Source organism: Arachis stenosperma, chromosome 5 (genome assembly GCF_014773155.1).
Source record: "Arachis stenosperma cultivar V10309 chromosome 5, arast.V10309.gnm1.PFL2, whole genome shotgun sequence".
Lineage (NCBI taxonomy): Eukaryota > Viridiplantae > Streptophyta > Magnoliopsida > Fabales > Fabaceae > Arachis > Arachis stenosperma.
This window is the reverse complement of record NC_080381.1, coordinates 4,425,738-4,497,464: the sequence shown is the minus strand read 5'-3', so window position 1 is coordinate 4,497,464 and position 71,727 is coordinate 4,425,738. Positions and strand designations below refer to the sequence as shown.

Genomic DNA, 71,727 nt, shown 5'->3' with positions numbered 1-71,727 from the left:
AATAACATAACAGCAGAAACATGCAATTTGGTCGATTGAAACCTAATAAAAACTTGCATTTTCTAGATCACGAATCAGAAAACCATAGAGAACACAAGTAAACATCAGCTCAGCTAACTTAAAATTTTAATAAACAACACTCACTAAGTGATAGAATAAACAAAATCTCAACCGAACCTGCGATTGAAGAACAGAGGATGATGATCCATCCAACAAACCCTTTGATGATGATTCTGATTTAATAGCAACCCTGGTAGACTCGGAAAGTGCAGGCCAAGAGACCGCGTCCATTACCAGCTTAACTTCCGAAGCTCCGCCATTGGATGATGGCTTGTTCCAGGCAGGCTTCTTCGCAGCTCGGCCCTTGTTCCCACCGTTTTTGGAGCTTTCAGCGGTGGAGCAGGAATCTTCTACCGACAGAGAAGTTGACACGGCGGTGGAACCGGAAGGGAGCGAAGATTCAACGGCCACCGCCGATTCCATCGCAGAAGATGGAGCTGCCAGTACAGACTCGGACTCGCCACCGCGGACAACCTGATTCCACGGTGAGACAGCTGAGTGGTTACCAGCCATGGCCATGGTGTGGTGTTTAGGGTTAATATTAACCTCTAATCTCACAGCGTTTGCTAGTGGAAGGAGATTGATGATCAAAGCAAAAGGAAGAAGGAGATTATTGATTTGCACGCAAAGTGGCTTCTAGGGTTTCAACAAAATTGAGAAACCAAAATGCAGCAAATTTAGGGTTCCAAAATTTTGAGCGATCTGATCGCAGTGAAGAGAGGAGCTTTTGGTTTGTTGTGTTATGTTGAAAGAGAGAAGAAAATGCGTTTCGAAGAAAGTTTCGTAGAACGCTTCGGGTGCCAGGTTTTGTTCCTCTGTGTGAGAGTGTCACACATGAGTTTACGTAAATGCCCCTGCATTTGTTCCTGTTTCCTTTCTATTTGGACTTTTCTTTAGTTATTCACGTCAAGAAAATACGCCCAGTTCCCATAACTATTGCGGCTGTTTTGTGTTTTGGGGTTTTCTTTTTTTGTTATTACTCTAAAAAAAATTAACTTACTTTAAAAATATATGATAAGATTATTATTAATAAGAACTATTAAATATTTTTTAAAATTTTAAAAAGAATTAGCTACCATATTTTTTTAGATACATATAAAAATTACTAATTAAACAATTTTTACTGAAAAAATAAAATATAGTTTTCAATAATCAATATACTTAGTTTATATTTTTTTTAAAAATTAAAATTTATAATAATAATAATTTTAGAATATTAGTTAAACGTATGACTAAAATTGCCTTAAACAATACTCCATTTAAAATCTTGTGTCTTTGTCCCGGACAGCTTGCTTATTAACTTAATTGTTGCATTAAAATATTGTGTCTCCACTAAAATCGTTTTATTATTAAGGGTGTGTTTATTTTGATGTTTAGAAAGAGAAAAACATATTTAAATATTTTAAAAGTTTTAATTTTTGGTTTAATTATTTTTTATTTTTGTAAATATAGAAGTAATTTTACAGTAAAAAACACATTTATAGAAATTAATAATTTTTAATTTTTGTATTTTATTAATTGATATTCAATCATTAATTATAACCATTTATTTTCTTTCTATCAAGTACCAATCTTACTTTCTATATATGTTATTGTTTTCTTTATAAAATTTTATTATTTCTCTTTATATTAGTCATCTTTTTTTATTGTTTTTTTTTTATTTTTTAATTTGATATTATATATTTTTATAATTGTGGTTCTTGTGTATTATGTTTATTATTTTTTTTTTATAATATAATTTATTGATCTTATTAAATAAAATAAATTAAATAAAAAAATTAACCATAAATAATAATAATAATAATAATAATAATAATAAAAATTATAGTATACTAAAAAAAGTACTAAGAATACTAAAAAATACTATATAAAAAATATACCAGAAAAAATATCCAAAAATTAAACATGCATAAAAAAAATTAATATTATAATTTATTATCATGTCTTTTTTAGTAATTATCTATTTAAGAGTGCTTTTAAGTTTTAACTAATATTATCCAAACAATATTTATTTTATCAAAATTAATTTCAGTATAGAGTTGCCAAATATAAATTATGTTGATACAAATTTATTTCTCCTCAAAATCAATTTTATAAAATCATTTTCATTCAAACTTCAGTGACAAATCCCAATTCAAACACACACTAACTTAATTGTTACAACTAATACCATTAATTTCGAGTTTCTTGTTGTTATTTCTTCCATGTGATAAATGTGCTTGCATTTTCATTTGCAGAAAGAAAAACAAAAAGTTAAATATTAACGTAATCTCCAAACTTACAACAGAACTTTAATTTTGTCTTTCGCTTTGTAATAATTTAATAACAGTCATCCGTGAAATATTTTTCAACGAATATTCAATAATGGAATGATAAGTATATGGGAAAAGTGTAAACAATCAAAACTTGCCCAAAAGTACTTAGTAAAAAACCAATCCATATACTGAGAAATATACCTAGTAACCTTCCTAAAACAATCTTTCCAATTCACAAAGCTTGAAGTACCTTAATTCTAGTAGTTCTGAATACTCTAATCGAAACTGATAATACATACATTTTTATCACTACCACCATCAAATTTAACATATTTTTTATCAACCATTTGACAAGTATGTAACATATTTTTAACCAAAATTTTTTGGAAACCTCACTCTCTTTCCTAACCAATTTGAGAAATTCTCTAAAGACAAGCTTGTACCCTATTTTCGGAATCTTTTAAAACCAATAAAACCCTGTTAATCTAACTTTTTTATTATTATCTCCTAAAGACTTAGGCTGGGTTTGGTAAAGCTTTTTCAGGAGGTGCTTGTGCTCACGTCATTTTGCGTTTGGTAAATTATAAAGCTCAAGTGCTTGTGCTTGCGGCTTTTAAAAGTTAGGGGTGCTTTTGAAAGCACATAGGAGGGAGCTTTTCAAAACTGGCTTATGCTTACCAAATTTTTTTCATTTTCCCGCACATATTTTCCGCTATTATATTGCCATTAAAATCTTCATATATTTCTAACTTCTCTTCCTAACCTTCATAAAATCTAACACAATCTTCATATATTTTTTATTTTTCAACCTAATCTTCACAAATTTCTACACAAATACATCTCTATCACATATTAGGTATGAACTTCTATCTATTTATATTATTTTTTTTGCGTTAATTTTGTATTTTGTCAGTAGATCTAATATCTTTGTTTGTTTTTTTCTGTTCTTTGAAACGGGAAGAGGTTGATGAAAACCAATCATAAAATTTTTTTTGCATGAGCATTAGTCCAAATTATAATAACAACATGTATATACCTATGTAAATATAGATATATAATCATAAGAGTAGTTTATTTGAGATATGTGTCCCATTTTTTATGATCTGTAAAGGTGAGCCAATATACATAGGTGGGTAATGGACGTACCCAGTACTAACATTGGATTACATACAAATTTTATGATACTTATATAAAATTTTAAAGTTAAAAAATAGAAGAATTTATTTATTATATTTATGTTTATTATGAATTTTTTATTTTAACATTATTTTATTTTAAAATATTATATAAAATTTTAAAGAATTTGAAAAAAAAATTATTTTTTTGTTATAAACATGTTTATTATAATTTTTTCAACTTTTAAAAGCTGTTTTACCAAACACAATTATGGTGCTTGTACTTATTAAAAGTCATTTTTAATTTGATTTTACCAAACATAAGTGCTGCAGCTTTTAAAAAGCTGTCTTTTAAAAGACAGCTTTCATAAGCTACTTTTAAAAAGCAAAAGCTTTATCAAACTAAGCCTTAATAAGAAGAACCATTATCCTCGTCTAAATTCGCATCATCGAAGAGGGATAAATTGGACAAAAGATTAGAAAAAAAAATAGTAGAATTTCGCTCATTTGCAATCCTCGAACATTATCTTAATAAAGTAGATGATGGTCCACTTGTTGTTGACACTGTCCGGGCCGATCTTGGAGGAGAACTTGACAAAGAAGTCAGCAAAGGAGAGAGTAAGAGAAAAGCTTCCGTGGGAGACAAGGCGTCGCTTGCTTGACGTAGTCAGCGATGATAACGATACGAGGAGCAATTGAAGGGGTAAAGCAATTGCAGAAAATGCGTTGGACATAACAGAGGATGTTGATGAAGCGAGGGGAGTTGAGCTTGGGTTTGGAGTTGGTGGTGGTGGAGCCATCATCATTGGAGGAGGAGAGAGGAGGCGTATACGAGTTTTTGTACCAGATATGAAATGTTCAGTTGGGAAAAGTTTATGGGTCAGTAATTGTTGTGTTTTCTGGCTAGCACTTAATCATAAAGAAAAAAAGTGAGATTGATGGTTACAAAATACAAAAAATTACTGAATTTGGATTCTCTAAATTTTAAATTTGTACTTTAGAGGGTAAAGTGTGATTTTCTACTCTTGAATGGTTTCTCTCTCATATTTATTTTTGGTCCCACCTATAAAATAAATGGTGAGAGATCACACTTTACTCTCTAAAGTGAAATTCAAACTTTAGAGAATCCAAATCCAAAATTACTACCCCCTAACACTCCTCATTTCAGTTATATTTGCGCACTAAAAAGAAAACTACGACGTTTATAAGTTTGTGTGGCTTTTAGTATGGTCTTAGGGAGGATTGTGATCAATTTGTCACCGAAAAATATTTTAGAGAAGATTGTGAGTCACTTTTGTTAAGTTTAAAAAAAAATTGATCAATTATAAAATGAGGGACGACATTAAAACTCAATTACAAATTCAAATAAATATTTGAGATTTAACTAAAAAACACATACTACTCTTAATTTAAAAAAAAATAAAAAAAAAATGAGTTCGACTTTGACATTTTAAAATCGGATAAAATATAATTTTGGCTAGTTGAGTACAGTTATAATTTTGTTTTAAAAGGTTCAAAATATATTCAATTTTTATTATTAAATATGAATGAAATATTTAATATTGTTAATATGTAGGTAATAACATTGTTATTAGTTAATTAATATTTTCTTTTAATATGTGAAAATTTTTTAATATTGTGATTTTAGATACAAAAGATAAGTCAATAATATTTATGTAAAAGGTATCGTAATTTAATGGATAAATAGAGTAAAAATATGATTAATATACACGGTATAGTCTATAGAAGTAAAACGAGATTTGATTTTACTTATCAAATTAGCATAAATATATTGATGTTTCTTTCGGTATGATGGTATATTAGTATACTTTAGTGTAGTAAAATTATAGATAAACTAAACAACAACATATAAATTATGTCATCTGCATCACTATTTATTTGTTTATTAATTTTAAAATATATTACATAATATTTTACATTAAAATTAAAATTTTCTTTTAATTAATTAATTAAGAAGTCCAAAAATATATTTTTTAATTTTATAAAAAAATACCTTTTAAATTTAAAAAAGATTAAAGCATTCTGTACATATAAAACGTTAAACACAACATGGATAAGGAAAAAGTAACTGGTAAGAGTTGGGTGGAATGTCTGAGAGAAGAATACGACGAGGCTAGAGGCTTTACCAATCAAGAAGATTACGGGAGAGAGTTGGGCGATGATTGTTTCGGGTGGCAAGGAGGACTTAGGTAAGAATAGTGCTAGAGTGACTCATAAAGTTTAGTTACGTGATAAGGTGATCGGGTCTTTTGAAATTTTGGGGCTTGACAGGGTTGATGTCTTAGATGGCGATACGATGACAGTAGTCACCGAAAAACAAAGTGATTCAACACCTCCGAATGTTAACTTTACTGAAGAAGCTAGGAACGGTCTATTAGAACCTTATAAGGAAGTCTATAGTGATTAAAGGCAGCGTTTGGTTTATGTATCTCTTGAGATAAAGACACAGAAACACATAGACATTAAAGATATGGACACAAATTATTAGTGTCTATGTACTGTGTTTGATAAACATTAAACAAGACACAATAAAATTAGAAAACGTCCATATTATCCTTATAAAACAAAAAAAAATATATCAGCCACCATTGCTACTACTATCATCCACCATTTTCATTCATCATCACGCACAATTCACCACAAATCAATCAGCAAAAATTTTACAAGAATTAACAAAAAAATTTATTTTTCAACAGAAAAACAAAAAGGGAGGAGAAGGTAACAGAAGAGCAAACTGTGAAAAGAGAAGAATTAAGGTAGAGAAAGAGGTAGCAATAGCAAACTCGAAGAGGAAAAGGGAGAGGCGGCCGTGGGCATTGCGAAGAGGGAGGAGAGGCAACAGCCGCAAATATGGACAAAGAAGGAGACGTAGCTGTGACGGCAGATCTGAACGAAGGAGGAGACGAGTGGCAGCGTGCGGATCTGAATGGAGGAGGAGACATAGGACAGCGCTCGGATCTGGACGAAGTGGGAGATGCAGCGGCGGCGGCGGCATGCGGATCTGAGCAAAGGGGGAGACGCAGCGGCGGCGGTGGATCTGGATGAGGAGATGCAACGCTGACGGCGAATCTAGACGACGGGATGTGACGGCGGAAGGAGGGAGGAGGGAGGAGGGAGGAAGGAGAATGGTCATGGTGGATGGAGAAGGAGAAAGAGAAAAAAGAATTAGGATTAAGAAATTAACAAGGGGTAAATGAGTAAAAAATTGTGTCTAATTGATTGTGTCTCTGTGCCTCATTATTTTGGAAGTACACTGAATACATGTATTTTGTATATACTTGTGTACTAACGTGTCCATAAGAAATTTGTGTCTCAACAAACAAACATAGAACATGTTATAGCATGTCCATGTCTCTGTGTCTGTGTCTTTGAAACCAAACGCTGCCAAAGTTCTTGGGAAACACTTCATGAGAAAGCCATGATGTTTATTGCCTCTATTGTAGGTAAATCAGTTAAGAAAGACCTTGCAACCAAGTCAGCAGAGAGAGGCAAATTTGTTCGGGCTTGTGTTCAAGTAAATTTAGGATTGCTGGTTATTCGGAGAGTGTTTGTGGACGACTATGAATATAGCCTGGAATAGGAATGTTTACAATTGATATTGATGAGTTTAAAAAACTCTAAATTAAGATGATGATCAAACATTATTAAAATAGTAATTAGAAATTATTAAATTGATTTATGCTTCAAATCTGTTTAATTAATAATTTCTATGTTGCTTGCAGATTTTATTCATTGGGCATAAAAAAAACTTCAAGCCCAAAAATGTTAGCAAAAATAATCAACCTTGTGCAAAAATATTTTAATAATATGTGGCTAAATTATTGCTATGTTTGTTGGGCCAGAAAATTGAGAAGCAAGCCCAATTAATTCTTTGTTGCAAGACCAACAAAGCTTGGTCCGAAATTAAAAGAAGGAAGAAAGCAATGTTACATGCTTTCCACGGACACCTAATCCCACTAAAGGAATGGAATTCAAATTCATTTAATTATATTTAATTGCCTTGATAACTGGAAAGAAAAAATTTGAAATTGATTTGATGGCATTAATTGATTTTACACGTTACAAGGCATGGTTGTTTTGGAAAGTGAAAACTTAACACATTTTAATTTCTTTCTTCAATTCCATTGAAAGCTTTTCAATTTTCTCTCTATTCTCTCTCTACTTTCGGTCACTTCTATGTCAGGAAGAAGGTTGAAGAAGCAAGCCATCAGAGGTAGAAGCAGAGAAACTATGGACAAGTAAGAGGCCAAGGTGATGATGGCTCTTACAAAAGGAAGATCCTTAGTATGGTATGGCTGAGATCTTTACCACTAAAGGTAAGATGTGGTAAGGAAGTCTCAAGATCTCCATACTTAAAAATGGTGGAAGATCCAATTCGGTTAGAGAAAAAGATCCCAGTGGTATGTCTCGTCTTTACTTTTTGTTCATCCATCACAGAAGGTAAGCTACTATAGCTACGTGGAAGAAGAAGCAAAAGTGGAGCAGAAGGAGCTGTCAAGGATCAAGTGTTCATCAAGGGTCAGAAATCCTTCTTGGGGACCAAATCAAGATGGAAGGCTCAGATTGATGACGTTTGAAGTGATGTGATGAGGAAGAGGTAATTGCATGTTGGTTTTTGCATTTGGTTCCCTCTCTCCTCTCTCTGTCCGAACCGATTTTGAGATTAAAGAAGAAGAAGTTGGCTCGGTTCAACCGTTTCAACCTTTGAGGCTTCTCCTTCTATAATAAGGGTGAATAGCCAAGGCTTGAGACAATGATAATAAGCACAGAGTTCTCATAGCTACCCAAGCTGACAGAAATTCTTCTCCTTCAATGTGTTTCATTTTGTATTTTCTTTAAGTTTTGTCTGTTTTGAGTCTCATGGTGAAAAAGGCAAACGGTGTTAGGTTTGTAAGAAAAAGCCAGTGAGCGGAAAAAGACAGAGTGTACAAAATTAAAGAAAAAGTCATAGATGTCTTAGAGGTCCTTTGTACATCTGTGTTGTGTATCATGATTCTGTGGGAATCCCCTTGCAAGTTGGGTTAGCACTTAGCAGTTGAAAGCTTGGTAGGCGACCAAGTCAAGTTCAGGATTGGGGATAGATTTTGGACTTGCCCCGGATAGAAAGGGTAGTTCCTAGGGAGAATTGGTGTATTTAATCAAGATGATTATAGTAAAATTCCATCATTGTTGTGATGGAGACTGGATGTAGGCTGCATTGCACTTAGCAGCTGAACCAGGATACTTCTTGGTGTGATTCTCTCTTTCTCTTCTACTCCATTTCTGATTCTGTTGCATAGGAGACAAAATTAAAAAATATCTCCTGACTGGTTACGAGACAAAAAGAAAAGGTCTCTTGACTAGTTACGAGACAAAAAGGAGAAAAATCTCCTGAAGCTATTTTTAAGGGTAGAAAGTAACACAAAGAAAAAAGGGATAAGATTCAACCCCCTTCTATTAGCCACTGATTACCATCATATATGTGAGAGGTGCAATTGCTTTGGGCATGTCACAGGTGAATGTAGCGTGACCGTGGTTACCTCGACATTTGTGGAGGACCAGATATGGACAGTTGACATGGCGACGGATCATGAGAAGCGTCTATCAGACTATGTTCAGCAAGCTTTTGAATTTGAATATATATCAATTAATTCCACGCCAGTTGCGGATTCCGCAGAGAAGATAAAGACAAGCACGCTGCATGGGAGGAAGGAAGGGATAGTTACGTTGGGAGAAGAAGAGGGCTGGACTAAGATTTGTGGCAAGAGAAGAGAAAAAATGGGTAAAACATGGAAGGCCCAATATTCTACTAAAGGTAAGAAACCTCTCATTTTTGGATAGCAGATCAGTCAGACTGAGAATGGCCCGAAGAAGGAAGTTAAAGGGCCTTCAGGACATGTTGGGTCGGGTCGCAGGTCTTACTCCTCTCAAGCATGTCAAACATCAACAAATGATGGGGTGAAGATCAAGGGTGCTGCTGCGGTCACGCCATCGATTACCCCTACTCTTAAAAATGGCCAGCCTCGTTGCAAAACCCACCGGTGTTCCAAGACAATGATGGTGCGTAGAACCAGCATAACCAGAACCCGTCGGTGGTGGCTACCATTGCGGTGGAAAGCATTTTCGAGCAACCACGAGTTGGGGAGAGGCAAGAAAGTGGTGAAAATGTTAGAGGTCCATCATTTCTGCATTAAGAGACTTTTGCTGAGGTTGGTTTTTTTATGTCCATTTTATTTTTATGAATTGTGTATATATAAGTTTTTTTCTTGGAATACTATAGGGCTTCTAACAAAATGGCCCGGGTGCATTATAAAGAATTAGTTAGTAAATTTCATCTAACGATTTTTATTGTTATTGAAACTCATGTTCCTTCGAGAGAATGAGATCCTTTTGGAGTAAGCTTGGTTATTAGGATATTGGGATTGTTGAGGCTAGAGGCCATAATGGGGATATCTGAGTTCTTTATTCTAATTCTATGATGACTGTGAGAATGGTTGACATGGCTGATCAATGTATCAGTTTTGAAATCTCTATGGACAATGTTTCTAATATTTTCAGTACAGTTTATGCTAATCCCCATGTCCATCGACAAATGGGTCTATGAAATGATTTAATCAGGGTATCTAATATAATACAAGATCTGTGAATTGTGTAAGGGAATTTTAATGAGATTTTGTTGTAGAATGAGGTTAGAAGAGGAACGTCCAATAATGTTAGAGCTAGGCTTTTTGCAGATGCTCTGACAAATTGTTAATTGTTTGATATGGGAGCTATTGGGAGGAGTTTAACTTGGTACAAGAAGGTCAGAGGGGGTTACAGGTTGCAAAAAAGATTGGATAGAGCGATCATTAATCAGGAGTGGCGTTTGCTGTTTTCTGAGGCTTATAATGAGATTTTGGCGCATCTTCGCTCTAATCAATGTCCCTTACTCATCAGAAGTACAAAGGTTGGGATAACTAAGAAGGCCCCCATCCCTTTAAATTTCAAGCTGCCTGAATGACTCATCTGCTTTTTCGAAATGTTGTTCATACAGCTTGGAATAAAAGGATCCCCAATGTTGTTAGGAGTTTGCTAGAAGTTCAAAGGGATGTGCTTACTGTTAAAAAGAGGGAGTTGGAGAGGCAGCTGAATGATGTTCAGATTTTTTTCGAGAGTGAGAAAGATCCGGAGTTGAGGGTGAAAGATTAAGGTATTCAGGAGGAGCTAAATTCCATCCTTTTTAGGAAGAGTTTTTGTGGTACCAAAAAATTTAAAGAGTAGTGGGTTTAATGTAGTAATAGGAATACTAAGTTTTTTTACCTACAGATGTTATTAGGCGAAAGAGAAATAAGATCCATGGGTTGTTATTAGATGATAGAACCTGTACTAGTGAGTACGGGTAGAAAAAGGCCAGGCGGCCTGTTAGGGGTCTGTAGCCCGGCTTGTGTTTGGCCTGGCCTGGCCTGGCCTAGCCTGTTATAAAATAGGCACATGCTTAGACTCTTATAATAGCCTTATTATATTAATAGGCCAGGCCTAGGCTCACTAATTAGTCTTATTGGCCTATCAGGCCTGCTTGGACCTATTAATACATAATTACATATATAAATAATTTTTTTATTATTAATAAAATTATGAGATATTTTAAATTTGTTATATTTAATTATAAATAGTTTTGTATATTTTAAATACTTTAAAATTTAAATTTTTTTTTATAAATATTCAATATGACATATTACATTTAAATATGTTTATTAAAAAATATTTTTTTAAATATTATTTTTATTTTTGTAAAAAAAAATTATCAAGCCTTTTAACAGGATTCAAACCAGGCCAGGTTGAATAACAGGCCAGCCTTAGTACTTAAAAAAAAAGCATATAACAGGCTGCATGTCAAGCTCAGGCTAATTGACTACATGACAGGTCAGGCCTGTTAAGAGCAAAGCCTGGCCTGGCCTGACCTGTTTCCCCCTCTATTAGTGAGACACAGGTGCTTGAGTAGGAATCAAATTCTTTCTTTCAAAAACTGTTTTTTACATGAGAGAATATTGACCTGAATGCTATGCGAGATTTTTTCTACCCCTCTCTTAGCAATAAGGTCTGTCAAAGATTTGTTAAACCGGTGGCGTTAGAAGAGGTGAAAAGAGCTGTAATGGCCATGAATTCTTTCAAAACTCCGAGGCCGGATATTTTTCAAGCTCTGTTTTATAAAAATTTTGGGACTCTCTTAGATATGATGTGTGAGGGTTAATCAAGATATTTTTTGAGGGTGAGATTTTAAATTCCGCTATTTTTGAGACCTTCATTGTTCTGATTCCTAAAGTGGAAGCTGCATTTTCATTAAGAGATTTCCGTTCCATTAGTTTATGTAGTATTTTTACAAAATTATTACAAAAGTACTAGTGAACAAGGCCAGACTATTTTTTTCGGAGATCATTGGTCTGCTCTATGGTGGTTTTATCCCAAGAAGAGGAACTACGAAGAACATCATTGTTGCACAGGAAATTGTGCATTTTATAAGGAACACTAAGTCTAGAAAAAGGACTATGACTTTTAAGATTGATTTAGCAAAAGCTTATGATAGAGTAAATTGGAGATTTCTTGAAATTTTGTTGATTAGATTTGGTTTTTCGAGAGCTACTATTAATCTTATTATGACCCGTGTGACGTCATCTTCATTGGCTATTTTGTAAAATGGTGAGAGACTTCAGAATTTCAACCCAAAGAGGGGTTTGAGTCAAGGGAATCCCATGTCCCCATATCATTTTGTATGGAGGCTCTTGTTTATTTTATTACTCATCGGGTTTCTCAAGGGTTGTGGATACCTGTGGTGGTCTCTAGGCATGGCCCTAAAATCTCCTATTTGACGTTTGCTGATGATCTCCTGCTTTTTCTGTAAAGCTACAAAAGTTTAGGTAGGGTAGGTTATGCGAATTGTGGATTTATTTTCCAAAGCATCAGGATTGAAGGTGAATCTTAGCAAATCTAAGGCTCAGTGCTCAGAGAATATTTTTGAGAGAAGGAAAGAAGTGCTCTCGGAAGTTTCTACTATCCGTTTTTGTCAGGAGTTGAAAAATATCTAAAAGTGAATATTGGGTATGAAAGGTCTTCCAAGAGGATAGCTCATCAGGATGTTATTGAAAAGATTCAGAAGAAGCTTATTAGTTGGAAGGCGTGTTTGCTGAATAAGGCAGGAAGACTTTGTTTGGTTAAATCGGTAATGGCTTCTATTATGATTTGCAACATGTAGATTGCTCTGCTTCTAAAGTATGCTTGTGAAAAGATAAATTCTTTGATGAGACAATTTTTATGGAGAGGCCAAACTAATGGGAGAGGGTTACTGTTGGTTAAGTGGAATGTTGCTATAATTCCTAAAAGAGGGTGGTTTGGGTGTTAAGGATACCTACTCAACTAACATGGCGTTTCTTGACAAATTAGTTTGGGATTGCTTCAATAATAGAGACAAATTGTGGATTCAGATTATGATGCATAAATATTTTCGGAATTTAACTTTTCTTGGCAACAACAACAATCAGAACGTTTCAGCCATTTGAAAGAACATTCTCAAAATATTTGATGTTCTCAAGGATGGGTTCAGTTGAAATATTAGGGATGTGCAACAATCTATGTGGTATGATGAGTGGACTCTTTTTGGAAGGCTTTATGATCTTATTCCCTTTGTTCACATATCTGAGGATGATTTTGTAGTGACAGATTTGTGGCATGATGGATCTTGGGAGGTGGAGAGACTTGCATCGATAATTCCTCTTAAGGTCAAGCATTTCATTTACTGCCTGTACTATTCGACTTTAGCTGACATGGAACCGGGATAGGAGCTGGTGGCCTGCAAGGACAAAAGGGTATAGTGTAAGAGAAGGTTATTGTTGGTTGTTAAAGAATAAAGTGAATTGGAATGAAAATAGCAACTGAAAGTCTGAAACTAGCTTTGGCACTTGAATATTTCGAAAAATATCAAATTAACTTTGTGGTTTGAGGTTTATAACGCTCTTCCGACGGAGATCTTCCACTTCAGGCGGCATCTAGCTAGTTCGGTTATGTACCAGAGATGCAATCGACTCCAAAGATAGTAAAATATTGCTTTAGAATATTGTGTATATTCCAGAGTTATTTGGCAGATGTTAGATTCTCAGGTTATTGATTCGGTTGAAAACTTCTCTATGAAAGCTTGATTTCAAAAGGTCATGTCTGATAAGGAGGCTTTTTTAGAGGTCAGAGTGTGGTGGTTTTGGAGGCATATGTACAATACCATTTTCAATGCCAAAAATTATTGGACAGATCACAAGGTGGTTGCTCTCATAAGAAGCACGGTCATGAATCTAAAGTTATATATGAATAAGTGTACTTTTTTTAGTACCTTCAGAAACTATTTGTCCTGAAAACTTCTTGTAAGTAATAGTTTTAAAGTTAATTGTGATGCTAGTTTATTTACTAATTTGAGCTTGGCTGGATTTAGTTGTCTTGTTAAAAATTTTAATGGAGTTTGGATTGCGAGTTGTTCTGGTAGCTCTTTTCATTGGTCCATCATCCGATGTGAGCTTTTTACAATTTGGAGGGGCCTTGTTTTAGTTTGGGATTGCGGACTGAGAGACATAGTGTGTGAAACAAATTGTTTAGATATTTTTTTTTTATCTTTTACATGATTTTTTGGTGGGTGTAAATCTAAAATTGTTGATTTAGTTAACAAGATTCATGAACTATTATTAAGATCCTAGTATGTATAATTTGATTGGATATGTAGAAAAACAAATAATGATTAGATATAGAGCTAGAAATAATTTTAATCATGGTATTTAATTTGAGTCTTGTGAAACTCTCCAATAAATTATTATATCTACTCTAGAATAGGTGTTTTGCTTTGTGTTTTCTTTTATTGTTTAGGAAAAAAAAAAACATTCTTTTTAATTTTGTAAGAAAATTATCGCGCTATTTTTTTTCATTTATATCTTTCTTGTTAATAAGCATGTTTTATGGGAAAAGAAAATACAAATTAAAATTAGTTAAGAGTGTTGTAAAATAAATAAAAGATATATAAAATAAAGATGTATAAATAGAAGACTCTATTATTAATATAATTAGCTCAATAATTATTATATATATATAATAATATTATATGTTGTATTGTGTATATATACACAAAGATAAGAAAAAGTATTAAAAATAAAGAGAGAGAGAATTGCATTTGTTTATTGTTACTATCTCAATATAATAAAGATGGTTAATATTGCTATTAATATTATATGTAAAGAGTAATAGAAAATAGAATTTAAAATACTTATAAAATAAAAGAAGAGAAAGAATTGTAATAGTAATATAAGGAGAAGGGTATTTGATTGCAACATAAAAGGGAATCGATTTCTTATTATTTGGTTGTGTGTAATAAGAAAAGGAAAATAAATGCTTTATAGTAAGAAAGAGAGAGAGGGAATATATTATATATATTCTTGCTGTGTGTCATATGGACGGAGGCTTAACCTCCTTTTATAGGCATAATGAAAGAAAATTTTCAACCTTCATTAATGTACATTCTTTCTTGGTAAAATGAGAACTGAGTCATCTAGCCATGACATTAATGGTCATCCATATCTATTGTGTTTATCATAACACTCCCCCTTGGATGACCATTTCGGATTATTGCCTCGTTAAAACCTTACTAAAGAAAAACCCAGTGGGAAAAAACTTTAGTGAAGGAAAAAGAGTACAATATCCTCCAGTGATGGGGACTGCCTCATTAAAAACCTTGTCAAGAAAAACCCAATGGGAAAAAAACTTGACCAAGGGAAAAAGAGTACAGTCTCCCCCTCTTGCCGACATCATTTAATGTCTCGAAATCGGCGCATCCCAATCTTATGTACCAATCTTTCAAAAGAGGATTTTGGGAGTGACTTTGTAAATAAATCTGCCAGATTGTCACTTGAGCGGATCTGTTGGACATCAATTGTCCCTTGATTTTGAAGATCATGAGTGAAGAAGAATTTGGGAGAAATGTGCTTTGTTCTATCGCCTTTGATGTATCCACCCTTAAGTTGAGCAATGCATGCTGTATTATCTTCAAACAGGACAGTTGGAGCTATCTTATGATCAATCAGTCCACATGATGATAGAATATATTGAATCAGACTCCTCAGCCAAAAACACTCACGACTAGCTTCATGAATCGCTAGTATTTCAGCATGATTAGAGGAGGTTGCTGCTATCGTCTGTTTTGTGGACCTCCATGATATAGCTGTACCACAATATGTGAACAGATATCCTGTTTGAGATCTCCCTTTATGTGGATCAGACAAGTATCCGGCATCTGCATAGCCAACTAGTTGTGACTTGGATCCGTAGGGATAAAACAATCCCATATCAACCGTTCCATGAAGATATCGAAAAATTTGTTTGATTCCACTCCAATGTCTTCTGGTTGGAGAGGAACTATACCTTGCTAGTAAATTCACCGCGAATGATATGTCAGGTCGCGTATTATTAGCAAGATACATTAGTGCTCCAATGACACTAAGATATGGTACTTCAGGACCAAGGATATCTTCATTTTCTTCTTTAGGACGGAATTGATCCTTTTTCACATCCAAAGATCTTATGATCATTGGGGTACTTAATGGATGTGACTTATCCATATAAAATCTCTTAAAGATCTTTTCTGTGTATGTTGTTTGATAAATAAAGATCCCGTCTTTTATATGCTCGATCTGCAGGCCGAGACAAAATTTAGTCTTTCCAAGATCTTTCATCTCAAACTCTTCTTTTAGAGTTTTTATAATTGTTGGAATCTCTTCAGGAGTCCCAATGATATTTAAATCATCAACGTACACAGCAATTATAATGAACCCAGATGTAGTTTTCTTTATGAAAACACATGGGCAGATGTCATCATTCTTGAAATCGTTTTTGGCCAGATACTCAGTAAGACGATTATACCACATTCGTCCAGATTGCTTTAGACCATATAAAGATCTTTGTAATTTGACTGAGTATAACCCTTGTGAATATTCACTAGATGGTTTAGATATCTTTAGTCCTTCTGGGACTTTCATATAGATATCCCGATCTAATGAGCCGTATAAATAGGCTGTTACCACATCCATTAAATGCATATGCAGTTTATGATATGTAGATAAACTGACCAAATAACGCAATGTTATTGCATCCACTACAGGGGAATACGTTTCTTCATAATCTATACCGGGCCTTTGTGAAAAACCTTGTGCCACAAGTCGGGCTTTATAGCGCACAACTTCATTTTTCTCATTTCGTTTTCTCACAAATACCCATTTGTATCCAACAGGTTTTACATCTTCAGGTGTACGGACTACAGGTCCAAAGACTTCACGTTTTGCAAGTGAGTCTAATTCAGCCTTCATGGCTTCTTTCCATTTTGGCCAATCATTCTTTTGTCGACATTCTTCGACTGATCTTGGCTCAAGATCCTTACTTTCATGTATGATATCTAATGTCACATTATATGCAAATATTTCATTGACAATTGTCTTATTTCGGTCCCATTTCTCTCCTGTAAAGACATAATTTATCGAGATCTCGTCATTTTCACAATTTTCAGGTACCTGAACGTCTTCTGGCGTTATATCAGAATTTTGGACAACTGCCGGTGTCTTTACTATGTCTTTTTCAACAGGAATCGTATTTACCTCTTTTCTCTTTCGAGAATTTTTATCTTTGGAACCGACAGGCCTGCCACACTTCTGGCGTGTATTTGCTTCCGTGGCTATTTGTCCTACTGGGACATCAATTCGAATTGGGGCATTTTCCGCCCTGCCACGCTTCTGGCGTGAATTTGCTTCAGTGGCTACTTGTCCTACTGGGACGTCAATTCGAATTGAGGCATTTTCCGCTTGTATATAAGATTTGGTTATCCTCTTTGTATCGAAAAATGCATCAGGCAATTCATTTGCTATTCTTTGCAAATGTATAATCTTTTGAACTTCTAGTTCACATTGCCCTGATTGAGGATCTAAATGCATCAACGATGATGCATTCCAATTAAGTTCCTTTTCAGGAAGCTTACTCTCTCCCCCTAATGTTGGAAATTTTGATTCATCAAAATGACAATCCGCAAACCTGGCTTTAAACACATCACCAGTTTGTATCTCAAGATACGTCACTATAGAGGGAGAATCATATCCAACATATATCCCCAATTTTCTTTGGGGTCCCATTTTGGTGCGATTAGGTGGTGCAATGAGAACATATATTGCACACCCAAATATTCTTAAATGGGAAACATTTGGCTGCTGGCCAAAAGCTAATTGTATAGGAGAGAATTGATGATAACTCGTTGGCCTCAAACGAATAAGTGCTGCGGCATGTAAAATAGCATACCCCCAAACTGAGGTTGGGAGATTTGTTCTCATAAGCAAGGGTCTAGCAATTAATTGGAGGCGCTTAATAAGTGATTCTGCTAACCCATTTTGTGTGTGAACATAAGCTACTGGATGTTCAACACTTATTCCATTAGCCATACAATAAGCATCAAAAGCTTGGGAAGTAAATTCACCAGCATTATCAAGCCGAATTGCTTTAATTGGATTTTCTGGAAATTGTGCTTTTAATCGAATAATTTGAGCCAGTAATCTCGCAAACGCCAGGTTGCGAGAAGATAATAAGCACACATGTGACCATCTCGAAGATGCGTCTATCAGGACCATAAAATATCTAAAAGATCCACATGGTGGATGAATAGGTCCACATATATCACCTTAAATCCTTTCTATGAATTCAGGGGACTCAAATCCAATCTTTACTGGTGATGGCCTTAAAATTAACTTTCCTTGAGAACATGCAGCACAACAAAATTCACTAGTTTTAAGAATCTTCTGGTTCTTTAGTGAATGTCCATGAGAGTTTTCAATAATTCACCTCATCATGGTTGTTCCTGGGTGACCCAATCGGTCGTGCCAAGTTATGAATTCATTTGGGCTAATAAACTTCTGGTTTACAGTGGCATGTGATTCAATTGCACTAATCTTGGTATAATACAACCCAGATGAAAGTGAGGGTAATTTTTCTAATATAACTTTCTTATTTGAATCATGAGTTGTGATACATAAATACTCATGATTTCCCTCATTCATCGTCTCAACATGATATCCATTTCGGCGAATATCTTTGAAACTCAACAAGTTTCTCAGAGACTTGGTAGATAATAGTGCATTATTTATTATAAATTTTGTTCCTCCAGGAAACAAAATTATAGCTCTTCCGGAGCCTTCTATCACATTGCCTGAGCCAATAATAGTGTTAACATATTCCTCTTTTGGCACAAGATGGGTAAAATATATATCACTTTTGAGAATAGTGTGCGAACTTGCACTATCCGCAAGGCATACATCTTCATTACATATCATTGCCATTCTCTTCAAAAACAAATAATAATAAAATGAGTAGTATGCACAGCTAAATTGAATACTTGATTAGAATTATTTTCTAAGAAATACTGTACATAAAATAATGTCATATACTAAAATTTTATTTTAAAATTTGACACATTTAATAATTTCAAAATTTATAAACATTAATATTTCATTATGTACATCACATTTGAAACTTAAATACATAGAAAATAAAACTTAACAATAATTTTTTTTTACATTATTTATTTACATAGATACTTCACAATTTCACATATTAAACTATTCCATCATTGATCAAATGGCCAATATTTCCTTCAGGGTCCTCAAAGAAATCAGATACATCATAATGAGTGGTGGAGTTCTCAGCATCGTTTGAAACAAAATTTGTTTCCTTTCCTTTGTCGTTCTTTTTCAAAGATGCCTGGTAAAGATCGACTAGGTGCCTTGGGGTACGACAGGTACGAGACCAATGGCCCTTTCCACCACAGCGGAAACACTTCTCCTCGGTTGATTTATTCTGCCCGATATTTCTTTCTTTGTCCCACTTCTGGTGAGATCCTCTCTTTTGAACATAATTCTTTTTCCTTCCATAATTTTTCTTGTTATTAAAAGCTTGCCATTTACCTCTTCTGGGGTAATGATTTGCCGCATTTACTTCAGGAAATGGGGCGGCGCCAGCTGGGCGCGCTTCATGATTTTTCAATAACAACTCATTATTGCGTTCGGCAACAAGAAGGCAAGAAATTAACTCAGAATATTTTTTAAACCCTTTCTCTCGATACTGTTGCTGCAGGAGCACATTCGAGGCATGGAAGGTTGAGAAAGTTTTCTCCAACATATCATGATCAGTTATTTTTTCCCCACACAATTTCATTCGTGAGGTGATTCGAAACATTGCAGAATTATATTCATTTATAGATTTAAAATCTTGTAAACGCAAATGCGTCCATTCATATCGGGACTGAGGAAGTATTACCGTTTTCTGATGATTATACCTTTCTTCAAGGTCTTTCCAAAGATCTGCAAGATCTTTTAATGTAAGATATTCATTTTTCAATCCCTCGTCAAGATGACGACGAAGAAAAATCATGGCTTTGGCTTTATCCTTCTGAGATGCATTATTTTCAGCCTTAATGGTATCTCCAAGATCCATTGAATCAAGATGGATTTCAGCATCTAGTATCCATGATAAATAATTGTTTCCAGATATATCAAGAGCATTGAATTCAAGATGAGAGAGTTTCGACATAATGAAAATATTACCTGAGTCTTCCTAAAGATTTGATCAGAGTCTCGTGCTGATAACGTGTTGTAAAATAAATAAAAGATATATAAAATAAAGATGTACAAATAGAAGACTCTATTATTAATGTAAAGAGTAATAGAAAATAGAATTTAAAATACTTATAAAATAAAAGAAGAGAAAGAATTGTAATAATAATATAAGGAGAAGGGTATTTGATTGCAACATAAAAAGGAATCGATTTCTTATTATTTAGTTGTGTGTAATAAGAAAAGGAAAATAAATGCTTTATAGTAAGAGAGAGAGAGAGGGAATATATTATATATATTCTTGCTGTGTGTCATATGGACGGAGGCTTAACCTCCTTTTATAAGCATAATGAAGGAAAATTTTCAACCTTCATTAATGTACATTCTTTCTTGGTAAAATGAGAACTGACGAGCCATGACATTAATGGTCATCCATGTCTATTATGTTTATCGTAACAAAGAGATAATGTAAAAAATGAGTGGGAAGAGCAGGGGAGACATGGGGAAAGACAAGAACTCGGAGGACGACAACGCCGCCGTCACCGCCACCACCACCACCGCCATGACCACCCTCTCTCGCCACTGTTTTGCCGATGATGACCCCGAAGCACCAACCTTATGCATATCCATCATTGAGGTTCACCAAACGAAACCCTGATTTTGACGCCTAACATTTCCATCATTCCCATGCAACTTTTTTTCCCCTTCTTAACGCAGAACATGAAGGAGGACTATGGCCTGTTCGTATGGCCCTGCAGCGTAGTTCTCGCTGAGTATGTTTGGCAACAAAAGCACCGATTTGAAGGAGCTACTGTTATTGAGGTATAATATTTTTCAATTTAATTGTGGATTCAATGTGAAGTATGAACTATAATCATTTCCCATCTCATCTTGTTAATGTTTCATGCAGCTTGGTGCCGGAACTTCCTTGCCTGGTTTGGTTGCAGCAAAAGTTGGGGCCAATGTTACTCTTACTGATGACTCCACCAGATTAGAGGTTTCAAATTAAGCTGAATTTGGTTTTAAAAACAAAATGTGACTGAGTTTTTATTTATTTATTGAAATGGCTGCTTGTTGTTTTTGGAATTTGCAGGTGCTTGAAAACATGAGAAGAGTGTGTGACTTGAATAAAATCGAGTGCAATGTGAGCCTTTGATTGAGTAGTTAGTAATTTAGTCACAAAATGTAGTGAATTGCGTAACATGCTTTCTAGTAACTGTTATTTCATTGGTAGCAATGTGCTTGTTCATTTTACAATTGAAATTATGATTTTACACTCGTGTTTACTATGGAATTTCTATGATGTGCTGAGCATGTGGCTCACGGGAGCACAACCAGTGGTTATGTGTAGACATGATGTTGGAAATTTTATGTTTTCAGATATTTCGTTTTGTATAAATGTCAATGTGTAAATCCCTTGTGTTTCTAGGTGCTAGGATTGACATGGGGTGTTTGGGATTCATCCATATTCAGTTTACAACCAACTATTATTCTAGGAGCTGATGTCTTGTATGATTCAAACGGTGAGACAATGTGGTATTAAGGATTTGTCATCTTCCTCCATCAAGTTAACTAAAACATTGTTTATTTTATGGCATTTAGCCTTTGATGACCTCTTTGCCACTGTGACGTTTCTGCTGCAAAATTCCCCTGGGTCAAGTTTTATAACCTCGTACCACAATCGAAGGTACTTTTTCACTCTATGTGATGCTCAGAATTTATCAGCCGATTCCATACTAGCTCTACAACCTCCATATTTTTATGGTGTTTTAAAAATTTATCTGTCTAATCTTTTTGCAGCGGGCATCACCTTATTGAGTTCTTGATGAGGAAATGGGGCCTAAAGTGTCTCGAGCTGCTTGATGGATTTTCTTTCCTTCCATCCCACAAGGCATCATTGCTAAGTGGTAACATTCAATTGGCAGAGATAGCTCTTATCTCAAAAGATAATGCATGAGGTAGCTCAAAGTTAACAATTGGGAGTTTCTTTTTCTTTTCTTTTGGTGACACAGATGCTATTATTGTGTTATTCATTTGCTTTTAGAAAGTTAATCTCTTGTCCAGACAATCAAGCAATGGAATAAAACATAATCATCCCACAGGAGTTTCTCCTGTCGATACATACTTGTACAATACATGAATTTCTATTACAAAGGAAAATGAGTGATGTTCTTGCCATCTTTCAAATATGATCCAACCTCTTTCACACATCTTACTTATTTGGTAAATCACTATTTAACTTAAATTGACCTAAGACTTTCTAATTGACAACTCTGCAGTCCTTCCGAATCTCCTGCCCGCCATTGATGCTGCTCATTCTGATCATGGCGTTAACAAAAGCCTCATAAAAAGCCTTTTTTGAGGCGGCAAACTTAAAGACCAGGTTCTTACCCTCTTGGCTATCAAGCAGAACTTGATCAGAAGTAAACAGAGCTTTATGTTGGAGGATCAACTTGTAATATGTATTATCAAAACTTGTTGAAGAAGGATCCATAATGGTGCCTGCATTTTTGGCCTGGTTTTTCAAAGGACAAATTGATTTCAGTTGCACTGCAAATGATGGATTTATTGAAGGGTCCCAATCATGTGTAGCATCAAAATTATGGACTCTCTTGCTGAAGGATGAGCAGTGGGCGAAACCTAAAGTGTGTCCTCCTATGCATGGGTTGAAAGACATGTTACTCTAAACTCTGTTAATCTGTAGATTGTAATAAATGGTAATTGGTTTTTACTTTCTTAATAGCTTACCTGACAGAGCTACTAGGTCTGCTGTTGATAAACCTCTTTGAGAGAAGCTTTGCTTCAATTGTGATATGTTGAAAGTTGGTGCTGGTAAATTTATTGTTTCACTGGCCTTAGATATTCTACCATCCTTTCTTCCTTTAGGAACATCCCATGTAGGTCCTCCAGACTGTAGAATTATATACACCAACTGTTGTTTAGAATTTTAGAATTTATAGTGAGAAAATTGATATATTTGGCTTTGTTTTCTTACCAGAAAAACTGCATCCCTTGCTGCTAGAGCAAGAATATCAGCACAAGAAACCACACCAGGGCATGAAGCTTCTACTGCTTTCTTTGCTGCATCAATGACATAGAATGCATGCAAAGAAATATTTGGTGGTCCATCTTTTTCGGCTTTGTTCTTTCCTTTTGAATTTAGGAGCACAGAGGCATCGCATCCCTTCAAAAGTATACCAAACAAGAGATGACAGGTTCAAATTATGCATTAGTACATAGGTGCAAGGGTTAAGTAGGAAACAAAGAGGAACGAGAAATCCTTATATAGGAAATGAATATTGTCTCTCTTATTTTGGTAATGTCACTCTTATTTTCTACAAATTCATGCAAACGTACAATACAAAAAATTATATATGGAGTGGCATTATCATTTCCCTGTTCTTAAAGCACATTTAATGCATGCTCCAGGAATGAAATAGTAGGGCATTACCCGAATGAAGCAGTCATGAAAATGCATTCGCAGAAGTGCTGCAGGAACTGTTTTGTCCCTAGCTGTGGCATCCTTCACTGCTTTGGCAACAATGAACTCAACATTAGGGCATGACTTTTCATAGTGGTTCAAGCTGAGTGAGTTTCCTGAGGAAACTGCAGAAAGTATGATAATCATAGTCAAGAAAGGGACCTTGCTAGCCATTGCCAATTAAGATTACTTTGATGATATGTTAGCTTTTAGCTTAGGAATGCAAAGATGGGTAAAATGGCATTTTATAGTCATAAAAGAGACTAATTATTTTCTAGCATATGATGGACCACAGAGAATCATATCGTTAAGTAGTATTATCAATGGATGGAATCGTAATGTTTAAGCATTATCATTACAAAAAGACAAGTTACTTTAGGCTCCAATTACAGAAGGCTCAAGTCACTGGTAGAGTGGTAGTTAATAGTGGCTTATAAAGTTCTTTTACTTTGTCATTCTTTCCATGGATTTAGTGATTAGGTGCATGTTCCTCTTAAACGCAATGAATTACATATTGTGGTGTAGTGCATGTTCATTTGAGCCTCCCAATATCTCTAATCCGAAGTTTGTTTTAAGGTTAAGAAATATATTTCAAGGAATTATATTTTCGAAAATATTATTCTTAAGAATATTATACCGGAGTATTATGAAAAAATTGTGATATTTCTAAGAATAAATTATAATATGTTTGTTCTATTTTACATATTCCTGGATATAGATTTTAAATTTCTAAAATAATTCTAATATCAATTAAAGAATGAAATCTTTGATAAAAAATAAACATGATATTTTGGGGGATATAATAATAAGCTTATATATTAATTTTTATTTCTAGCAAGTTGTTCCTGGAATTAGATTTTATTAAAACTTCAAAAGAAAATGAAAGTATATTTTCATAGAAAATTTATAGGAATAAATTGAAATTTCTTAAAATAAACCTCCAAATTTTGTTTCTGGGGTACAAATCTGTTTTTATCACATTGACATTTATTTTATTATTCTTAGATTTTTCACATACCTTTCACTTTAAATACCTCAAGGGTTGCTAACTTGTGTTTGGTGTACAAAAAAACTTATATTTTTGTGCAGCTATCACTAGTACATAGGCATAATTTGATGGTCTTCCCAAATAAGACGACTAAGCTCAAAATGTGATCTCCCATGATAGATTATCATGATTAGTTGACCATTAGTACAATCTCCTAAATGTGAGAAGTGAACTTTTTAAATTGGGTTTTACTAACTTGTGCCTTAAGGTAGCGTTCGTTTTGAGAGATTCAGTATCATGTTTGTTTGTTCAGATAAGGGTACTAAAATTTATATCTCTATTTCTAAAATTTCAGTATTTCATTACCTAAAAAAAGTGGAACATAGGGAATTAAAATTTTTAGAAATGGAGACTGAAACTTTAATAACATTTTATACTTAAAATACCCTCATTTCAATTAATTAATTCCAATTTTATTCTTTGTGCAAATTAAATTAGAGTTTCATTTTTGTTTCAATTTCTGTCTTCTACTTTCCACTAAATAGCATACTGAACTTTATTTCAATCTCTGTCTCTTTTAGTCTCTATCTCTCAATCTCAACCAAACGCTACCTAAGGGTATAGGTTAAGCATATTATAAAAAAATATTTTATAAAAATTATTACAATTTTTTTTATGTTTTTAATGCATTGAATATATTAAAGACATTAAGAAAATTTCTGTTATTATATTTTTAAAATATGTCTTTAAAATACGAATTAGTTAAATCCTTTTTAATTTTTACTTTTTACTATGCGCTTTTCTTGATTAGACACATTGATTGATATTATAGTTAGACTTTTGATAGAATTGGCTCCATCAACCTAGTTAGTGGTGGTCATAACCAATTTCTAAATGGGGTCACTAACAGTAATACTCTACCAACAATCCACCATTAGTTAGACACCTTTTGTTTTTATGGTCACCAATATTCACATTTTCTTCTCTCTGTTTTTTCCCTTTAATTTTACCTCCAAGGGAATCAGCATCCTCAATTATGAAGTAGGCATGGCTTTTGTTGTTAAGATTGAGCCATCTAAGGTTTTTTGTTGTTTTCATGCCATAACTTGTATTGCAATCTTAAGAAGAGGAAACTACACATTTGTGTCTGTCTGGTGCTGTTTGTAAAAGTTAACAGTATAATTTGGAGGTTTTTTCTCCCATGATTGAGATGAAAAGTTACTGTTAAATAATCCTAATTAACTAACTATATAGATATTAGATAAGTGTAATATATATAAAGTTTATTATTGTGAGTTTGTGACTATCTTTTCCTCCATAGTGGGGTCATAACATTGGATACTTATGCTAATTGATGAAAATTGATTTCTTCACATAATAACTTTAATTACAACTGCTAAAGCTGACGGCAGCTAATATGTCTTCTTAACTGGTTCGCCTTTGTATAATTAAAGGAGATGCATTTTTTCGGGTGGTAATTAATTAATTAATTAATTTACACAGCCAAGATTAGATAACTTGGTCTCAATGATGAAGCCTCTATTTGTTTCTTGTATATGCCGTTATTCATGTGGATCTCATACCTGTCAAACAATAGAGAGGTGTCGCCCCTGGTAAACGAGAACAAAAAAGTCAATTAAGGGCGAAATAAAGCAAGTTTAGCACCACTAATAAATTTGTTTTCCTAACCAAGTTTTGTTGGTCCAGTAGTTAGCTCACTAGTTCACTTAAGCAAGTGTTGGGGGTTCGAATCCCGTCTTGTGCATGCAGTAACCCATTGGTCAGCGACAAACCCTTAAATGGAGTTCAGTATCGCGGCGGATTAGTCTTTGGCTTGCAGGGTTGGGGATACCGTTGGAAACCAAAAATAAAAAAAAAATTGTTTTCCTTCTAATTTCGTTATAGATCCCAAATCTTGCACCATTAGCATTTTCCTTCTAATTTCGTTATAGTTCCCAAATCTTGCACCATTAGCATGATTGGCGAATGTTAATGCACTTCAGAAAAAGTAAATGTATAATATTCTTGAAATTTTAAAGTTTAAATTTTAAATCATAAACTATAAATTTTTCACTTTAATTATAAATTATAAATCTAAATTGATATAAAATATAATAAATTAAAATTATAATTTATTCAATTGATAAAAAGTACTACTCTTTACTTAATAAAAAAAGTTTAAGAATATATTGCATAATGAATGTATTGCATAATTAGAACTAACTATGCGTCTCTCACTAAATTAATATTTAGTTAGAAATGTCAAACGGATATAATCTTTTATAATTACAAAATTTATTTAAATTAGTCATAATTATTATTGTCATTGCTTTAATCTTTCATAATCAAGAAATGAATATTTACTCAACATAAAAAGTACTGTGTATTATATGTGCTCTGCTATCTATTAATTGTACAGTTTACAACTGAGCTGCACATGCTGCTATATTATTTACAAACTCATAATCAAAATCAATAAGGCTACTGAGATATCCCCCAAAAATGGATAGAGTAATAATAATGCTTCTATATATGGTGTGTGTATGTGTGGGCTAAAGAAACCTATAAACTCTCCAGTGAAAGAAAATACTAATAATTTGAATGATACAAGATTGAATGCTGAATAGCTATAGGGTATGATCAAGAAATAGCTAAAATAAAGAAAAGAGCCATCATAAATACAAAACTGGGCCTTAAATTAAATGAGTGACTAGGTAGCAGCCTTCCAGGGTTATTATTAGAAACGTTTGAAGTTGCTTCTGGATTCACAGCAATAGCAGGAGAAATTGCAGGAGAGTGAGACTGGTTAATATTTAAGTTGGAGAGTTCATCATCATAACCTGGTAAAAAAAAAAAAACATATTAACAATAATAACTAATGGAGAAGTAATAATGAAAGCCAAGTTCTTATGGTGATGGAGTAGAAGTGAAACTCTACTCACAGTCAGATTCTTTCCAACTCAAAATCATGTTCTCGCGATCAAAGATTATGCGGTAACCAGTCATGAAGTTCTCTGCATGAAGATAAATATAATGAACGTTTGCAACTATGTATCAAAGCTTCAGCAATAAGTGATGGAACTTTGTGCTTGTATTTGTCATATTGATGCATGAATTGTTTTTGAACATGACAGACAACAAAAAGGTCCCAAAGAATGATGCAGTAGAGGCAGGTTTGCTGACAAGAACGGAAGAATCATGAATCATTGATTGAAAGAAAAAAATTTCCAAAATGATAACACAATCCTCGAATATCGGTCACTATGAAAATTTAGTACATCCTTAATAGTTAATATAGAGATAGATAGTGATAGATATAAAGAAATGGATGTTGTTCAGCTTCTTTGATTCAAAATACTCACGTCCTATGATGTTCACACTGTCGCTTTTCAATACGCCCAAACAAAGTAACTCAACATCCTGGATATCACAAGAAGCAATCATGAGGCTAGACGGCTGAAAATCATTAGATATTTATCTCAATAGTATCATGAATCCTTAACCAAGTTGTATTTGAATAATTTGATGCTCTCACCAATCCAGTAACGGTTACTATAGGGTCCGCGACAAAATAATTGTCTCCACCTTTCATAGTCAGATTCACAGTGGGAACTTCAACAGTCTGATTCGGGCTGCCGGAGAAGTGGAAATCAAATCAGTGCATGATAATTTGTACGAAGTTACATTTATTTCTGAATAGAATGGTGGAAGTAATTGCTATGGTTTAAAATGACAAAAGAAGTCTACAGTTTCAGTCAAGTTAAAATAATCACCTTATGTTATAACAGAAATCAAAGGGGAGATCAGAATCAGAGCCAGAACTAGATGAATGCCGTTTTTGCTTTATCATTGAATTGAACTGCAAAAAGAAACAGAAAATATTAACCACTTTTTACGTGACATGTCACTCTAGATATCATCTTAAACCAATAAAACTCTACTGTACATTACTTACACTCTCAGTAATCTGTGTATAAGCTGGGTCATTTAGGTATGTAAATGAGGTGCCAGAGTCAAATATTGCATGGAACTCAAGATCAGCAGCATTTCCTCCCAAAATGACTTGGGTAATTGTGATGTTGTAAGTTGGGCTGCCAAGAAGCATCCATGTTAAAATAAGCACAAGTAAAGTTGGACAAGATATATTATATATCCTTCTCTAGTTTCTGTTCTATGAGTCTATTTTGAGTTTTTTATTCAACAGATATTCTCTTGTAGATGACCATTCAAGTGATAAGTGTGAAATGTAGTTATTATCCCCAAACATTGATGGGCACTTACTGCGAATGCATGAGATTAAATGGTGTTTTTCCTTGGACCAAGCTGGTATTATCCCCAAAAGTGATTCTCCCAAGGCCATCAGGTCCAAAACACATTGAAAATGAATTTGAAGTAAGGCCTAGTTTGGCCAAGATGCTTGGAACAGATATATTGCTCATTCCAAGTCCAAAGAGACCATTTGGAGCTGCCCCATCAAGAAATGCTCCTGTCTGAACTTGGCCACAACTGCAACAACATATTCAAATATGAAAATGATGATAATACAACCTGCAGATTCTAATCACAAGTAATGTGAAGAAAAGAAAGTCCAGTATACCAAGCCGTTTCGAAGAACAAGAATGAAAAAGAAAGTAAGAAACCATGACTAGAAGTATTAGTTTAAGGAATCCGCGAGGAAACTTAATATTCTCCTGTTCACTGATAAAAGTCAGTCAAAACCTGCTAGAGATTTCTAGGACACGGTTGTTATTGCAATTATAATCGGTTACATAGCGAGCTCATTTGTATTTCTCTACCCAACAATTCAAGTTTTGGAAGGAAATAGTTTTATGATATGATGTCAAAAGTTGCTATAACTGAGAAATCTAGAGTTCATTTTTTAACAAGATAAGCTCATGCATTATCTATACTTCATCTTCAAGCATCTTGTGTGAGGGAATATATGGGGATATAAAAACTATTCATGTGCTTACTTCTATCCAATACCTCAAACTTTTAAGCTTTTAGGAGTGAGGTTAATGATATCATCGACATTCCTAGAAGCTAACTTTCTACTCCCTACACTTACCATGTACAATGAATAGTCCAATTTTATAAATAGCAAGGTAGTATTGAGAATTTTTACCCAAATGTAATTGGTCCATCAACATCTTTTGTTTGATCATCATCTGTAACTAAGTGCAAAACATCCTCTACCAAGATTCCAGTAGTTGAAGTACCATTTGATAGATATTTAACTTGGTATGGACAAGTGCTACCCGATGAAGTGCATTGACTTGATTCTTCACATAAGCTGCTATTGCACAGAACATTTTGGCTTGTAGAAGATCTTTTCAGATCATAGATATTAAACTTAAGTGTCTGTCACATACAATACAAGCAACAAATTCAAAGATTATAAATAGTGCTAACACAGAATATAAATCCAATTAAAAGTCCTATAGATAAAAGTGCAAGTTATACCTTGCCACTTGATGTCTTTACACCATGGACACAGCTGGTACAATTGCAAGGTAGCCAGAACAAGTCACTTCCGGTATCCAATGCCACCAAAAACCATAAAGCTGGTGTCCCAACAGAAACATTGGCAAAATGCAAACTGAAAATACCATTAAGAAAAACAATGGAATTACAAATCATTATTACATATACACATGAACACATCATCATAAAAAAGTACACAATAAGGAAGAAAAAGTGAAATTTCTTTCTCTGTATGGCAAAATTCATTCGAATCCTGCTAGGGAGCCAACGGAATCTTTATACAATGTGTACAATGGGCTATTTATTTGGCCCAATATGAATTAAAAAATGAACATAGAGCTCTAATAGCATATCATGAAACTACTTATCCCAAAAGTTTAAACTGGTAGGAAAAGGTAACACTAATAGTTATATCTCTAATAGTGAATCGAACATTTCTAAACCTCTATTGTACACATTATACAAATATTCCATTAACTCCCTATACTTCCTCAACTCATAAAATCTCCTATGAACCTGTGACCTAGTAGCACTTTTGGTGTGAAATATATATAAATTTTTGCTTATAAAAAAAAGAGTTTAATTAATATGCTTTAATGTTCTCATAAAAACTAGCAACCATACCAAAATAATTAAAATAAATAAATAAAACAGATAACTAAGGAGGAATGGAAAATTAAGAATGGTCGAAGAAGTCATACAATCCAAAGGAGTCAATCTGGTAAGTAACGTTGCCGGCGGCGAAAGTGAGCGGCGTATCGTGTTGGCCGGCGAGCCTCCGTCGCCGGAAAACCCGGTCTCTTTGTTCCATAGCAGCATAGTATTGACGAGTTCCCTTCTGAGGAAACTCATCAACACCGAGAATTCCCTTCACCGGATCGGAAAACAAGTGGTGCATGTCATAACCGAAGGAATGCAAACCGTTGCAACCGCCATGTGAAGCCAACAAACTCATCGTCAAAACCGCCACAATTATACACATAGAGATAGACCTATAGTCCATCATCATCATCATCATTAACTAAATTAATCGCACTTGAAATTTCTGCAGTCCTTTACTGAATTATGTGTTTTTTCTTTTGGTTTTTGTATCAGTGTTATTGCCAATAACTAATTAAGAAGGTTCTGAGAAAGTTTTGGTCATGGTTGTTGAATTACAGACTCAACGAAAGAAAAATGAAGTGAGAAAGGGAAAGAGAAGACTTACAAAAGTTGGAAAATTGTGTTGTATTATGTAGTCAAAAAAATTAAAAAAAAAAAAGAAGAAGAAAAAAGTCTAAAACACTTGTTTGTTAGCTTAAACCATGATCACATAGAAGAAAAAGGTGGGTCCACGGGTTAAGTGTTGAACTTGTACTCTTGAATATTAATAATATTTTGATGACTTTTTTTAATGAAGTTGGTGTGGATAAAATGAACGCTTTTGCAGGTGGAATTTTGAAACGAGTATTTTAGCCAACTATGTTGAATGTTTTTTCCTCAACTTAAGATTTGTTTAATTTTATTTTGTCATGGTGCGGATTGGACGCTACGATGAATTGATGATGTAAATGTTTTTGTTATTTTTATTCTTAAAACTCAGACAGTAGCTTTCTTTTCTTAAAAATCATAAGTTATTCATTAAAATTTGTGTCTTCGAGGTGTATATATAAATAATAGTCCAATAGTCCATAATAGTGTAGTAGTAAAAAGTTAAAGAAGTGGGTAGTAAAAGCTAAAGAAAAGAAGGCATTAAGTTGCTTAATTGAGGAGTTGCCTTCACCAGAAGAAGAAAGAGTAGCGTGGGGTTTCGGCAAGGGTTTTGTACTGTATAGAAACTCATTGATGGTTGTTTACTCAAGCATGGCAAAAATATCCGGCAGGGTAGAATGGGTCAATGGTTCATACCTGCACTTAATTTATCCTCCACATGCTGGGTATGGGCCTATGGGGGGTGTTTGGTCCAAGTTCGAAAAAAAAGATCGGTGTCTGGTAGAATTTAATTAAAAAGTCGACTTCTTTTAGTTAAATTTTTAAGAGTATATATTAAAATAAGTTCCTAAAAATTTTGTATTGGACATTTTTGTCCTTAAAAATATTTTATTACCTCGAAATTTTTGGAGTTTATAAAGATAAGACATATAAATTATTGTGTCGCACTTTTAAAGATTTATTTGTTTAAATGAAAACAATAAATCTAATTAAGGTAGAAATTTATATGTCTTATTTTTATAAAATTCATACCTCAGTATAATAAAGATATTTTTGAGGACAAATATCCGATGCGAAATTTTTAGAGATTTATTTGAATATATATTTATTTTTTAATTTTAATATTTAAATCTTAAATTTTAATTATAACTTTTTTAAAAAAAAAAGAGGTAAAAAATTAATTTTATAATAAAATTAATTAAAATAACTAATTAAAAACTAATTCTCTGTATTTATTAAGTAAAAGACAAGAAGTATCCTGAGAACAATGACGAGTTTAAAGTTTGAGTAGAACTTTTTGAATAAAAAAAAATTAAAATTATATCATGCTATATATATTAAAAGAATATTCATAAATATAACTATTTATATATGGTAATATTATTAAAGTTATATTTTTTATATAAATAACGAGGTATAAATGTTTAAGAAAAAACAGATTAAACAATTACTATTTTAAAAAATATTGTTCCAACTAAATCAGCAAATAAACTAAGAGAAACACAGAAAAATAAGACAAATATAGAACAATCATATTATAAATCATGCCCATATAAAATCAATCTGTCTACACAAAAATTTGCTTCTCTAAATTCATGCTAATTCACCAACTCATTAATTTGTTGCAACAGCGAAGACATTCTCCTTTTTTAGACATTAGTCTTTTCCTTGATAAAAAAGTTTCATTCTTTTTTATTTTTCACCATTATATGGGTATAAATATAAAATGTATAGATTGTAAATTTTTTAGAAAAAATATCGTTAAAATAATAATTATTAAAAAGTAAAAATTTATGTACAATTATTTTCATATAAAATTAATAGTTGAAAATTATCTAATGATAATTTAATTAATTATATTAAATTATCTAATAATTATTAACTATCATAATTTTCACCTTATTAAAAATAGAATACTTGTTGAACAACTTTGTATATCATTAAAAAAACTTCAATAAGTTGATAGGAAAAGAATTTCTTTTTAAAAAAACGGTTTATAAAAATTGAAGGGGTTAAAATTTTAAAGTAGCATTTGGAAGAGAGACAGCGACTGAAATAAATCTTAGTATTATATTTAGTGTAAAAGTATACATAATTAAATTATGTCTTAATATCCTATTTGATTTGAAATAAAAGTAGAGATTAAAATGTTTGAAATTACAATAATATCCTTAAATTTAAAATGCAATCCTAACCCAAATTTTATTTCATTTTTCAGCAATCTCCAGTCCCTTTTTTTTTTCTGAAATTTTAATCGAGAAGGAAAGAAATTCTCTGGCCGCCATCGACATTCGACAGCACCGCCAATGATCCCAAACGTGCAAGGCGCATCTGCAAGTCTCCAACGCTTCACAATCACACCACCTCGTCGAATTCATTTTTCTTGTTATGTGGTGATGCTTCAGTTGGTTTCTTCATATGAATAACAATGTTAGTATTGGTAAGTTTCAAAGTGTGAATAATTTTTTATCTGGACTCTCTCATACTCGTTCATTGACTCGAAAGTCAATTATTGAGGTAAAGCAGTTTAAGGAATAATTAATGGTTGCCGATGTCAAATTTAAAATTCTATTAACATACTCGTATCTGTAATCGCATTATAGTGTTAAACCAAATCTTAAAATTTCGGCGCACTAATTCTCACCCAACTCTTCTCACTGTACGCATCAAAACAACTTGTCACCTTCAATTTCTCAAGCTTTGCACATGAGATATCCAACCCTTGTAACTGCAAATATTTCTCTAAACTTAAATCTTCAAGAGCTTTGCAACCAACGCGGAAGTACTTCAAACCAAAACATATTCCAAGTGCAAATTCTTCAAAAGAGAAAAAGAACGATCAAGAGAACAAATCAGAGAGAAAAAGTTGATTATGCTGCAACTGGAGATCTTCAAAGAAGGAATGTGAAGATGAAGGAGTGAGGGCTGCGAAGAATAGAGACCTAATTTGATTTGTACAAAAAATAAAATTAGAATTAATTAATTGAAATAGGATATTTTATGTATAAAATATTATTAAAGTTTCAATTCTTATTTCTAAAATTTTAGTCTTCGTGTCCCTATTTTTTAGAAGTATTAAAAATACTAAAAATTTAGAGATAAAAATCAAAATTTTAATACTAATTTCTGAACCAATAAATATAATATTAAATTCTAATCTCTCAATTTCCGTCCTAATACTTCAAAACAATTAAAAAATTTTACTTATTCGTTTTTACTAAGATATGTTTTAAAAACACAATTAAAAAGTATCATAAGTTATCGTAAAAAAATAATTTTTGTATATTTTTAATACATGAAGATTAAATACATTAAAAAAACCTTTTTAAAAAATTATTATATTTTAAATTATATCTTTAAAACAAAAATTCACTTAATTTATTATATAAAAAAGCTAGAGAGTTCAAATTGGTTTTAATACAACACAACACACCCACCACAAAATCATACACTTTTACACTCTAGATTATTAGATGGTTTTTTTTTTTAATTTTTTTTTAGGATATTTTTTAGTCCGACAAGTTAAGGGTTAAACCATCACATATCAAGAGTTCTATTTAAAAATTTATTGCTATTAGAATGTTGCATATATAAAATAGGATTCGAATTCTAAATACTTATTTAAGTAGATTAACAAATTAATTACTACACTAATCCAAGTTAGTTGACTAGAGTTTTTTGGGTATTAAATGGTTTTTTTTTTTTTTTTTTGGTATTGGTATTGGTATTGGATGGTTCTTTATTCACCTCAGGCTAAAACCAAATTCAAACTCTTTTTTCTTTTTGGACTTGAACTCAGACGTTCTTGAACCGAGCATTCAATCGCTGCAGCCCATTAATTAGCATCAATTACATTAGCTATTGAATGGCCCAACGGATCTATTCAATCTATTCTTCCAAAAAAGTAAAACTATGAAAAAAGAATCAAAGTGGGATTTGAATTTGGAGTTGGTCGGTATCGGAATTTTTTTTTTGAATAAATAAAATAAATATAATATTTATGAATATATACACATTAGGAAAAATTTATGTAACTTTTTTTATTATTTGTGATTTTTTTAAAATATCCTAACATATAATTTCATTCAATTTTGTTTCTAATATTTTCGATTTACATTAAAACTAGTTATTTAGGAACATTAAATCTGTTTAAAACTTAAATGACAAAATTATAAATATCTAGAGATAATTTTAACACAAATAAAAATATTTAAGAATAATTTTAACACAAATAAAAAATATTATAAATAAAATTTAATAAAATTAAATGTTCAAGATATTTTTTAGAAAAAATTACAAACACTAAAAATATATATTTTACAATTCAATTATTTATCCAGTTGACGTAAAAAAAAATACATGACTAATCTAGAAGTACATTATACTTTTTTAAAAAAGAAAAAACAACTTTCATTCATAAAAAAGGTACAGTACACTTACAAGATTGCAGTAAGAGCATTAGATCTACGTCTAAATCAGAAGATAAATATTCTATACAGTAAAGTATTGTTTTTGTCCCAACGTTTGGGGTAAATCTCAAAATTGTCCCTAACGTTTCAATCGTCCTATTTACGTCCCTAACGTTTTTAAATTGACTCAATGTTGTCCTGCCGTTAGGGATCCGTTAATAAAATTAACGGCGGGACAAAATTGAGACGATTTTTAAACGTTAGGGACGTAAATAGGACTAAAACGTTGAGGACAAAAACGATACATAGAAATAAATTTTAATTTTATTTTTCAATAATATCAATTTTTTACTGTACATAGTATTAATTATTTTTAATCATATTTACACTTAATCACCTTATTTTCATTCTAAATAAATTAATTTTTTTTATAATTTTACGCTTAAAGTAATATAATTTTTTTATAAATAAATAAATTTTATACTTTCATTCTAAATAAATAATGTAATTTTACTTTCATTACTTAATCACATTACTTATATTTTTTTTTATAGTTTTACACTTTCATTCTAATCACATTACATTATTTATTTAGAATAAAAGTGTAAAATTTATTTATTTATAAAAAAATACATTACTTTAAGTGTAAAATTAAAAAAATAAATTTATTTAGAATAAAAATAAGGTGATTAAGCGTAAATATGATTAAAAATAATTGAATACTATGTACAATAAAAATTGATATTATTGAAGAATAAAATTAAAATTTATTTCTATGTATCGTTTTTGTCCCCAACGTTTTAGTCCTATTTATGTCTCTAACGTTTTAAAATCGTCTCAATTTTGTCTCGCCGTTAATTTTATTAACGGATCCCTAACGGTAGGACAACATTGAGTCAATTTTAAAACGTTAGGGATGTAAATAGGACGATTGAAACGTTAGGGACAATTTTGAGATTTACCCCAAACGTTGGGGACAAAAACAATACTTTACTCATATTCTATATATTGAACTATAAATTAAGAGAAATAAAAATAAGGGAAAAAGATAGATAGGTTCCTGACTTTTTAAACTTTTGATAAATACATTTCTAATAAAATTTAAATATAAAAAGTCCCTAATTTTAACAAACGGAGGACAATTTAGTCTTTCCGTCTATTTGCCTCTCATACACCAAATGGAATTGGCTGACGTGGCTGAAACGTTGTCCAAGTGTTCGTTACAGTGCCACGCTGGAAGGAAAATAAAGTTCGAAGGACAAATAAGTCCTTGACGTCATTTTGCAAATAAAGTTCGAAGGACAAATAGGTCATTGAGAATTTTTTTTTTTCATTATGCTTCTATTATGTTTCTATTATGAGAATTTAGTTTATAAAATTATGCTTGTATTTTGAAATCTAGTTAACTTGTTGTATTCTGTAATTTAAATTATTTGTATTAAAATTACAGAAATTGGGCTTGTTCTGTTTCTACTTTTTTCCTTAAATTGCATTAGTTCAGTTTTAGTGCATTTGTGTATTATATTAGAATTTGTTAAATTGCATTAGTTTATTTTTTATCATACCAGTGGCATTAGTTAGCATCAATTCATTTATGCATCAAGTTAGCATTAGTTCATTTGTGCATCATTCATGTATTAAGTTAGCATTAATACATTTGTGTATTATATTAGAACTAGTATTTTTATCCATAATAACATTACGAGAATACTTTTTTTTTTAATTATAGTTCACTTTGTTCTAACAGTATAAATTATGCATGACACAAAAGATTTATAAAATCAAACTACTTTTACAAAAAAGTCGTAAGTTGACAAAAATTTCTGACTAAAAAGACCAAGATATCCGCAGATAAAAAATTAAATAATAAGATTTTTAGTTATTATTTTTATATGAAAAAGTAATTTTTTATTAATAATTAATTTTAACATTCTTTATCTAAAATTTAAAATAATTTAATGTGTATACTTTTACATTTAAAATATTTTAATTGTAAAAAAATATCAAATGACATATTTTGATTTGTCAAATTACTAATATAAAATATAATTATATATAGAGTAAAAATAGTAGAGAGGAATATAAAATAGAGAGAGGTAAATGAGAGAATTTACGAAAGGAGTTTATTAATTTTGAAAAGAAAAATTTCTCAAGGACTTATTTGTCCTTCGAACTTTATTTGTAAAATGACGTCAAAGACTTATTTGTCCTTCGAACTTTATTCCCCTTCCAGCGCGGCACCGTAACGGATACCTGGACACCGTTTCAGCCACGTCAGCCAGTTCCGTTTGGTGTATGAGAGGCAAATAGAAGGAAGGACTAAATTGTCCTCCGTTTGTTAAAGTCAAGGACTTTTTTGTATTTAAATTTTGTCAGAAATGTATTTGTCAAAAGTTTAAAAAGTCAGGACCTATATGCCTTTTTCCCTAAAAATAAAACTAAGTCTTTTTCATTTTCAAATCTACATAGATGTATTTCAAGCTTGCAACACATTAGGATAACTTTTTTTCCATTTCAAATAGATCTCCTTACTTTTTATTAGATCTGCAAAAATTTTCTATAAATAAGTAGGAAAAAGAGTGGAAAAGAAGAGGGAGAAAAAAGCTTGGTGGGAGACAGCCGCGACAACTCTCAACACGGTGTTCGTATGTTCTTCACTTCTAGGCTATTATTAGAACTAGCTGATAATATAAAAGTGTGTTCCACTTTAACATTAACACAAGAATACATTATACCCTTGAATAAGCATTAAACAGCAAAGAATAACCATTGTAAGTACTTATTATATCCTTCACGATTTTAAATTTGATAAAATATTGTTTGTCAAAAAAAAAAAAAAAACTAACCATGGTTTCAGTTCAAGCCTGGGTCACGTGGAACGGTGGAAGTATGTTGTGAAGGTGGTGATTGGTGAACTTCTCTTCTCCGATAATTACTTTATAACATAGATAAGGAAGAAATATATGGTTAACTATGAAAAAAGTCATTTGAAAAAAAATAGAAGTAATAAGAACAAATTAAGTAGTATAACATCTAATAGAATTATCTAAACATATGTTCTTCGGCCCGTTCATATATTACAGTCCTACTAAAATAAGTATACAATGTTAGAAGTCATACCTATTGTGTATTATTCTTTGTACTATAACCTCAGAGATCATTTGTCATCGCCATACTAAAAGGAAAAAAACTTATAATAAGAGAGACAAAATACCATTTACTTTAAATCTTTTAAGTGTTTGTGTGGGCACTATTATTTTAATAAAAAAAGATTTTTTTAATAAAAAAAGATTTTTTTTATTTTTTAATGTATTTGGCAAATTTTTAGTAATAAAAGTAAAAATATTAAAAAAATAAAAAATATCCTTTTTGAAAAGGTATAATTTTACATATTTTTTTAAAATATTTTTTTTCTTAAAAAAAGATGTTTTTCATGTAATAAATAAACAAAAACGTATTTTTATACCTAAATATAATTGATAAATAAAAAAATATTTTTGCATAAGATATCCAAACATAAAATTACTTTTACTTTTAATAAGATCTTCTAAAAAAAATAAGTCGAACAAAAATCTTTTCTTAAAAGTTCACCCAAACAAACCACCACATATAACAGATAAATGATCATCAAATCAAAACCTAGGAAATATGGGGCAACCTAATATTTTGAGAGTTCCAGCTTCAATCATTGTAATAGTAAAGTAAAGAACATCTATAAAATATCTCAACATAACCAAATCGGAGGAGGCAAAAGAAGATAGAACTTGGGTGTAGCGGTTTAATACTTCCATGTTTGAGATTGGAAACACCAATATCATGTATCATGTATGAATGGCAATGCAATCCATATCCACGATCCAACCTGTCTTTATTCAATTGGGGGCGGGTTTCTGCTTCGGTATATATACATATAAATTAATTTAAAAGGTTATAGGAGTAGATAGATGTGAAATGGATTTCTATTGATTTAGGGTTTCTTCAAGAAAGAGATATACAGATGAATTTAAAGACAAAGATATAACATCCTAAAGGCAACATAATTATCGTTTTAAATAATTTCTAGTTATTTTTTTTTATCACATTTAGATATCACAACTCTATAATTCAAAAGGGAAAGTATGAGGAACTAATGAAATATTTATATAATGTATACAATGAAAGTTTATGGAGTATTGAGATATAATTATTAGTGTTACCTTTTTTCCATCAGCTGAAATTTTTGGGATGAGTGGTATCATGACATGATATTAGAGCGCTAGATCTGAAAGATCAAGAGTTCGATCCTTGGTGAACCCCAAAATCTAGTACTCGAATGGTTATTCTAGATAGTATGAAAGATGCTTTGAAAAGAAAAAATATAGGTAATTAATTGTATATACAATCAACTTGAGTCAACTTTTTAAATTTTAAAAAATGCATTCCAGTTTTTTATATTGTGCACGTTCTTTTACTCTTCTTCTTCTAGGTTTTGAATGATTCTTTTAATTTATTTTAAATGCTTTTTTTTCTAAATTTTAGATATTTTTTATGTTTTGGATGGTTCTTTCTTATACGTTTTTTATGATTTTTTAATAGTTTTGAATGTTTCTTTTCTTAATTTTTTAGATGTTCTTTTTCTCTCCAAATATTACTGACAAATTTATCGTCGGAAATCAAAATCTGTTGGTAAACTCACTGCTAACGTCTAACAATAAATCTAACATTATTTAGCATTTTTCTTGTGTTGTGTGTCGTTTTGTAAGGTTTTAAATTTTTTAAAATAATTTTAGATTTTTTTGTTAAATTTTGAATGTTTTATTTTTGTTACGTTTTGGATGTTTCTTTTTATTATATTTTGGATATTTATTTTACATTAATTTTAGATGTTTTTCATGATAATCTTTAGCTTGGATAAGCTTTTGGTTCCTATAAAATGTATATATTATTTTTTTATTTTGGTTACTGTAAAATATTATTCCGACATGGAGTTTTGGCAGAAAAACTGAATTAAAAGATGTATACGTGAAAAAGTAGATAGCTAAAACATATTTAAACCTGTGATGGGTGCGTCAATAAAAGTTAGAGGCGACGAAGGCAAGAATTTATATAGTTGGAGAATATTCGAATCTCACACAACGTAAGAAGAGATGACGAGTAAATCTGACAGACAAAATAAAATAATAGAGAATCCGATGTCATCGTCTTCGTCTGAACGAGCAGAATATCATCGATAATGGCTCGAGGAAAAAGGTGAAAGTTAGCATATTTAAGGATGTTTTTCTAAAGAGAAAAAAGAGAAAAAAGAATGCCTCTGATGAAGTTGGCGGCATCAAAATGGAAACACATAAAAAATGAGATTAAGAAAATGAAAGATTGAAGTATCCTCAAATTAAAGAAAAGGTAAATTAGCGGCGATTTCTTTAAAAGTCGCACAAAACTAAGTTAAATAGCTACTCTTCTAGCATTTACGGCTAAAACCGCTAAAAAATCAGTAGATAGTGACAGTTGACAAAATAATTGCTAATTTTTTGTCGCTATATTCTATTTTTGTGGCAGTGGATGTACTAATATCATATACTTAAATGTTGGTGTAAAGAACTAAATCAATGAGATACAAAATGCATCATTTCAAAATATATATATATATATATATATATATATATATATATATATATATATATATTTGACCTGCTAATACGTTAGTACTTTGGTAGCATTTGTTTTTTAAGAGACTAAAATTGAGATTAAAAAACTAAAAAATTGAGACTTAATATTATGTTTAGTAATAAAAAATTGAAATTAAAAGTTCAATTTTAAAATACAAAATTTTAATTTTTTTAATACCTCCAAAAAATAAGAATATAAGAAACTGAATTTTTTAAAAACAAAAAATTTTAATAACATTTTTTTAAAAAAATACACTCATTTAATTTTTTAAATTCTAAATTTATTTTTAAATTTTCATATTTAATTTATCTTAAATTAAACATAATATTGGATCCAATACATTTTGCGATAAACACAATAGATATAATTCACAAAACTACAAATTGAGGAGCAAGATACAAATTAAAAATTACTATGATACTTGAGAAAGGTCGAGTATGAACATAATACACACAGTCAAACCAAAACGCCCTTAAACACAAAGTATTGCGTTTTTTGAAAGGCACTCACAATTTGGACCAAAACCTCACAAAAACACATGATTTCTTCGCAAACGAACAGCTAGGCATAGCACAAGTTGAATTGGTAATGACACAATTTTTATGAAGTGGATTTAACTTTGTAATTCAATAATATGATCTAAATATTGATGAATTTGACATTAAAAAAATTTAAATAATAAGAGCAGAAGTAAAGCACAACTATAATAATAAAAATTAATTATTTATTTATAGAAAATACTAAGAGATTAACACTTTTAGTGAAAAATTAAAAAAATTAAAGGTAAAGTATATTTTTTATCTTTAAAGTTTGACAAAAGTTTAAAAAATACCTCTGTTCATACCCTGGCCCAATGTTAAGGGCCCAGGTCCAATCGAAAGGCCTGATCCAATAGATTAAGCCTAGCAAAGCACCCACCACCACTCAAGAAGTCGGTGTCAACCACGACTTAGTACGAAGAGGTCGGTTATGAGATTAGCTGGCAGATAAATACTCATTCAAATGAGTAACCGCCCCTGAAATCTCTCTAACCACTTCATAAAGCCATATCTTAACCTCCCTAAGATAATGGGACGGTTATTATCCTAAAGATACGGCACTACTCCAACGGTGGTTATTGGCTCACCACTATAAGTACACTGACACGCCTCAGGTATTCCTAAGTCCAATACTCTCTAAGACCTGCTTACACCCTTGCTAACTTAGGCATCGGAGTGTCCTTGCAGGTACCACCCCCCATTCACGCGCGCGCACCAGTTGGACGGAGCCTCCCGAGTTGCGGACCTACCTGGAGTCCTCCTCTATTATACACTTGGGCCGCCGAACGCCATCCATTGGACTAATCTCCGGTTACCTACCGTAACATTGGCGCCGTTGCCGGGGACCCGCGAGATCATCCCTCGATGGCAGAAAAATCCCATGAAGAAGGCCATGTCGAAACGGATTCTGAGCAAGAGAATCTAGACATGGGCAATGACAATGAAGACACAGCCCAACATCAAGACAATGATCAACACAGAGAGGGTACCTCCGGAGTAAAAAATCCGAAGGTAAATTCCTCAGATGGGCGTGAATCAGAAAAAGGCGGACCAGCTCACGTAGCTGAACTAATGGGATTGGTTCATAGCCGCCTGGAGCAATTGGAACAAGAGCGGGAGAGGCAAAAGGAAACCGAAAGGTACCTTAAAGAAGAGATGGAACGGCGAAAAGAGTTAGAAAGAAAACTCTTGCAGCTAGAATCCTCTCTCAGGAACTCCCGCGATGAAGGAGAAGATCAAACTCCCAGGCGAGAGAAGATCCTTTCAGCGAGGACATAATGAGGGCAAAAGTTCCAAGGAACTTCAAAAGCCCTGATATGGACCTCTACGATGGAACTACGGATCCAAAGCATATCTTAGCAACTTCAAAAGTCGGATGTATCTAGCTGATGCCTCCGACGCTACGAGATGCAAGGCTTTCCGACCACTTTATCGAAAGCAGCGATGAAGTGGTTCGATAGCCTTCCCCAAGATCCATCACTAGTTTTGAAGACCTCTCAAGGAAATTCTTGATGAGGTTCTCAATCCAAAAAGATAAGGTAAAACATGCACCGAGCCTCCTGGGAATAAAACAGGAGGTCGGAGAGTCTTTACGAGCCTATATGGAAAGGTTCAACAAGGCATGTTAGAGATCCAAGACCTGCCCACAGAGGCAGTAATAATGGGGTTAGTCAACGGACTTAGAGAAGGCCCCTTCTCACAGTCCATATCTAAAAGACACCCCGTTTCTCTAAGTGATGTACAAGAAAGGGCCGAGAAGTACATCAACATGGAAGAGAATGCAAAGCTAAGAGACCTGAGTTCACGACTGGACCCACTTCCTCCCTAGGAGAGAGAAAGGGAAGTCAAGAAGAAGGAAGAGCTCGGTCTCGAGAGGCCCAGGAAGTACCACTCTTATACTCCTCTAAAGACCTCTATAGTGGACGTATACAGAGATATGCAACACTGAAAGGCTGCCACCCCCAAGACCTATTAAAAATAAAAAAGGGGGAAGTCGCGCGAGTATTGTGAGTACCATAAAATATATGGTCACTCCACCAACGACTGTTACGACCTCAAAAATGTGATAGAAAAGCTGGCTAGAGAAGGCCGGCTTGACAGATATCTCATGGAGAGGTCGGACACCCATGGAAAGAGAAAGCGGGATGATATGGACAGGAGAGATCCGCCACCACAGACCCCAGAGAGACATATCCATATGATCTCGGGAGGATTTGCGGGAGGCGGGATCACCAAATCTTCTCGCAAAAGACATCTCAAAAGAGTCTACCAAGTCGAGGAAGAGACACCCGACTTCCCCACCATCTCATTCACGAAAGAAGATGGGCAAGGGATAATCCCGGGCATGATGATCCGTGGTGATAACTATGATCCTAGCCAACGCCCATCTCCACAGAACCCTAGTAGACCAAGGAAGCTCGGCGGACATCCTTTTCAAGTCGGCCTTCGACAAGCTAGGGTTAGATGAAAAAGAGTTGAGAGCTTACCCCGACACCCTATACGGGTTAGGGGATACGCCAATAAAGCCACTGGAATTTTTACCCCTTCATACCACCTTTGGAAAAGGGGAAAAATCAAGGACTCTGAGCATAGACTTTATAGTCATCGAGGAAGGGTCAGCCTACAATGCCTTAATCGGCAGAACTACCCTTAATCGCCTTGGAGCAGTGGTATCAACTCCTCACCTCTGCATGAAATTCCCAACTCCCGGAGGAATAGCAACGGTGAGGGGAGATCAGAAATTGGCAAGGAAGTGCTATAACGAAAGCCTAAACCTGAGAGGAAAGGGCAAAGAAGTCCACACCATAGAGTTGGGTGGAGCAAGAACCAGAGAAGAACTACGGCCCCAACCGGGAGAAAAAACCGAGGAGATACAAGTCGGTGAAGAGGAAGGAAAAAACACTTACATAGGAGCCAACCTAGGGGAAACCCTAAAACAAAGGTTGGGGAGAACTCCTAAGAACTAATTCCGACCTCTTCGCATGGAAGGCTTCCGACATGCCCGGGATTGATCCCGAGCTCATGTCCCACAAGCTCTCGGTTTTCCCAGGGTCCCGACCTGTACAGCAAAGAAGACGCAAGCTCGGCCCAGAACGAGCCTCAATAGTAGAAGAACAAGTACAGGCGCTCCTGGAAGCCGGCTTATTAGAGAGGTCAAATACCCAACATGGCTAGCCAATGTAGTGCTAGTCAAAAAACAAAATGGTAAATGGAGAATGTGCGTCGACTATACCGACCTGAATAAGGCATGTCCTAAGGACCCTTATCCTCTACCGAGTATTGATACCCTGGTGGACTCCAGCTCGGGGGTACCAATACTGTCATTCATGGATGCCTACTCGGGATATAACCAAATCCGATGATGAACCCGATCAGGAGAAAACATCGTTCATCACACCAAAAGCAACTATTGCTACGTGGTCATGCCATTCGGACTAAAGAATGCAGGAGCCACGTATCAAAGGCTGATGAACAAAATGTTTTCCCCCCATATAGGGAACCTAATGGAAGTATACGTCGACGACATGTTAGTAAAAACCAAGCAAGAAAACGACCTCTTAACCGACTCACGAGTCTTCAATACTATAAGGTCGCATGGGATGAGACTAAATCCGCAAAATGCGCCTTCGCAGTAGAAGCAGGGAAATTTCTAGGCTTCATGCTAACGCAAAGAGGGATTGAGGCCAATCCCGACAAATGCAGAGCCATCCTAGAAATGAAAAGTCCGACTTGTTTGAGAGAGGTTCAACAGCTTAATGGCCGACTTGCAGCCCTCTCCAGGTTTTTGGCAGGATCGGCACTAAAATCCCTTCCATTATTTTCCTATTAAGGAAGGGATGCCGGTTTGAATGGACTCCGGAATGCGAGGAGGCGTTCCAAGAGTTCAAAAAATTCTTAAGCCAACCATATTAATTCGACCAATACCGAAGACTCGTCCTTACTTCCGTCGCAAACAGGTGTCTCATCAGCCCTAATCAGAGAAGAGAGGTCGGGCAACACCCGATTATTTCACCAAAGGTTCTAAAGGTCCTGAGCTAAGGTACCAGGTGAACAAGAGGAAAAAACGACTACATGGGAACTCTATGTAGACGGATCCTCCAACAAGACGGGGAGCGGCGCAGGCATAATATTGGTAGATGGAAAAGGAACCCAGATAGAGGTCTCCTTAAAATTTGAATTTCCGGCTTCAAACAATCAGGCAGAGTATGAAGCCTTGATAGCCGGATTAAAATTAGCGGAAGAAGCCGGCGCTACAAAAGTGATGATCTACAGCGACTCACAAGTAGTGACCTCCCAAATAAGCGGAGAGTATCAGGCAAAGGACCCCAATATGAAGAGGTACTTGGAAAAAACCTTGGAGCACCTTGGGCACTTTGCGGAAACCGAAGTTAAACACATAACTCGGGATCTGAATAGCAGAGCTGACGCCCTATCCAAGTTAGCAAGCACCAAACCCGGGGGGAACAACAGAAGCCTGATCCAAGAAACCCTCCAAGAACCCTCGGTATCAAAAACAGAGGACGAACAAGAGGTACTTGAGGTAACCGGCCTAAACCTCGGATGGATGAATCCCTTAGTCGAATACCTGAAATTCGACATCCTCCCCAAAGAGGAAAAAGAAGCTAAAAAGATCTGAAGGGAAGCACAACATTATACTTTGGTGAGAAATGTCCTTTACAGAAGAGGGATATCAACACCATTGCTGAAGTGCGTGCCGACCTCAAGAACCGCCGAGGTATTGGAAGAGGTACATAGTGGAATCTGCGGAAATCATCTCGGAGCAAGGTCATTAGCCAGAAAAGTAATCCGAGCCGGGTTCTACTGGCCAACCTTGCAGAAAGATGCCACAGAATTTGTGAAGAAATGCCAACCATGCCAGATGCATGCAAAATTCCACGTGGCTCCACCAGAAGAGCTCATCAGTATAACTTCCCCCTGGCCTTTCGCAAAATGGGGAATGGACTTGTTAGGTCCTTTTCCCCAAGCACTAGGGCAAGTCAAATACTTGATCGTGGGAATAGATTACTTCACAAAGTGGATAGAAGCGGAACCACTAGCCACTATCACCGCCCAAAGAAGTCGCAGGTTCCTCTACAAAAACATTATCACAAGGTATGGAATACCTTATTCCATTACCACAGACAATGGAACCCAATTCACCGACGCCACCTTCAGAAATCTAGTAGCCAGTCTGAAAATCAAGCATCAGTTCACCTCGGTAGAACACCCACAAGCCAATGGGCAAGCCGAGGCAGCTAACAAAGTCATACTGGCAGGATTAAAGAAAAGACTACAGGAAGCAAAGGGAGCTTGGGCTGAAGAGCTCCCTCAAGTATTATGGGCTTATAGGACAACTCCCCAATCCGCCACAGGAGAAACGCCCTTCAGATTAGTCTATGGCGTAGAAGCCATGATTCCAATAGAAATCAGTGAGCAAAGCCCAAGGGTAATTCTCCACGATGAGGTCGGAAATATACAGGGGCACAAAGAGGAGCTCGACTTGCTCCCGAAGTCCGAGGGGGGCCCAGATAAGAGAAGCTGCACTAAAGCAAAGAATGACTGCGAGGTACAACAAAAAAGTCATTCGAAGAACTTCGCTACAGATGACTTGGTCCTAATCAGAAATGACATCGGAGTCAACAAATCGGGAGAGGGAAAACTCGCCGCGAATTGGAAGGGACCGTACAAAGTCAAAGAAGTCTTAGGAAAAGGTTATTATAAAGTAACCGACCTAAATGGCACTGAGCTACCGAGGTCGTGGCATGCTTGTAATATGAAAAGGTACTACAGTTAGAAGCGAACTCTACTCCCTGATGTACTCTTTTCCCAACTTCACGATTTTTTCCCAAAGAAAAGGGTTTTTTCTGGAGAAGGGTTTTTAACGAGGCATCATAGTAGAGGCTAAGGGAAAATAGGCTATCAAGACCCTTAGTAGCAAAAAGGTACCTTCCCAGTTAATAAAGATCTTTTTCGTCTATTATATCTCTCTTAAATATCCTTCTTTATTTTTATAAGTCTTTCTACGAAACGCGCCGACTTAAGCTCGACAAAACGTGAAAATCCCATGAACCGACCTAACATGGTCGTCAGGATGAAACGACGAGGTACAAGTCGGTGTAAAGAGGTTATATGAGTTGATCGTACTAAACTCGGGAACAGTCCGACTCATAAGTCAAAGACAAGAACCCGAGTAGAAAAACTCGGATATATTCCGAGTAAATGAAAAACGCATCGCAAAAAATAACCTAAGTCATAAAAACTCACTAAAACAAAAGTTGAGTATAAAAGATATACAAAAGAGATATCAAAACCTGGAAAAAGCTCAAAGGTTGCATACAAACCTTTGAACGAAAAGGGCTTGAGAAAACAATACAAGCCCACAAAAGGTTTCTTCAGAAAAGATCAAAAACAAAAAAGCATGTGCACGCTCAAGGTAACTTAAACCCTTATCAAAAAAAAAAGGGTACGGATTGGAATATTTTGTTTACGGCCTTAAAAGGCCAGAAAAAGCAATTGTTCACAACCACCAAACGAAGAAATAAAGTTTAAAAAAGAGGGGACCCACAGGCCGGGCCCCCATATAGCCATAAAAATAAAAGAGTCATTTTTTCATCGGAATAGAGGAATCACCACCACCAGGAGAAGCGCCACCAGGACCGGGAGGAGGAACGGAGGAAGAACCCGAGGCATCCGTAGGACGAGGAGGAGACTCGATAATTCTCTGTCCCCGAGTCTTCAGGTCTGACTCGGAAATGACCTCGGGGACAGGAGGATCAACGATGGCGCCATCAATAACTACCTTGTCGGGATGTAAAGGAGAAAGGTCCAAGTCGGGAGCGATAACTCTGACTTGTTCCAAGAAAATTCTCCAAGACTCCTCGGCACCATCGGCGATAGAGTCCTCCAACTCGGCGTATGCGTTCCGAGAGTTCAGCAAGTCCTTCCTCACGGCCACAATATCTTGAAATAGGCTATGGTAGCTGTCTTGCGCCGTCTTCCTCAGGTTAGCCTCCAAAGTGCACTGAGCCCGGAGCTTACCTACCTCCTCCCTAAGGTGATCCCTCTCCTTCCTCAATTTATCTCTCTCCTCCTTCAACTCCTTCTCATGTTTTTCAAAAAGAAGAAGTCTCCCCTCCAACTCCTCAACCCTCGAGGTTGCACCCAAGGAGCTAAGGGGAGCCTTCTCAAAGATGTCCAAAAGTTTGCCGCAAACACCCGCCGCCCTAAAACTCTCCTCAGCCATGGTGGTGAGGTGGTTTCGAACAGAAACATCATCCATACTGATAAAAGGATAGATGTTCTTTCGGACGAATGCCATAGCATCCGCCTTAACCCCACCATCAAAAGAAGAAGAGCCAGACTCTGAAGTCTTGCGCTTCTTCTTCTCGGGCTCGGAGAGAATTTGGGCAGAAGGAGGTGGTCGGGGCAAACTCGAGGAAGAAATGACAATGGGTTGAGAAGGAGTGCCAGTGTTCTTAGGAGGAGGAGGTGGAGGAGGAGGAGAGGTGATCGCCCCGGCACCCCCGGACCTAGCCCGGGACTTCGCCTTGGCCTCCCGGACCCTTTGGTAGGCCTCCTGAGCGTTCTTTTTTGCCATATCTACAAAAGAAACAACCAAGTTACAAGTCGGCAAAATGTAAGTCGGCGGAAACAACTCGGAAATAAAGAATGCATGCACTACCTATTTGAGATTGAACGAAAGACGGTGTTCCTTGAAGAATTTTTCTGGTATCCAAATATGGGGACCTCCCCCACGCTTCTCGGAAAAACCCTACCATGGCCGCCTCCACCTCATCCAGGTCATCGGGACCATATTTTTCGCAAGAAGAGGGCGGCGACCAATAAAGGGGAAAGCGGGGAGAGGAATGCTCATCCAGAAAAAAAGGGTGGTGACCCTCTACAGCTTGAACTTTGAAAAAGAAGTTTTTAAAGTCGTGGAAAGATTCATCAAAAAGGGTGAAAATCCTCCGACCTTGAATGGCTCGGAAGGATACCCATTGCTGTTTATTGTTGAGCCCACTAAAGGGCTTGGTCACATGGAAGAGAAAGAAGAAAATCTTTAGAGAGGTCGAAAAGTCCAGAGCATGGCTTATAAACTGATAAATCTTCAAAAAACCCCAAGAATTGGGGTGAAGTTGAGTAGGAGCAACATTACAATGATGCAAAACAGATATCTCAAAATCTGAGAAAGGAAGAAAAACACCCAAACGGGTGATCATGCACTCATACATAAAGAAAAAATGAGGGGCCTCCTCATTTTCTCTCCCAAAACAGACCCGGTCTTCAGGACCCGGAATTAACAGTTCGTATTTGGGCTCGTCCTCCTCTGAAGTACAGAGTCTGTGATGAGTGCGAAGATGAGTGATGAACTCAGCGTCGACCAACGGTTCCTCCCCAAGGACCGTAACATCTACCCATTGAGAAAGAACGTCTACGGAAGCCATTTTTTATATAAAGAAAAGTGGCAGAAACCTACAAAAAGGGAAAAAGAAAAGGAAAAATAAAAAAAACACGGCCTCTAAGGAGAAAGATTCGAAACTAGAATCTACAGGTCAACCTATCTACTTGCAAAACAAAACATGCAAACAAAAAGCATGACATGAAAAAGGCAAAGCTAACCTTTATCCGAAAATGAAGGTTGGGGAAGAACAGAAATCTTTGAACGCAAGGATGCAACACGAACAGGATAAGGAGAAGCTTGAAAGATCGCGGAAACGGAAAATGGAAAGAGAGGGAAAGTATTTATAAATAGGCTAAGGGGCATAATGGTAAAAACGAGGCAGCCATTAATGCGACTGCATCGTTACCAAAGCCCTCAATCCCTAAACGCCTTCTCAACGGACACGACGCTTGAATTGACGTAACTGTCAGAAACAAAAGGTCGCAAAAATCACGTCGGTTTCAAAACCCGTGAAGGTCGGCTACGAACCCGAGTTAAATACTTGAACCCAAGCCTTAAAAGGGTCTTGGGCTCAAGTAGGGGCACTGTTCATACCCTGGCCCAATGTTAAGGGCCCAGGTCCAATCGAAAGGCCTGATCCAATAGATTAAGCCTAGCAAAGCACCCACCACCACTCAAGAAGTCGGTGTCAACCACGACTTAGTACGAAGAGGTCGGTTATGAGATTAGCTGGCAGATAAATACTCATTCAAATGAGTAACCGCCCCTGAAATCTCTCTAACCACTTCATAAAGCCATATCTTAACCTCCCTAAGATAATGGGACGGTTATTATCCTAAAGATACGGCACTACTCCAACGGTGGTTATTGGCTCACCACTATAAGTACACTGACACGCCTCAGGTATTCCTAAGTCCAATACTCTCTAAGACCTGCTTACACCCTTGCTAACTTAGGCATCGGAGTGTCCTTGCAGGTACCACCCCCCATTCACGCGCGCGCACCAGTTGGACGGAGCCTCTCGAGTTGCGGACCTACCTGGAGTCCTCCTCTATTATACACTTGGGCCGCCGAACGCCATCCATTGGACTAATCTCCGGTTACCTACCGTAACAACCTCTAAGTTTTATTTTGTTTCAATTTTGTCCTAAAAGTTTTCGATTTGTATCAAATATACCCCCTGATGGTTAATTTTTCAAAAAATTTAAGATCAATTCAACAACAATTTCACAAGAACAACCCTCAACACAAGCAAATCAAGTATAATTTTCATGTATTATTGTTAAATTGGTCTTAAATTGTTTGAAAATTTAGCCGTTGAGACTATATTTGATGCAAATCAAAAACTTATGGGACAAAATTGAAATAAAATAAAACTTATAAATATTTGTAAAACTTTTACCAAATTTTAGGAATAAAAAATATATTTTACCCAAAAATTAATTAGTATTAACTTAAGTATAAGACAAATACATTAAAATAATATTGGTCACGTTATATTTTTATTATTTATTTTATATTTGTATGGGATCAAACTGAATAATAAATGTGGTATGTATATGATACATCAAATCTAACGTAGATCAGCGCCATTATTTCCGTATTTGTTATTTAGATTCGATGTTCCTACCTAATTGGCAGTTTGGCACAATCATTCTTGTATTAAAAAAAATGAATAAATAATAATTATATGGGCCTTGATATTCCGTAATCTTGATTTGGGAAAAAATGTTTACCGTTTTTTATTTTTAGTAGTTCTCATTTTGTATAATTTTTTACGAAAAAAAGTAAAATAATAAAATTTTATCATTTATTTTACTTTTTTTAATAAAATCATAAAAATAAGAATACTAACACAAAAATGAAAACAATCATGTGATATAGACATCAAATGCTAGTGCATTTCAGGTCTAGTAAGAAGTGCAATATTTTTAGAAAATAATGTGTTATTAATCTTTTTTTTTTATAAAAATACATGTAGTACGTTTAATAAAAAAAAATCTCGTAAACCTAATTACCGAGTTATTCATATAACATATAATAAAATAAATAACTAAATTTATTTAATAGTTAATAAAAAAATACAAGACTCTTTTTTTAGTAAGTAAAGTTTGAAAATTATTTTACATAGACACCAAAAATTCAATTATATTATAAAATATATGGTTGGTATTCATAAAAAAATTTAATTATTTTGTCATGAGAAGTTTAATTATTTTGCTATGAAATATTGAAGGTTTAATTACTTTGTTAGTCTTTATAGTTTATCAAATTTTCAATTAGGTTCTTATATTTTTTTTCTTTTCAATTAGATCCCTACATTACTTTTAATTTTGTAATTAGGTTATTTTTATGAGAAAAATATTAGAATTAACAGGATATTCCTCCCAAAATATATAGAGTCAAATATTTAGTTAGGTTTTTAATTATGAATACCTGTAAAAAAATATGCAATTAATTCTAATATTTTTTATACTACCAAAGACCTAAGTATAAAATTAAAAATAATATAGAGATTCAATTTAAATAAAAAAGTATAGAAATCTAATTATAAATTTGATAAAATTATAAAAACCAACAGAATAATTAAACCAATATTAAATTATTATAACTAATTATTTTGTTGAAAAAAATATTTGAGATAATATATGGTGAAAACTCAGGTGTAGTCGACTTCATGTGAAGTTGATATCTGAGAGCCGTTAGATAATTTAACTGATTTGACTAAATTTTCATCTAACAATTCTCAAATATCAATTTCACGTAAAGTCGACTTCACCTAAGTTTTCACCTATATATATACACATACTTGATATATGTTTTTTTTTTATTTGTTTACTATACATCTTTGAAAATTCGGTAACACAGACCAAAAACAAACATTTATTTTGTTGTGTTGAGTTTTGACAGCAGCCACCATGTGCATTGAGTGTGAAATTCAATGGTTATATTGATAGCATTAATTGATGGATAGATATTATTAACCGAGTTAACTACCTTCATATGAATTTAAACGTATTAATATTGTGTCAGAAATTCGATAGTGCTTGAACGTGATGTGGTCAATTTAATTGATCTAACACAGGTTCCACCACTGTTTCTATCAACTTGCAACCCTACTTAATTTAAGTTTTGTCCTTTTTAACTTTATCACACAAGATCAATCCCACAGCTTAAGTCCCATCTAAGAGTACTTCCTTTGACACGTTTCAGTAATTAATTTGTTCATGACCCACAAAAGAAAAAATATCTCATTTTCACCATCCTTTGTCATATTTAGTGTGTTACAGTTGAATAAAAACAAAGCCAATTTAGGTTATTAAATTATTTGAGGATCCAATTAAATTACGTAATCACAACTTGCTGTTAGCGGTTTACAAAACTATGGTTAATGTCATAAAATTGAATAAAAAATTAACTAATTAATGATAAAGATAAAAAAATTATTTTATTTAATACTTTAATAAATACATTTGTCTCTAATTAAAAAGTCATGATATGTTATGTTATTATTATCTTAAATTATGTAATCTAAGTATTTTAAAATTTTTATTAGAAATTACGAAATGAGTTATTAAGATGATATAATAAGTGTATGATATTGTAATTTAAGAATAAATTCATCCTAATTAAAATAGTTTATTATAATTCAATAGTTGAATTAGAATGTGTTATATTATTTGGCCTTTATATATATATATATATATATATATATATATCATGTTATCAATTTTTTTGGTCAAATAATTATATCTTCATTTATATATATATATATATATATTTATTTTTATATTTAAAAAGTTATAATTTATATAATTAATACGGTCATTTTAATTTAATAAATTAAAATTTATAAAATTTAATTATTTTATTCCGTACATGACAGAGGTTATTAAACTTGTTCTTGTACAATTACTTAATATATAATCATGTAACAACATTATCAAAAAAATGAGTGCAAATATTTACTATCTAGTTATTATATTTACAGTGATGTTCAATGTTAAAAATAGCAAACATTGGACGTATAATTATCAAAGTTTTGAAAAATGTCAATTTATACTTTCAGAAATAGATGAAAAAAATCAAGTTAAATTTCACCAAATTTAAAAAGATGTGGGTGCATAATTTACTCCAACGATAATGGACCATCTAACTTTAGGGTTTGTTAGTACCTCACCAATAAGTATTGATGAAACTTTAACCACATATAAGCCACATGCATGTGATTATGTGAAGTGTGAAGTTAGTATCACATGATATAAGGTTGCCCATGTCCGATAAAAAGGTAACATAATATCATTAATTACTAAAACACTGATGACAATTGGTGTGTTATGTTTGTCAATTTTGGTGGCCATGATGAATCTATATAAAGATGTGTGTGTATAAATAAAGCTCAACAATATTAACAAATTTCCTTTTTTAATTTCCAATTATGATAGTAGCCACTAGGCAGTACCTTTTACTAATTTGGATGATGTATTTGTATGGGTCCATGGTTTCACCTACCAAACAAAGTTTATGGTTAGTATGGAGTATTTCATATTATTATGAGGCAGCGTCTGTGTTGTGCATTGAGATTCAGATGCCAATTTGGTTTATGAAAGGACGCAACTATTTAATGTGGCAGATGAAATAGATAATGGTAACGTTTCTAGGGTTGGTGATTCTTCACAATGTGATATGCTACACTTCACTACTATCCCCTTGTACTATACCATGCATTTCAGCTCTACCAAGTTTCAGTCCAAATAAATTGTTTGCTTCCTAATTACTCGCAGTGAGAGCATCTCAAATGTTAGTTCTAATTTTATTTTATTTTAGGTTTTATAAGAATATTTGTAGACTAGTTCAATTAAAATTTTGTATTATTTTAAATTATTTTATCAACATAATTATACGAATAACAAAATTTTATTAATTCTCCATCAAGGTGATGCTATATCTCTAAGATGATATCGATTTTATTATTTTATAAATCAACTTCAATGCAGATTTTAATTCTAAATTAATTTATTTTTTGAAAGTATCGAAAGTGATACTCTAAAAACATTTTATTGGAGATGTTCTAACTACCATTTTTCTTTTCTTTTTTTTTTAGTGTGAATCAAAGTTGTTATCAGACTTACATGCAATTGGTTTTATGTAAAGTTGATGGTTGATAATCATTAAATTATTTTATGGTGAAAACTCAGGTGAAGCTAACTTTATGTGAAGTTTATACTTGAGAGTCATTGGATGAAAATTTAGTCAAATCAATCAAATTATCTAACGGCTCTCAGATATCAACTTCACGTGAAATCGATTTCACCTGAGTTTCCACCTTATTTGATATGTTTGATTAAACTGTTATCTGATAATTTTTAACTATCAATTTTACATATAAGTGAATTACATGTAAATTTTGTCTTAATTTTATGAGTAAACCTTAATTTTAGTCCACAGTTTAGTTGGAAAAGGCGCTCATCATTTTGAAAAAAGAGCAAATTTTTTTCATTAAGGAAAAATGAACAATATTTGATGAAGTATTTTATATATTTTTTGGTTTATATTTTGGAGGATTTTGTTAAACATTGTTTATCTTCAGGAGAATCATACCTATTAATCTTTTTCTTAAGGATTGTCACTGTCATAAATTTTTTAAACTAAATTGATACTTTACTATAATTTCTATATATAAACAATGTATAAAGCTCAATTATGCTAACGTCTATTTAAGAGGTGTTGCTAAAGTAGTAAAAATTTCTTTTTTCATATAATAGTGGGAAAATTAACCACTTATATTTATATAATAGCACCTGATTATTTTCCACCGTCAATACATAAAGATTTAAGTATTTTTAACACATTAATTAGTTAAGAAACAAAAACTTATAGTATTGGTAGAGAGTAGTGAAAATAAACATTCAAGATAGATTTATTTGGAAATTAGAAGCACTCAAGTTCTTGTAACCATTATCCTTAATTAGAGTATTATTATTAAATTGATCTTTTAAGAAACATTACTATGTTAGCACCTTTCTTAAGGTTTACGCAAAACTTATCCCCAAGATAATTGACATGATGATAAAAAATTCCCTATCAAATTGTCCATGTCTTTGGGTTTTGGTCTAATTAAGAAGTAACAAGTAGTCTGGGTTGTTTTCATTGAATGGAATTAAAATCAGAAGACGTTTAGATTTGGGAATCTAAGCTTAGGTACAGGTTCGTTAGGAAAATCTGATGGAATGGATTACATCCACTTCATTCCCATAATAATGAATCTAGTCTTTTCAATCAAGATTTAATATAACCTTAATTAGTTGTGAAAGACTTCCATTTGTTCTGTGTTTTGTTGGTCAAGCCCATTCTTGTGATGATTTGTCCCTCATTTCCTTTTATGTTGAGTAATGCTTTTTGAGTTTTTGCTTAATCATATATATTATTTTTAATAAGATTTTGAAAATCAAATCAATTATTGAACTGATAATAAAAATTCAAAAGTTCAAAGTTCAATCCAAATTGAACTAAATTAAATCAGATATAATAAAATATTAATTTTTTTTTAAAAATGTATTTTATTATTTTACAAGAGTTAACTGCTAAAAATTTATACTAGTTCGACTTATTAATTGGTTATTTGACCATTTTTTTATTCTTTAACAGATTCTTTGTCAAATAAACTTTTAGAAAAGGACAAATTGATCTCTGTCTTTTTGGTTCGCAGACATTTAAGTCCTTGAGAATTTAAAAATATATTTAAATCTCTAACCTCTTCAAAATCTAGACATATCAATCCCTGAGTTCAATTTGTTCAATTTAAAACTCTCTCACGTGTGCATCCATATCAACCAGGTCAATACAATGAAAGTCACGTTTTGATTTTTCCGTCGAGTCTGACAAACCCAAGTGAACATGAAAGATAAGTTTTGAAAAGGTCAAAGACTTAAATGTATTTCCAAATCCTCTCAAATCCTCGAGGACTTAAGTGTCTGCAAATCAAAAGACTAAAGACATATTTGTCCTTTTCTCATAATTTTTTGTTTGAACCAAATCAATTTAATTGGTTTCGATTAATCCGATTAAACAATTCGGTCCAATTCTGATCACTATGGGTTTTAATACACATGATCCTAATAATCCTTACTCTCCTATTCACAATACAAATATAAAGAAATAAAAAAATACAAAACTATATAAAAAGAATAAGAAAGCTAATTCAGAAACAAACAAAATGTCTAAACAACAAAATTTATGTAATTTACTATTCTTTGAGAAAAAAGGTAGAAATAATAACAACGAGGCAAAGACAAAAAATGAATATAGAACTTGTACCACAGGCCATGATTGCACTTGTCTGGTTTGGTTTTGTAGTACAGTAAGAGCTGCTTGTGAAGTCAAGCAAAAACCAGTATGTAATGAATATTATGAACATAAACTTCTAATGTATACAATCTTTGTCCAAAAATGTAAATAAATTTAAAATCTTATGCTAATTTGACATAAAAAAAAAAGTTCAATAGGGTGTATATAATCAGAATCAGCAAAACTAAATTGTTCTCCACATAAAAACAAAAATGTTTACAAGCAAATGATGGGTCATTAATTAATTATTATATGCATATCCATTGATCATCATTGTAACTCAATTTGACTGTACTAACAATTTTCATTCATTATGGGGCCAAGGAACCAACCACCACTTTGCACCATTTCCTCATATGGATATATTGAATACAAACAAAGGGAAACTCCTTAAACCCTGCCAAGGACCAAGGTTTAAATTACTGGTTAAATTACATTCAACTCATCAATGTTCACTGTTTTGGAAATTAAATGTATAACAGAACAGGAAAAAGAAGAAGGAAGGACTTAAAAAGAAGGATAATCCACTCATTCATGTACAAAAAGGTAAAATTTATCTCAAAATTTTCTTTACACTAGTTTAGTACAATGATGATACCACTCATAACTGCAAAGCCCCCACTAGAATTAACCGAGTATTAGTCCTAGAACTAGAATTAAATAAGCATATAAACAAAAAGGGAGGGAAAAAAACATAAACAAAAAGAAAGAACCTTTTTTACGGTATGTGACATATACAAAAATTACAGATCCCTTCTGCATAATGGACAAGAACCATGTCTAAACAGCCACTTGTCTATGCAGGGTAGGTGAAACATGTGATGACAATGGGGCAAGCTTCTAACTGACTCTCCCAGCTGAAAGTCCTGCATATACAAATACAGAATTGTAACTTGTTTAAGTATCAAAATACACAAGGTTAATAGTACTTTTGTTTCAAAATTTTAATGTCACTTTGTCCAAATTGACTAGATATGCTAATAATGAATGAGTAGTAACCTTGATATCAAAATATACATAATCTAAATAAATGGTATTAACAAGGAAAACTACAATTAACAAACCTGGAGGCAAACTGAACAAGACACTCTTTCACCAGAAGCATCAACATTGTTGTCACTAGTAATTTTGATTATTGGGATTTTTTCGACCAAATCTCCAGATAAGCCTTTTGAACCACCAGTGTCAAAGATGTTTTGAACTTCATCAAAACCGGTTTCAACAGCACCCATCTGAGATTAAGATAAGAAGAAAGAGTACAAGGTCTCAGCAAAGACAAGTGAATACACAAGCAAAATTTCCCAAATCATCAATGTAATAGTAAATAATCCTTTGAACCTTTTTATGCAATGCAAATTAAATTACCTGACTCTGAACTGCACTCAACATTGCTGGACCTATCCTCTCACGAACAAGTCTCCCACTCACTAAGCTAGCAATAACATCAATCTGCATAACACACAACCGATTGTTAGGCTAACACAACATTCCAAAGAAAATGATAAAATAAAAATTTAAGCCTGTTTCGTAATTGTCGACAAAAATAGATAGATACTTGAAGACACCAAATCTATTTGGAAAAGAATACACATAAGAAAAATAGGTAAACTTCTTGTAATGGAGAAAAAATTCGTCCAATTTAATGTCTAGTGTCCACCAAAAACTGAGACCGATCTTTCTTTCTTGTCATGTCTTGGTGTCTTTTTATTTTTGTACCGAGACACTTACCAAAGACGAACAGAGCCACAGCCTCACAAAACAGAAACTAAGCAATCATGTAGGCACATGATAAAAGCTTCAAAATCACATTTTGAAATTTGAACAAGGCTGAGTTTGCTCACTCACCAGGTACAAGAGACACCCAATTCCAGACTCATCAGATTGCCAAAGAACAAGAGAGGATTCAAAGACTTCAATGGAGAAAACAGCTCCTGAGATGGCACCAACAGCAGCACCTCTAATGAAGCCACTCTCAGTCTCTTGTCCTATCAAAGCTCCAGTCATAGCCCCCAACAAAGTCCCAACTGCAGATACCAAAAACAGAAAGAAACCAAAGCCATTTAGAGTTTCTGTTCTGGCCTTAGAACAAGCACATGCCAAACCCAAAGTTCAATTAAAAATAATTAAACAAAATCAAAGGACAAAACTTTAGTATGTTTTTAGAAGATGGAAACAAGCCAACAAACAAACAGATGAACCGCATCCCAAAGTTTCATATCATGTCTTTTTAACAAAAACACACCAAAAAAAGAAGAAAAAAAAGGTTGCAAAATTCAAAACAACGTCTTACAGCACCAAACAATGACATTGACAAAATCAGAGCAAACTAAACCAAACCCCACCACACCCCCATCCTCTATTTTCCATGTTTATCATTCAAAACAAAACAAAACAAAAAAGGTGGCAAATTGACAAAACCAGAAGTTGGAAAACCTGGAAAACAAAGAAGCAGATCAAGTGTTCGACAAAATGCATAAATTGAAAAAACCGATTAGGAGAAGGGATTTAACCTAATGCGAAGCAGAAGGTCAAGATCGCAGAGAAGATGTTGCCAATGACGGCAGAAACAGCGAGGGTTCCAATTTGCTTGATCCTCTCGACGAGATCCCCGAAGGAACCGAACAGAGAGGACCTCAGAGGACACGGATTTGGCACAAACTCCATCTCTGTAGAAACAAACGAAAGGGGAAGAAGAAGAAGAAGAAAGAAGCAAAAAAGTTTCTTTCTTTTTTGTGCGGTGGTGTTTGATTTCTGAGAATTGGGTTTAAGGAACAAATAGAAGTCCAAATTTATTTATAAATATAAATATAATAATAAAAATAAATAATAACATAAGAAGAAAATAAATGTTAATGAAAGACGCGCAATGGCAACAATGCTTATTGCTTAGTCCGTAAGAAGAAACTGCTATCAACCAACTCACATTTAAAGCTTCTCTGCCTTAACGCCATCCCTTTTTTTTTTTTTTTCGTTCTTATAAGGTTGCTATGAATCTTATATTGTTGAATTAATTAAAAAATATTTATATTAATAGCATGTATTAGAAAAAATAAAAATCGTTTTCAGAATATATGGCACGAGGAGGAGGCAAAGGTGGTCTTTTTTGACAAATGGGTGCAAGATTTATCACAATTCAAGCTCTCTTAATTATAGCCGTACACATACATACATAATCACAAGAATTTAGTCTTTCTTTGATTTTTATTTTTTTTTTCTCATGTCACTCATTTTCCATGGTTCACGCGTTCTAAGTGGGAGTTTCCAATGTGAATTCGTTATTTCTTGGAGGAAAAATGTTATTTGTAGGCATTAATTGAATATGTTAGATGAGAAAGTTTAAAGACTAATATTTTTATTAAAATTTGGTTAGTATTTAATTAATAAAAAAATAATTTTATATTATTAGATATAATTTTATATTATTAAAAATATTAATAATAGTTAATTGATGATTATAAATTATAAAATTTATTAATTTTTTAGTATTTTTCTATGTTAGATATATGATGTAAAATATTATTTTAATTTATATGGCATTTATTATTATATTTATTAAATTTTTATTTTATTTTATTCGTTATCTTATCTTTTTCTATTAAAAACAAAATTTGTTATACTTGTCTTTTTTTAAAATTAGTTATATTTATCTTTTTTTAATAGAATTATTTAGAGATTTTAATTATTTTAGTATATTTTAAAATTTAAAGTCAATTTTGTAATTAGTATAAATAGATAGTATTATTTTTCGATAATAGACAACAACAATATACAATAAAATTCTTCATTTTTTTAAATTTTTTCATAATTTTATTAATATTATTAGATGAGATGTAAATTTTATTTAAAGTAAAACTATATTTTGTTAAATAACAACTATAGAATGTCTTCTATTTTTTTATACTGACGACTCGGACTTGTTTGTGTGAGTCTCTAATATTTTATAAAAAAAAATTTTTATTTATCAATTATATTTGGATATAATAATATAAAAATATTATTTATTTATTTAATATATAAAAAAATCTTTTTTTTTAAAAAAATAATCTTTTTAAAAAAATATAAATTATATTTTTTTTTAAAAAAATATTTTTTATTTTTTTAATATTTTTATTTTTATTACTAAAATTTTATTAAATACACTAAAAAATAAAAAAAATTATTTTTTATTAAAATAATATCGTCCAAATAAACAAGATTAATGTTCAAAGTTAGCTTAGAATGTTCTATTTAGTTTTCTGAAGCTTAGGCTTAACAAGGGTTGATTGGCCAGGACTTTCTGACCAACACCTGAGCTGACCCGCAGTTTAGAAATATTTTGTTCGGTGACAGTTTCTATATAGTTAATTAACTATTGGGTATTGGGTGAGGTGAGTGATTATATAATATATTATTATTATATATGTGCAAGCAATTAGTAGCTAGAGTTCAATTTTGTAGGTATTCCTTTACTTATTGTTTTGGTGCAAAATATCTTCCTATGATGGGGACAGTAGGTGGATTGCCAGAGACTTTATGGTGGAAGGGATTATGGGCATAATATAACATATATAATAACAGTAGAAATTTAGGTCCACGTGAAATTAATAATTAAAAATAATGAAATAATTAAATTAATTTAATTAAATTTTTATTTAATAATTTTTAACTATTAACATTACATTGTATGTACCTAAATTTTTATTTATAATAATATAAAAAAATTTTAAAATATATTTATAATATCAGTATTCTAGTAATATTAATTATTATTTTTAATTGATATATATTATATATATTTGTTATAATTGAGATTAACGATAAAATTATTAAAATATTAGTATATTTGATATACTTATAATTCTTTTAATAATATATATCAACTATATAATAATAATATATTGATAAAAAAATATTATTTATATATTAAAATTGTGTATAAATTTTTAGATGCTTAATTTGAAATCATTAATTAAGTTATACTTTTAACATATTTAAATTGATCTCTCAAATAGATATCAAAACAAAATTATATAAATAAATAAATAAATAATACGTACAATAATACTATAGTATGTACTATGTAGCACTGAACCCAATCCATGTTGCTACATCAATGCTAGTATGCTAGTAAGTGAGGTCCATGCATTATTATTCATCATCTCCCTCCTCAACGCCTTTATTTAATTCATGAACTTTAATTATAAAATGCCTCAAGATTCATTCAACTATATATTATTCAAGTGAGGCAAAAAAATAATAGAAAGAAAAATTTATTCGGATGGATAGATAAAGAGTTGACTACTTTTGATGTTTGCATAATGAGTATAGTAGCTAGGTAATGGACAATGTGCCTTTTTTAGGTCATGTTATCTTTTGCAAAACTAATTAAATTAAAACAATGAGAAACAAAATAAATGTTTCTTCAAACTTTTCCATCATTTGATGACTAGCTAGATCTAGATTGGATTGATACAAAACAAACCACATGCAACATGATAAATGCGTTATGGGGTTTTACACGATTATTAACTGATAGTGAAATGCATCTTGCTAGCTGTATTTAAATGGTGCTGCCTATAAACATTATGGTATATGTGTAGTACTTTATTTTTAGTAGTAATAACAATAATAATAACGAAGCTTTCCATTATTTTTGATAAGATTACTAGATATATAACTATTTCTAGGTATCTTCTTATTAACTTAAATTTTAAAAAAATAATTTCATAAAATGCATGATATCAGGACTTTTATAATTAAAATATTTAGAATCTGATCAATATTATTTTCAAAAGAAAAAGTATAAGATAAATAAAAAAGTTTATGCAAAAAATTCAAAAAACGTATTTGTTAGAAGGAGCAGAATTTAGTGTAGAGGAAAGAGGAAAATAACCTCCCAAATTAATAAAATGGATCATCTTAATTGTTAAAAAAAAATTAAAAGTGTAAAGTGTAATCTCTAATCTTTCATTGTTCTCTCTCGTATTTATTTTTTATTTCACTTATAAAATTAATTGTATAAGATCACACTTTACTCTCTTAATTGTTAAAAAAATTGAGAAAAATCCATTTCTCAAATTAAATAACTTGTACTTATGAAATCTTTTATTTTTATGATTTGGCTCTTTCTAAGTTTATATTTGGCCTTTTATTTAGTTGTGTTTTTTTAATGTAAATCCCTACAAGAGATTCCAACTCTGTTTTTAGATGTATTAGAGATATAATTATTTATGTCATTATTTGTACCGGTTTAAATTTTTAAAAAAATAATATTATAAACAAAATTGATCATGGATTTGACGGAATATTTTCCTAACTTAAATTATATTTAGCTTTCTATTTATTATTTCAGTAATTATGTATTGAAGGCACCCGCATTAATTACTAAAAGAATACGAGGAAGGATAGGGTCAGCAATTTTTGTAATTTGTAGTTATTAAATAGTCATTAATGATGATTTTAATGATGTGAAATTGGTGTGAAATTTTATCCGATAACTTATTTTTGTTTGCTGGTTACATACTGACCAGAATTTAATAAAGTTGGTGGTCTCTAGATTTTCTTTCCAAAAATATATGTTTGTTTAATATTAATTAGGAGTATGTAGGTGCTAGATTTTTTTCCGCTCCATTATGAACGTTAATTCACTAGTAATTATTAAGTAATAATACTATAAATCAAAGTTTAGTTTAACTTTATGTTAATTTTCCATTCAGCTAGTATATAGACTTATTGAAGGAGCATGCACATTCATTGGTTATAGTTAGCTAGTTTAGATCTAACGTCCATCGTGAATTGCAAGACATGCAACGTGATGAGCTTGGTCCATTATTGGTTAATATTTGAGAAATACTTCTAAACTTCACCATAAATATATTAAAACCATGTACTGCAACTAGGTGCTTGCAAGCCAAAAATATTAATTAATTAAAGTCATAATTATTAGATATAGTAAAGTAAAGCTAATTATGTACTTTTACCTAGCTAAAATTTATCTACGCATTAAAATAAATATTTTATTTTTATAGAACTCTATGATGACTAACAAATAATAATTAAAGTTTATGTTTAGCTTGTCGTTCTATTTTAATTTCTAAATAAATATAATTTCACCTGAAAATATAAATAGTTAAATACTTTGAATATTCATTACTAAACGTGAGGATTATATATATATATATATATATATATATATATATATATATATATATATATATATATATATATATATAAGGATGTATCAACCAAAAGCGATATAATATTGCACTCCCGTTCTATGCATAAAAGATAAGATCTAGTCTAACCAGCCCGATGGACCTAATTAATTATTGATTATATGAATCAAATTTTCAAGAAATGGCTTACGTAAGATGAAACTCAACTCATGTACATACGTTTTTACGAGTCAAACAATTGGTTTAAATAAATTATATACAATTGATTATGTGAAGATATATATATACATGGTGAATTATTCTACCTAATTTTTTTAAAATAACATATAAATTATTTTTTATGAGATATTATTTTAGAATTGAATATTTATTTTTAACTTGAGTTATTCTAATCTAATAAAAATTAATATTTTAATTGATGAAATAGGATCATTTTGTAATTAATTTTTTTAAAATAGATAATTATATATTTTTTTAATTATTAAAATTTAAATGTATTTTTTTTATCAAATCATTATTTTGTAGAAGAACACTTCTTCTATTTACTGAAGTACATTTTCACTTCTCCATTATTCCCTTATCACTTAGATTTGTTCTTTCTAAATTTTATTTTCGTTGTTGTCGTTATGATAAGAAGCACATACGTCATCGCTATCTACTGTCTTTTTACACGATTTTTATTTCGTCTGTGTAACATCATCATCTCATTACTTTGCTTTGTTACTTGATGTATGTCATTAATTATTATTAGGTAAATTCTGTAATGCCTATAATTTTAGTATCAAAATTATCGAATTTATCTTTTATGGTAAATTTTAAATATTAAAAAATTATTTTTATATTTTTTATTTAAATATTTATTTTTATTTTTTTAATAAATTAGACAAATGTATATAGACACCATAATATGCACCTATTATTGTGGATCGAATAATGAGTTTCATTTTTGTACATATTTTTCGTTTCGACAATAGACTCGTTGACAGTAGTAGTAAACAAAACAAATAATATTATATATTAATAACGAGAGAATATAATTAATAATAACAATAATAATAATTTTGTAAGTGTATATATATACTTGAATATTGGTTGAGAGATTCAGCTGAATTTAAATAGGCCTACTTCTGCCGTGGTATATGCTTGTTGGTGGTTGCATTGTGTAAGGCATTAAAGTCCAAAACAACTACACCTAATGGAAAGATATATATGAAAAGTTTTTCCAAGCATATAATAATCTTCCGATCCTAAACGAATCAAAACATGATTAGACATTTACAATAATCCAAACTTGTATATTTTCACTTCCCCTAATTAACGTAGTTGTTATTCTCTGCATTGGTCAATCTCAATTTGGCCATATCTTAAATAAAGTTTTTGTGGATAAGATTGAATATATACCACCATATTCTAATAATATAACAAAATAATATCGTTAATTAATAAATAAGTCTTCAGTGCTTGCAGAAGAACAAATTAAATGATACTAATTTTCTTCTTTCCTATATAATATATAATATATTGTCATTTAAATCCACGATGTGAATTTAATTTTGTTCCCTGGAGAATATAATATTGTCATTTCAACCTATATCATGGCCTGCTACTTGAAATTTTCGTTATATTTAAACATAATTCTATGTATTTTAATACAATAAGTCTAATCAATCTAATTATATGCATTATTTTCAAGGTTGTAAGAACCGGACCGGTTAATAAACCGGTAAAGTCATTGGTTTAATGGTTTATTGGTTCGATCGGAATTTAACCGGGGTTCAATCGGTTTAATTAAATATTAAATAAAATTATTAAAAAACCTAAAAATAATTTTAAATATATAAATTTAATAATTTCTAACTTAATAAAATTTAAAATTTCACATAATAAATTATCCATAACTTAATATTAGAGGTTCACAAACAACTTTAAACATCAAAGTTTATAACTAAACAACTTCATAGATCATTAAGGAAGAGGAATATAGTGATACTAAAATCCAAAAGAATTTAAATTGGCATGGCTTGTATACATATCATCTAGCAACACTTAAATTATGGCTGTAAAGTATAAATAGATTGAATGATACTATTCAAAACAAAGGTATATTAATACAGACAAGCATAGTTTGTTGATACATAACCAGTTTACCATATTCAAAACTTTGAAATACACTGATTCAGATATATAGAAGCGCATTGACACTGTTTTTGACTCATGCTTCACAAGAAGACTGTTAGTCTACCATAAGGCTTTTCACCTTCAACCCTAGAAGGTTGAATGTGACATGAAAACTGAACAGAAGCATACAATAAAGAGAGCCAGGGTTTCAACAATTCCGTGCTTCACTCAGAAGCAAGCATTTAAGGACTAGCTGAGCCAAATATTTATACTTATTATGAACTGATTTGACCTGTTATCCCAGCTCAACAATGAATTATCGACAAATAGTCAAATACTATGTTGCTATAAAGAGGTCATCTGAATTCAAGTAAACCTTGTTAGCAGAGTTTGAAATTGTATGAGCGATTTCCCTTGCAGCTTCAATTTTCCTCAAGGTGATAAATGCAGGATTATTGGCAATAGCTTGACCAATCAATTGTGCACTCTTGGCTTCTCCCTGTTTAAAGAAAAAATAAAATAAGCCTTTAAATGTACTACAGAATCAAGTTGAAAAGGACTACTTCTCAGTTGTTTAGTTTTCATGATATTCAGACTATCTATGGTTTGGTATAGCCGTATAATAACTGGCAATTCAGAAATACTAAAGCATCGAATCCAACTATTATACTAAGTAAGAACAGTCCCCACATATGATTGCGCCAACTATATTACATGTGCTCTAATAACAGCACTTCTTTTGTCCTGTTTAGCTTTTTCTACCACAAACTTAGCCCTCTCAGCTTCTTGAGCAGCAACCTGCTTGGCTTCAATTGCGGTTGTAAATTCCTTACCAAATGTCAAGCTTGTGATTGACACATCATCCAGTGCAATATTGAAATGGGAGGTCCTTTCAGTCAAGATCTTCATTATTTCTCTACTGACATTCTGTAAAATAGTATGTTTTATTAATAATCAGTCCCACTAATCAGATAGTACTATCACTTTGATATTAAATCAAAAGTAAATTTACTTTACTTAATTCCCGAGAATACAAATTGCAACTGAGAAGTGAAGATCATATAACTAACAGAGAGCGACAGAGAGCTCGAAGCTCAGACACAGAGAGAGTGAGTGAGAGAGAGAGAGCGCGCTTGAAGAGATGACGATCGACCGGGAAACCTTCGTGACGGTTATGCCACGGGGTCAACGCTTCCTTTGTGCGATGGTGACGAGAAGAGGAAAGATGAGAAGGGATTGGCGATGAGAAGAGTACGACGGCACCCACGATTCCCGCCGGCAGCGAAAGCACCATCTACCGGAGAAGAAGAGTTCGGCCATGGGGATTGTGATGGCGGGCTAGTGGCTGGGGTTAGGTTAGGGTAAGGTTTCTGATTCTCGGAGATGAGATAAAGAGGTGGGGGTGGCGTGGGTGGCGAGTGGCGACTGAGGAGCGCTGCTTGGTGGCGACTGAGGAGCGCTCTGGAATCTGGTCTCTGGAGCTTGGTGGGCGGTGGCGCTGCTGGCCTTGGTGAATGGTGGGTGAGGGGGGAAGAAAGGGGAGGCTGGGTGCTGGGAGCTTGGGTGTTGCTGAGTGAGTGAGTGTCGAGTGATTAGCAGATTAGGGTTAGGTCTTCCGCCAGTTTCTTTTTTTTTTCTAAAAAAAACAGCCAAAACAACATCGTTTTGCTTTTGAATTTCCAAACCACTGAACTGCCAAAAAATCGACCAGTTTTTCCGGTTCGGCAGTTAACCACCGGTTCGACCGGTTTTTTAACCGGTTCTTTACCATTTGATTTTTGAAGTTATCCGGATCGACTAAGTAACTGGTTTTTTATTTTTCCGGTTGAACCGGCCAGTCCGGTCCGGTTTTCAGAACCATTATTATTTTAAAGCAACTAATAGATGTAGATATCATGAAATATTATATTGCAAGCTTGCATCTATGGCTGGGGCTATCAAATCTATTGCTTCCGTAATTAATAATGGGAATTAGCTACCACTTGTTACAGAACAACAATAATAATAAAAAATATAATTTTTTTATATATTTACTAAAAAATAACAAAAAATTTTATTTTTCAATAAAAAATTTTTAGGATATTTTTAATATATATATATATATATATATATATATATATATATATATATATTTGTATGGGTCCTTTAAATATTACTATTAAGACTGAAAATGAGTCAAGCCAATTCATGAGCTAGTTCAAACTCAACTCGTTAATAACTCGATAAGTTAAATTCATAAGTTGGTGAGCCAAGCTTAAATATGAAATTGAACTTATAAATTAAATGAGTCAAGTTTGATTAGTTCGTGAACTAACTCGATTATTAATATGAGTATATTTATAGAGCCGTGAGTTAAGCTCAATTTTCGCGAGTCAAGCTCAAATTTAGCTCAATTCACTTCCAACCCTAATTGCTACCCATTATTGGATCATAAGTAGTTAGTATATAAAATAGTTGTAGTTTGATTTTGAAACAAAAGATAATAAAGGATAGAAAAAATGATTGAGTCATAGTTCATTCCGTTTATCTATTTAATTTTTAAATAAAAAAGTTGTAATGTTTTATTTTTTATATTTTTAAAAAATAACATATATATTTTGATGGTTTCAGTGGCTAAAAGAATGGGGGTTGAATCTTAGCCCCTTTTTCACTTTAGAACACTTGCTGGTCTTTGAAATAATTTCTGGAAATTTATTTAATTTTTGTCTCGTCCCTGGTCACGAGACTTTTCTTTTTGTCTCGTCACTTGGCACGAGATATTTTTGCGGTTTTATCTCATGTGCAGCAGAAATAGAAAATGGAGTAGAAGAGAAAGAGAAGTACACCAAGATATATCCTGGTTCAACTGCTCAGTGCAGTGCAGCCTACATCCAGTCTCCATCACAACAATGATGAAATTTCACTATAATCTTCTTGATTACAGACACCAATTATCCCTATGAACTACCCTTCCTATCTGGGACAAGTCCAGAATCTAAACCCAATTCTGAACTTGACTTGGTCACTGCCAAGCTTTCAACTGTAAAGTGCTAACCCAACTTACAAGGGGATTCCCATAGAATCATGAAACACAACACAGATGTACAAAGGAACTCTAAGGATATTTATGGCTTTTTCTTTTAATTTTGCACTCTCTGCATTTTTTCGCTCTATGACTTTTTCTTACAAATCTCACTGTTTGTCTTTTTCCATAAGACTCAAGACATGACAAAATTAAACAGAAAAATTACAAAACAGAATACATTGAAGGAGAAGAAAATCTGTTAGTTCAGGTAGCTCTGAGAACTCTGTACCTTGCACTCTCACACTTTCTCCTTGAATCAAACCCTGATTGTTCACCCTTACTTATAGGGAGAAGCCTTCAAGGTTGAAATCAAACGAACCAAGCTAAACTTCTTCTTCTTCAAAGCAGAACCGGTTCGGCCAGAGAGAGAAAAGAGATAACCCATGCAAAATCCAACATGCAATTACCTCTAGTCCTTCCTTGGTCACCAATCTTCATCAATCCGAGCCCTTCATCTTTTCTTGCTCTCCAAGATGAACTCCTGGCCCTTGATGCTTCATGATGATGATAGCTTCATCTGCTCATATCTTTGCCTCTTCCATCACGTAGCCACTGTAGCTACCTTATGTGGTGGTTGAGCAAGATCAGAGACAAGCCATCCTTCCAAAAAAATTTTTCTTGCTGACCGAAATCTTCTTTAACCATTTTTGGTATGGAGAAGTTAAGATCTCATCACAAAATCTTACCAAAAGTGAATGAGAATCTTAGCCATAGCATACTTTTAGTTTTATTTTTCTTGTCATCATTTTGATGGTCTTTAGGCGTGTTTCTTCTTCTCTATGGTAGCTTGTTATAGCTTTCATGGTTGCTGAGTGATATGACCGAAAGTGAGAAGCAAGTAGAGAGAGAAGAGAGAAATTTGAAAAGCATTGAATTAGGAAAGAGAATGTGATTAAATGAAATGATTCTTCCCTTGCTAAGTAGCGTGTAGCATTAAGTGCTGCAATCAAATCAAATTCCTTTTTCTCTCTCATTGTTCCCATGTAATTAATGATAATTGAATGAATTTGGAATCCATCGTATGGTAAAATTGAGATCCGTTGGAAGCATTTTTGCTTTCTCTCTCAATTGGTTTCGGACCAGGCAAGCAAAATAATTTGGGCTTGTATCAATAATAAGTAAAGCTGGCCCATCTAATAAAACATTTCAGCCAATATTCATATGACAAAAATTGCATAAGGCTGAATTTTGATTTTATTGGGTTTAGGATCTCTGCTTTTCATTTCGGCCCAAATAATCACAAATTGCTTCAACCACTTAATTTATCATTTTTTATATCCAAGGCTGAAGGTGAGATGCATATATGGGCTTGCAATATTTTTTTTATATTTTCGGTCCAATAGCAAATCTGCACACACAAAATTATTAATTAAGCAAGTATGAATCAAGATCAAATTAATAATTTTGTAATTAATTATTTTTAATAATGTTTGTTCATCATCAAATTAAATTAGAGTTTTTCAAACTCATCATATTTAAATTTATTCTCATTTAAGTATTTGAAAATAATTAAAAAAATGAATTAAGACTCCCCATTATTATTCTATATATATAATAAATACGTTATTAACAATTTTTTATATAAATACATAAATGTTTAACCATATTTGAATATTCATGGACATAAGTGCTCTATGTATCTCGTTTTTTCCGGTCATCATCAACTTATGAATAATTAATTTTAGTTGAAAATTTATGTTTCCACTTTCTACATAAATGCGTCCTATTTGTTTTACTCATAATATATTTTTTTTATTCAACCAATCATTTTTTAAAAATGAATAATTCAATATTCAACATATCATTAAAATGGACGACAATGATGACTAATA

The 71,727-nt window shown here is 32.7% G+C and overlaps 6 protein-coding genes across 8 annotated transcripts in view; 1 reads left to right on the top strand and 5 right to left on the bottom strand.

Annotated features, from left to right (window-relative positions):
• The window catches only part of LOC130982014 (la-related protein 1B-like), a 4,300-nt gene extending 3,453 nt beyond the window's left edge, over positions 1-847 (bottom strand). The window contains exon 1 of the mRNA XM_057905830.1: positions 178-847. Coding sequence (XP_057761813.1) covers positions 178-579 — 402 coding nt within the window. The 5' untranslated portion in view covers positions 580-847. The remainder of the gene's footprint in view (positions 1-177) is intronic.
• A 19,628-nt stretch (positions 848-20,475) lies between these two features.
• Positions 20,476-22,579, top strand: LOC130982658 (uncharacterized). 2 transcript variants are annotated; one of them, XM_057906705.1, is made up of 8 exons: positions 20,476-20,710; positions 20,791-20,895; positions 20,984-21,070; positions 21,167-21,217; positions 21,503-21,596; positions 21,676-21,760; positions 21,874-22,031; positions 22,353-22,579. In XM_057906705.1, the coding sequence occupies exons 1-7, from the start codon at positions 20,549-20,551 to the stop codon at positions 22,028-22,030; spliced, it is 741 nt and encodes a 246-aa protein (XP_057762688.1). In that variant the 5' UTR covers positions 20,476-20,548; the 3' UTR covers position 22,031; positions 22,353-22,579. The 2 variants fall into 2 exon arrangements, with proteins under 2 accessions (XP_057762688.1, XP_057762689.1); XM_057906706.1 differs by lacking the exon at positions 22,353-22,579 and adding an exon at positions 22,086-22,169 and having other exon boundaries at positions 21,874-21,980.
• On the bottom strand, positions 22,130-23,762 carry LOC130982657 (peroxidase 64-like). Its single transcript, XM_057906704.1, has 4 exons — positions 23,525-23,762; positions 23,069-23,257; positions 22,822-22,984; positions 22,130-22,728 (listed from the first exon to the last, which is right to left on the bottom strand). Exons 1-4 carry the CDS (start codon positions 23,726-23,728, stop codon positions 22,334-22,336), a joined length of 951 nt encoding a protein of 316 aa, XP_057762687.1. The 5' UTR covers positions 23,729-23,762; the 3' UTR covers positions 22,130-22,333.
• Positions 23,763-26,901: 3,139 nt separating this feature from the next.
• Positions 26,902-31,241, bottom strand: LOC130982344 (aspartyl protease family protein 1). The gene is made up of 10 exons (XM_057906320.1): positions 30,728-31,241; positions 30,006-30,141; positions 29,668-29,903; positions 28,824-29,048; positions 28,498-28,633; positions 28,316-28,401; positions 28,078-28,174; positions 27,905-27,962; positions 27,485-27,556; positions 26,902-27,382 (listed from the first exon to the last, which is right to left on the bottom strand). The coding sequence occupies exons 1-10, from the start codon at positions 31,042-31,044 to the stop codon at positions 27,183-27,185; spliced, it is 1,563 nt and encodes a 520-aa protein (XP_057762303.1). The 5' UTR covers positions 31,045-31,241; the 3' UTR covers positions 26,902-27,182.
• A 26,457-nt stretch (positions 31,242-57,698) lies between these two features.
• LOC130983242 (NEP1-interacting protein 1) lies at positions 57,699-60,529 on the bottom strand. 2 transcript variants are annotated; one of them, XM_057907449.1, is made up of 6 exons: positions 60,070-60,529; positions 59,405-59,583; positions 58,925-59,008; positions 58,624-58,791; positions 58,273-58,425; positions 57,699-57,956 (listed from the first exon to the last, which is right to left on the bottom strand). In XM_057907449.1, the coding sequence occupies exons 1-5, from the start codon at positions 60,221-60,223 to the stop codon at positions 58,303-58,305; spliced, it is 708 nt and encodes a 235-aa protein (XP_057763432.1). In that variant the 5' UTR covers positions 60,224-60,529; the 3' UTR covers positions 57,699-57,956; positions 58,273-58,302. The 2 variants fall into 2 exon arrangements, with proteins under 2 accessions (XP_057763432.1, XP_057763431.1); XM_057907448.1 differs by lacking the exon at positions 57,699-57,956 and having other exon boundaries at positions 58,067-58,425; positions 60,070-60,527.
• A 6,639-nt stretch (positions 60,530-67,168) lies between these two features.
• Positions 67,169-67,740, bottom strand: LOC130980299 (prohibitin-1, mitochondrial-like). Its single transcript, XM_057903988.1, has 2 exons — positions 67,546-67,740; positions 67,169-67,330 (listed from the first exon to the last, which is right to left on the bottom strand). Exons 1-2 carry the CDS (start codon positions 67,738-67,740, stop codon positions 67,169-67,171), a joined length of 357 nt encoding a protein of 118 aa, XP_057759971.1.
• Positions 67,741-71,727: the final 3,987 nt, after the last annotated feature.

What these genes read in the sequence shown, in the direction of transcription:
- LOC130980299 (XM_057903988.1), bottom strand. Translation starts at nt 67,740, where the DNA reads ATGAAGATCTTGACTGAAAGGACCTCCCATTTCAATATTGCACTGGAT. An exon ending in GTGCTGTTATTAGAGCACAT is followed by an intron (nt 67,331 to 67,545) that starts GTAATATAGTTG and finishes TTCTTTAAACAG; the next exon opens with GGAGAAGCCAAGAGTGCACA.
- LOC130982344 (XM_057906320.1), bottom strand. Translation starts at nt 31,044, where the DNA reads ATGATGATGATGATGATGGACTATAGGTCTATCTCTATGTGTATAATT. An exon ending in TAGTAACCGTTACTGGATTG is followed by an intron (nt 27,963 to 28,077) that starts GTGAGAGCATCA and finishes TGTGATATCCAG; the next exon opens with GATGTTGAGTTACTTTGTTT. An exon ending in GAGTTGGAAAGAATCTGACT is followed by an intron (nt 27,383 to 27,484) that starts GTGAGTAGAGTT and finishes TTTTTTTACCAG; the next exon opens with GTTATGATGATGAACTCTCC.
- LOC130982658 (XM_057906705.1), top strand. Translation starts at nt 20,549, where the DNA reads ATGAGTGGGAAGAGCAGGGGAGACATGGGGAAAGACAAGAACTCGGAG. An exon ending in TATGCATATCCATCATTGAG is followed by an intron (nt 20,711 to 20,790) that starts GTTCACCAAACG and finishes TTCTTAACGCAG; the next exon opens with AACATGAAGGAGGACTATGG. An exon ending in AAGGAGCTACTGTTATTGAG is followed by an intron (nt 20,896 to 20,983) that starts GTATAATATTTT and finishes TGTTTCATGCAG; the next exon opens with CTTGGTGCCGGAACTTCCTT.
- LOC130982657 (XM_057906704.1), bottom strand. Translation starts at nt 23,728, where the DNA reads ATGGCTAGCAAGGTCCCTTTCTTGACTATGATTATCATACTTTCTGCA. An exon ending in TTCATGACTGCTTCATTCGG is followed by an intron (nt 23,258 to 23,524) that starts GTAATGCCCTAC and finishes ATACTTTTGAAG; the next exon opens with GGATGCGATGCCTCTGTGCT. An exon ending in AGACCTAGTAGCTCTGTCAG is followed by an intron (nt 22,729 to 22,821) that starts GTAAGCTATTAA and finishes ACCCATGCATAG; the next exon opens with GAGGACACACTTTAGGTTTC.
- LOC130983242 (XM_057907449.1), bottom strand. Translation starts at nt 60,223, where the DNA reads ATGGAGTTTGTGCCAAATCCGTGTCCTCTGAGGTCCTCTCTGTTCGGT. An exon ending in TTGGGTGTCTCTTGTACCTG is followed by an intron (nt 59,009 to 59,404) that starts GTGAGTGAGCAA and finishes TGTGTTATGCAG; the next exon opens with ATTGATGTTATTGCTAGCTT. An exon ending in TGAGTGCAGTTCAGAGTCAG is followed by an intron (nt 58,792 to 58,924) that starts GTAATTTAATTT and finishes TCTTAATCTCAG; the next exon opens with ATGGGTGCTGTTGAAACCGG.